Consider the following 72,089-nt stretch of genomic DNA (forward strand, 5'->3'; position numbering starts at 1 on the left):
TTATGATTGGTCAAGTGACCCTTTTTTCTTAAGGGCTCCCAGTAACTGTGGGCTTGCCATTACCTATCAGTGTCCTAAATGGGAGAATCACAGTCAGCACTCAGACACAGATGGGTTAGAAGCAAGACCTTCAGGGAGCGTCTGGGAACATATAATGCTATGCCCTTCTAAGAAAGAAATTGGGAGGCAGGACTTTTTACCTGCTCCCTCTGTGTTGAGCTGGGGTGTAAAACCATGGGATGGTTGCTCCTAAGCCCCTTAAGAACTTCTTTTTGACCACAGTCCTATGGGATTCCTGAATGCATGCCCTGTTGTCTATCAGAGCCAGGTGATCCACAGGCCCTTCCTTCAGGCAGCAGACATGTGTATAAGCTCCTTCAATGAAGACACTGGTGACTTGGAGTAGGCTAGAGAAAGAAGGCAAGGGGAATATTCCCACACTTCCCTCGTCTCCCTGGAGGATTACAGTCAGCCACTAGATGCAAGCCACCAGACATTCAGGAAGCAACTTTTGAAGTATGCAAATAGATCCCTTTAGGGGAAAAACCAAAGAAATGAGAATATCTGCTCCCTCTTCTATAAGCCCTGGGAGACAGCCAGTTAAGAATTGCTCCTCTGTTTGCTGTGTCTGTGGGATCCCTGAATGGAAGCCCTGTCTGCTATCAGAGCCATATGAACTGGGGTGGAGGGAGGGGGTATAACACAGTTCTGCTCAGTTTCAAGGTGTTGGTTGGGTATTTCGTGGTGCATTGTATGTGTTTGGTCCGCCGTGGTCATAATTCTCACTGAAGCGCAAATCAATTTGCCCAAAGGCAGCCTCAAACTGGCCCCTCATTCCTCTTGCCTGGCCCAGGCATGTCAGGTTCACTCCCTCCCCAATCGGCCATGTCTCCAAAGACCCCTTATACCTCTGTTTAGATAACGGGATTTATATGTATACAAAACTTTTTTGTTCCAGGCCAAGGCTGGGGAGCTCAGAAAATGCTTGTTTTCAGTCTGCAGGAATTTCAATTCACTCCTGAAGGTCTACAGTCACCACCAGTTTTAGGTTTAATTTTGAAACATCATGAACTAGAGCTCTCGAACAGAACCTAACTCTGTGGGTCAGCAGAGCCGCCAGAATGAGTGAGACTCGGTCCTCCCGGCCTCCTAGAGGGGAACCGGAACTTCGCCAGAGGGCCTGTAGAGCTCTGCGCCCAAGCAGTCCCTCTGTCTTAGTTCCACTTGCGCAAAGGCTGGGGCCACCGCCTGCAATAGTCCTGGGCGCAGGGTAGGAGGCCAAGCGGCGGTGAACCCCGGGACGTCAGGTAGATACAGACGGGAAAGGACCGGAAAAGAACAGATTCCTTCACTTCTCGTTGCTGCGGAGGGAGAGGGCAGACCAGTCCTCCACCTCTGCTGGTTGCAGGAGGGCGAGCGAGAGGGTGGCAGAACCCCTTTAACCCGAAGGAGGGACAGGGAAGTGGTGGAAGCTTGGCTAAAAGGCTCACTCTGCCCCACCCTCTATGAGGCTGACCGGTTCTCATGTGATCTGGGAAATCACATCAGCAGGAGCAATGCTGTTTCCTTTCCAGAGAATTGAACTTTCCACATGGTGTGGTTTTTCGAGTTTTTGTTTGTTCCTGGAAGGGTGACGAGTTTAACTTAAACTCTTTACATTAAGTAAAAGGTAAAAAAGATTATTGAATTTCCCCTTCTTTGTGTGGCTGTTATTACCGCTGGCAGAGACCAGAATATGCCACCCCCAAATATGCCACTTTGGCCGAAGGATAATTTTGACCTGAAGGCAATTGAGAATCACCAGATACAGAAAAGAGCCCTCTGCCCTTATCTGCCTAAGAGCAAGGCATGTATTTCTTCAGAGATGTGCTTGCTTCCTCTGTACTAAAAGAGGAGAGCCACTCATTCACACAGAGGGAGTCAGCACCTCAGATGTTAATGTTTGCAGAAATAAGCAGTACTAAAATAATCCTTATCTAACATTGGTTCCCCCATATAGTTCATAGTCACCTATCCAGAAATTGCCCTTTGCTGCCGCAAAATCTCTTTCCTTCATTAAGAGGATATAAATGCTCCTGAGTCTAACCTTACCTTTGAGTTTTGGAACTGAGTTCTTTGCCCAGTTTATGATTTATGTCAGATTTCCATCTCTGTCAAAAACTTTATTCCTTCTCTCCTCCTGTACCTGTTCCCCTTTTGGATTGAGGAGGGTCAAAGAAAAGGAGGGATTGAAACTGAGAAGGACCCCTGGGGGGGGCCTTCCTGCGTGCAAAAGCCCATCTGTGCCACACCTCCCTCCTCCCTGGTTAGTCTCCTAGCCCTTTCCTTAGTTCCAAAGAGCAGATTCAAGCGGTTGCTAATTACGGAAGTGAGGGAATGCAAAAACAGAAAGCAGTCCAGAACGAATCTGTTCAGTTCAGTTCAGTCACTCAGTTGTGTCCAACTCTTTGTGACCCCATAGACTGCAGCACACCAGGCCTCCCTGTCCATCACCAACTCCCGGAGTCTACCCAAACTCATGTCCATTGAGTCGGTGATGCCATCCAACCATCTCATTCTCTTGTCTTCCCCTTCTCCTCCCAACTTCAATCTTTCCCAACATCAGGGTCTTTTCAAATGAGTCAGCTCTTCGCATCAGGTGGCCAAAGTATTGGAGTTTCAGCTTCAACATCAGTCCTTCCAATGAACACTCAGGACTGATCTCCTTTAGGATGGACAGGTTGGATCTTCTTGCAGTCCAAGGGATTCTCAAGAGTCTTCTCCAACACCACAGTTCAAAAGCATCAATTCTTTGGCGCTTAGCTTTGCTTATAGTCCAACTCTCACATCCATACATGACTACTGGAAAAACCATAGCCTTGACTAGGCAGACCTTTGTTGGCAAAGTAATGTCTCTGCTTTTTAGTATGCTGTCTAGGTTGGTCATAACTTTCCTTCCAAGGAATAAGCGTCTTTTAATTTCATGGCTGCAGTCACTATCTGCAATGATTTTGGAACCCCCCAAAATAAAGTCTATCACTGTTTCCCCATCTATTTGCCATGAGGTGATGGGACCAGATGCCATGATCTTAGTTTTCTGAATGTTGAGCTTTAAGTCAACTTTTTCACTCTCCTCTTTCACTTTCATCAAGAGGCTCTTCAGTTCTTCATTTCTGCTATAGGATGGTGTCATCTGCATATCTGAAGTTATTGATATTTCTCCCAACAATCTTGATTCCAGCTTGTGCTTCATCCAGCCCAGCATGTCTCATGATGTGTTCTGCATATAAGTTAAATAAGCAGGGTGACAATACACAGTCTTGATGTACTCCTTTTCCTATTTGGAACCAGTCCGTTGTTCCATGTACAGTTCTAACTGTTGCTTCCTGACCTGCATACAGATTTCTCAAGGGGCAGGTTGAAGGAAAGTTACTTGGCTCAAAATAGCCTGGAGCTAAAACTCCCCTCCAGGTCCTCCCCACCATTCTATGCAAAACAAAGAATTCTCTCACCCAAAGAAAAAAATGGACATTAAGGTTGATTATGCCCAGCTCCCAGCTGGTCCAGCCTCTGGTCGATCTCCAAAATTCCTTGCCCCAGCCATTTAAGAGATAACCACTCTGAACAACCTTGGAGAACAGCTCCCTTAAGACAGTGACTTTCCACATACATGCCTATATATACTTACTCTTTTCTTGGGTAAGTACAGCAGCTCACTAATCTGACTGCTGCCCCTTCTCGCCTCATTAAAGATGATCTGTTCCTGTAAACTGCTGGTCTGGTTCTTTTTCTGAACCTCACCATCTCTAACTCCCTTCACTTATACAGCTCAGGTGGTGTGGTATTCCCATCTTGAAGAATTTTCCACAGTTTATTGTGATCCACACAATCAAAAGCTTTTGCATAGTCAATAAAGCAGAAGTAGATGTTTTTTTGGACCTCTCTTGCTTTTTCGATGATTCAGCAGATGCTGGCAATTTGATCTCTGGTTCCTCTGCCTTTTCTAAACCCAGCTTGAATATCTGGAAGCTCATGGTTCATGTACTGTTGAAGCCTGGCTTGGAGAATTTTGAGCATTACTTTACTAGCATGTGAGAGGAGTGCAATTGTGCAGTAGTCTGAGCATTCTTTGGCATTGTTTTTGTTTGAGATTGGAATGAAAACTGACCTTTTCCAGTCCTGTGGCCACTGCTGAGTTTTCCAAATTTGCTGACATATTGAGTGCATCACTTTCACAGCATCATCTTTTAGGATTTGACATAGGTCAACTGGCTATTTCAAATAGCCATCACCTCCACTAGCTTTGTTCGTAGTAATGCTTCCTAAGGCCCACTTGACTTCACATTCCAGGATGTCTGGCTCTAAGTGAGTGATCACACCATCGTGTTTATCTGGGTCCTGAATAGTTCAGCCTAAAAATGGTCCTTATTCTTCCTCAAGGGGTGTATATAATAATCTCATACATATCTTTGACTGTTCAGTAAGAACCAAGCTTCCCCACCCCCCTACTGAGGGGACCTTAATTTAACTATATTCTGAGACCCCCTAAACTGGTTAGAATCAGAAGCTTGATGATTGAAATTCCTAGAAAATCACCCTGTTACCTCATCACCAACCAATCAGAAGAAAGTCATATGTCCTGCATTCCTCACCCTAAATGTTATCTTTTAAAATATCTTCCCTTAAAGCCATTGGAGAATTTGGGTCTTTTGAGTAAAAGCTGCTCATTCTTCTTGCTTCGCCCCACGATAAACCTTCCTCTGACATTGTGGTTTGTTTGGCTTTACTCTGGGTAAGGCGGATGAACTTGGATGCCACAGCAGTTTCACTTCTCTTCGTGAATGCTTGCATGTGTGCTGAGTCACTGCAGTCATGTTCAACTCTTTGCAACCCTATGACCCATATCCCCTCCCCTCCTCAGGCTCTCCTGTCCATGGGATACTCCAGGCAAGAATTTTGGAGTGGGTTGCCATTCCCTTCTCCAGGTAATCTTCCAGACCCAGAGTTCGAACCCACACCTCTTATGTCTCCTGCTTTGCAGGAGGGTTCTTTACCACTAGTGCCACCTGGGAAGCCCTCTGTGAACTCGTATGCATATAAGACTTTAATAGTATTATATATTTTTTTCTCCTATGGAATCTGTCTTTTGTGAGTTGAATTCATATGCCCTCAGTCACTGAATGTAAAAGAGTAGAGGGAAAGTTATTCCTCCCTGACACTTCTAAGTAAATACCAGTTCAAAGTGAATCCTACATCCTTTTTAAACTCGTGAGATAACTCCCTCCCTTTGCAATGCTGTCCTGAATCAGAAATAAATCCCAGTAAGGAGTCAGGGTTGTCTTAAAGCAAAAGGACAACTTTATTGTTCAAAAGGTTTGCAAACTGGGGATATGCAGCCTTTGGCTGTGACCAAAAGTACATTTCCGGGGAGTGGAGGAGGTAATGGATTTTTAAAAGCAGAAACCACAGAAGCTACAGATGGGAGGCTTATAAAGGAATTGGATGGCCCTTGCAGCCTGACCACAAGTTCTTACAGTTTGACTGAAACTTTTCAATCATTTGTTGTTGTTGGAGCTTCTTATTAGGGGCTTTCCAGCCAGGACCCTTAGCAGAATTAGAAGCCCTTAAAACTGTCAGTTCGTGGTTTTTCTAAGAATACAGAATGCATGACTGAACCCTCAGCCTGTTGTGACTGCCTGGCTCCATTTTATTTTGGGTCCCTCTTAGCCACACTGGGTCCATTGTCTATATTCTTTCTCCTGGGGGTTTCTCTCATTTTACTTTTCCTTGGGGGATTTTATTTTGTCTTTATACTAGGGAGACCCCTGTACCTGCAAAGTCTCAGGTTGCATTCCTCCGTCCCCAGTCTTTGTTTTTGTTTCTGTAGCTTTAACTTTTCCTAGGACATTTTGTCTTTCTTTCCACATGAATCTGCACCTATGAGTTGCCATTCCTAATAATTATACCTAGACCCATCCTCTCTCTTCCTCCTGGTTTTTTGCCCAAAGTATTTACATACTTTTGTATGTAAATCCTGTATTTACAGGATTTTTCTGGGGATTAATTGAGATGGTCTGGGAAGTGCTAAGCCCTGCACTTGATACATAGTAGGTGCTTGAAAAGTTGGTGGCAGTTAATGTGGGTGTTGGTGTATAATTTTCTCTTTCTGGGTCCTGTCAGCCCTGCCAAAGGGCCCTGCCACAGGTCAGGGTCTAGATGACAAAAACTCAGTCTTGTCTGTCCTACCTGACTCACATTATCCAGGCTCATAATTGACAGAGCAATACAAATGCTAACTTATTTACAATGAGAAATCTTATGCATCAGGTATTGAAATACACACACGGACAGGCATGTCACTCCTGCTTTCCTTCGTAATCAGGAAGCTGAATTTGTAGTCAGAAGATCACCAGAATGGGCACAGAGGCTAAGAGGAGGCTGTTCCAAGTACACATAGGCTCTCCCCCCCTACCCTGCTCCAAAACCACACATCAGAGTAAGGCAGCTGTGTTTGTAAAAGTTATGAAAAGCAAACCAAAAAATGTCAAAATACCACCACCAGAAGTGAGTTTCTCTCTAGCCTTTTTGCCCAATGTAAAGAATGTTTTTCTGTTTGCCTCTTTAAATAAATCATTTACAGTACATTCAGCTTTTTATCTTTCTCTTCTTTCAATGTGATTATTTTCCACCTTACTATTATGTCTACTGTCTCCTTATTTTCTGCAGTCCAGTGTTTCTCAGAGGCAAACAGAATTCCTTGCAAACTTGTGACAAATATCATCTTAGGTATCACCCAGAGCTATTAAAACAATATCTGGAGGGTAGATCTTCCTGGGTGATTATTATGTACCCTGGAGTTGAGAACAAAAAGAGAGTTCATAACCATTCATCAAGACTGGTTAGGAATGCTTTTCCTACAAGTAGTGGAAAGACTGACTAAATGGCTTGAACAACAAAAACGCTTCTTTTGTCATGTGTCATGGTGATGGTGATGCAGATCAACATCAGGACTGGTGGAGCAGACCAGTGGCATAGATGGAGACTCAGGCTTACCCCTTGTATTAGAGTTCTTCAGAAAAATAGAAACAATAGGGGGAGAGAGAAAGAGAGATTAACTTATTATGAGGAACTGGCTTTCACAGTTACAGAGGCCAGCAAGTTTTAAGATAGTCAGGGTGAATCAGCATGCTCAAGACCCAGGGAGAGCCACTGTTTTCGTTTCAGCCCAAAAGCAGGAAAAAACCCTGACATCCTAGTTTGAAGTCCATCAGACAGGGAGAATTCTCTCTTATGTGGAGGAGGGTAAGCCTTTTTGTTCTATTCAGACTTTCAACTAATTGGATGAGACCCACCCAAGTCAGGGAGGGCAACCTGCTGTATTCAGTCTACCAATTCAAATCTCATTCAAGGATAAAGAAAATGGGACATATAATTATAATGGAATGCTGCTGCTGCTGCTGAGTTGCTTCAGTTGTGACCAACTCTGTGTGACCCTATGGACTGCAGCCAGCCAGGCTCCTCTGTCCATGGGATTCTCTAGGCAAGAGTACTAGAGTGAGTTGCCATGACCTCCTCCAGGGGATCTTCCCAACCCAGTGATCGAATCCCGGTCTCCTGCATTGCAGGCAGTCTTTACCCTGGAGTCACCAGGGAAGCCCAGTGGAATGCTGCTGCTGCTGCTGCTAAGTCGCTTCAGTTGTGTCTGACTCTGTGTGACCCTATGGACAGCAGCCTGCCAGGCTCCTCTGTCCGTGGGATTCTCTAGGCAAGAATACTGGAGTGGGTTGCCATTTCCTACTCCAAATGGAATGCTACTCAGCCATAAAAACGAATGAAATTTGGGGCCATTTGCAATGACATGGATGGACTTGGAGGATATTGAGCTAAGTGAATTAAGTCAGACAGAGAAAGACAACTACTATATGAGATCGCTTATATGTAGAATCTAAAAAATAAAGCAAACTAGTGACTATAACAAAAAAAGAGACTCACGGATATAGGGAACAAACTAGTGGTTACTAGTGGGGAAGGAGAACAGGGGAGAGACAGTATAAAGATAGGGGATTAAAAGGTATGAACTATTATGTATAAAATAAGCTACAAGGATATATTGTAGAGGGCTTCACAGGCGGCACTAGTGTTAAAGAACCTGCCTCCCAAAGCAGGAGTCGTAAGAGATATGGGTTCGATCCTTGGGTTGGGAAGATTCCCTGGCGGAGGGCATGGCAACCCACTCCAGCATTCTTGCTTGGAGAATCCCATGGACAGAGGAGCCTGGCAGGCTACCCCTGTCCATAGGGTTCCAAGGAGTCGGACACGACTGAAGTGACTTAGCATGCACAGAATGTAAACCACCAAGGATAGGCCCTAAATTAAACTATGGCCTCTGGATGATAATGATATATCAATATAGATTGTATGGTGACATATCATAACTAGACTTAATCATGATGATCATTTTGAAATGTATAGCAATACCAGGGTTACACAACTATGTAGAAACCCAGAACCCAAAACTGATCCAAAAGAAATATCAATACCCTGGATCAGGGTTTTATTCCCTAAGAGATGGCCTCCAAATTAGGGAAATAAACAGTTCCTTTGATTTTTAACTCCCCCAAGGTCTTATGCTACTGTGAGTTAATACATATGTACAACAGGAAATCCAATTCTCTTATCTTTTAAAAACAATACCCTGGGACTTTCCTAATGATCCATGAGCAACAATTGGAGAAAAATAGTATCTCCAATAGGAGACTAGGCAGCTGGGCTTGGACCACTGGTGTCAAAGATGTTTTCAGGACAGAATGTCAAAGACCTTAGCTTCAGAACTGCCCAGCTGGACATTCTTGGGTGATTTGTTTACTCTCTCTGTTTTCTCATCTAGAATATAGGGAGATATATACAGTGCCTTCACCATAGGGTTGATGGGAAATTTTAATATATTAATGTATGTAAAGTACTTAGAACAGTACCTAGAACAAAAATACACACCATAAAAGTTCTCACTATTGTTTATTATCACTGCAGATACAAGTTTTAGCCAGGACTTCTAGAAAAAAAGACACATCTACTTTTGCCCCAAAATGAGAGTGGTGAGAGTGTTATTGTTGCTTCCAGATCTTTTCCCAGAGATTGTGAGTTGTCCCTTAAGTCTCTGATATATGAGATTTCTGCAGATTCATCCCTGTCTTGCTGCAGCTCCAAAGTACCACCTGCCACAAATGAAGTTTCACATCCATTTAAAGCTTCCATTGTGAAAGGAAATCATGTATATTAAAAGGCAAAAAGTGAAGAGAACAGCAACATGTATGGCAAATTCAAAAGGTACATTTCTTGAATACAGAACATATTCCTACAATGTACAAAAATTCCACAAAGGGTGTCAAGATGATACTTGATCTAAGCATGGCCAGTGGTCAGGGGAGGAGATGGTAAGGTACAATTACAATGGTAAGGGTAAAAAAATTAAACAATATGTGACCTTTTTTTGCCTGAAAATTTAGAGGAAAAACAAACTTGCTAAAACCTAATCCTGGGGAGATGAGTGTGTAAAGGACTCTGTATTTATGGTTGGGGGCTGCATTAATTGAAATAATCCTTCCTGAAAGCAGTTTTGCAGTCTGATTTTGTTTAGGCTTTATTGTGCTTAAATTAAATTTTTGAATAAGGAGTACACTCTCATAGTTCAAAATACAACAAGTATAAAAAGGATATGCACTGAAAATTCTCCTTCCCACCCTTCTTCCCCAGCAACCCAGTTACCTCCCCACAAACAGTCAATGTTAGTGGTTTCTGGTGCAAACTTTCAGGGATATTTTTATGAGCATATACTAATTTGTACATATTCTTTCCATCCTTTCTTAAATAAAGTATAGCATAAAATAACTCAGAACATTTACTTCTTTACATCTTACAGAGTTTTCCCACACCATTTTATAAAGAGCTCTTTCTTTTTATGCATTAATGTTAGTTATTTCTTGGTGCTACAGGTTGTATTGTATCCCCTCAAAAATTCTAACCCTGAGTACCTCATAATGTATTGTTATTTGGAAATAGGGTCATTGCAGACATAGTTAAGATGGAGTCACATTGGAATGGGTGTTATCAAGTCCAAGCTCATACTGCTCACTGTACGACATGCCAATAAATTGAGAGATGAGTTGTGGGGGCAAGGAATAGGGACTTTATTTGAAAAGCTATGAGACCAAGAGGGGGTGGACTAGTGTCCCAAAGGACCATCTTAGATTTCAGACTTCTTTTATGCTAAAAGGATGAGGTGTGGCTGATTGTTGTAAACTTCTTGGTGGTGGAATTCTTTGCTCTTGTACCTTCCAAGTAGGTCTGCTCACAATGCTCCTATAAATCTCCAATAAGACAAACCTTATCCTCTGTTCTGAAATTTTCTGAATGGAAAAGTGTTATACCTTTAAAGGTCAAAGCCTTGAGAATGGGCTATCCTGAATGTTTCAGGCTATAGGCAGCATTCTTTTACAAAAGGTGCAGAGCCAGCATGACTAAGAATGAAAGTCGCTCAGTCGTATCCGACTCTTTGCAACCTCTTGGACGGTAGCTTGCCAGACTTCTCTGTCCATGGAATTTTCCAAGCAAGAATACTGGAGTGGGTAGGCATTCCCTTCTCCAGGGAATCTTCCCAACCCAGGGATCAAACCCAGGTCTCCAGCATTGCAGGCAGATTCTTTACCGGCTGAGCCACCAGGAGCACAAGGGTTAGAGCTAAAGCAATAGATTCAGTATGGAAACAGATGTGTTCTGATGAAGGCAGAGAAGGAGTGATGTGTCTACAAGCCAAGGAACACCAAATATTTACCAGCAAACCATGAGAAGCTAGGTGAGACACATGGAAAAGATTCTTTCACAGCTCTTAGAAGGAACCAACCTTTTTGCTGACATGGATCTTGGACTTCTAGCCTCCAGAATTGTTGAGACAATAGATTCCTGTTGTTCAAGGCTCTCAGTTTGTGGTACTTTGTTATGGCAGCCCTAGCAAACTAGTAATGTGGACATACAAAAATTTATTTAATCACTTTCCTACTTTGGACTTTTTTTTTTCTACTTTGGACTTTTAAGGTCTTTCTTCAATCTCTTACTTTTAAAAATGCTGCAGTGAATGCCTTTTGCACACACCATTCACTACTCTAGCATGGTGAATTTCTAGACCAGAATTGCCAAGGCAAAGGATATATAATACTGTATGATATCACTTATATGTGGAATCTAAAATGTAAAACAAACTAGTGAATATAACAAAAAGAAACAGACTTACACAAACTGTGATTACCAGTGGAAGAAGAAAAGGGGAAGGGCAAAATATGGGTGGAGGATTGGCGGTACAAACTATTATATATATATATTTTTAAAAGCTACAGGATATATTATATAGCACAGGGAATATAGTCAATATTTTATAATGACTGTAAATGGAATATGCAAGCGCGCATGCTAAGTCGCTTCAGTTGTGTCCGACTCTTCACGACCCTATGGACCATAGCCCACCAGACTCCTCTGTCTATGGGATTCTTCAGGCAAGAATACTAGAGTGGGTTTCTATGGCCTCCTCCAGGGAATCTTCCTCAGCCAGGGATCAAACCCATGACTCTCGCATCTCCTGCATTGGCAGGCAGGCTCTTTACCACTGGCACCACCTGGGAAGCCAATTGTGAATCACTATATTGTACACCTGTGACATACAGTTTTGTACATGAGCTATAGTTTAATTAAAAAAATAAAAAGATGTATGTGTGGGGATCCGTACTGCCAAGTGCCTTCCCGGGACTTGGGAGAGTCTGTACTCCCTCCAACATGCAGGAGAAGGGCTGCTTCCCCCATTTCCATCACCACAGTGTCTTATCAAAATTTTGAATCTTTGGGACTTTCCTGGTGTTCCAGTGCTTAGGGGACAGGATTTCAATCCCTGATCCAGGAAGATTCCACATGCCTCAGAGTAACCAAGCCCATGTGCCCCCAACTACTGAGCCCATGCTCTAGAGCCCATGTTCTGCAACAAGAGAAGCCACCGCAGTGAGAAGCCCATGCATCACAAGTACACAGTAACCCCACCAGCTCCCACTAGAGAAAGCCCAGGCGTAGCAAGGAAGACTCAGCACAGACAAATAATAATAATAAAGAAAAAACTCTTATAACATCAAAATGCAGAATTTAAAAAAACATTTTTGCTTAAAATTTTGGATCTTTGACATTCTGATAAGAGAAAAATAGTATCTCTATGCAGTTTAGATTTGCGTTTATTATTATCAATCACTTGTCTATACTTTCCTGTGAACCCATTTCTCTATCAGATTGCTGATCTTTCTTATCAGTTTTGGAGGAGTTTTTTGTGTATCAGGGAAATTTACCCTTTGTGATACATGATGCAAATACTTTTCCCAGTTAGCTATTTGATTTTTCACTGTTCTCATGGTGGTTTTAAAATAAAATGTTTTTGTGTATTTGAATTGATCACTTCACTTTAACGGTTTCTGGGTTTTGTGTTAAAACAGCAGAGAATTGCTTATACTGGAATTCCCCCTTCCAGGATGATCTAAGAAATGTCCTGTGGTTCTTTCTTATGGAGGTGATAGCAGCAGTCGTGGTGAAGGTTAGTGTGGGCATGTTTCACATTTAAGTCTTGGATGCATCTGGAGTTTATCCTGATATAAAGCAGTGGTTTGAATCCAAACTTATGTTTTTCTAATACTTGACAGTTGTCCCAACACCACGTTTTCCCCACTGATTTGAAGTGAAACCTTTGTTGGATTCTAAGTACCCATGACTCTTTAAGTCTATTTTTATACTTTATGTCTCATAATTACACCAGTTTAATTATTAATATACTATAATAATGTTCTCTCATCACTTTTTTTTCAGGCATTTCCTAGTTAGAAACAAGCAAGAGCTTGTTCATTTTTTCACATGGACTTTAGAATCAATTGTGTGTTGCTAAAGAAAATTCTGTTGCTATTTTTTACTGGGATTATTAGTTACAGATAAATTTAGAAATAATATTGTTCTGATGCTGAATCCACACCAGTGAACTGTGCTTTGGAGAATCTTTCCATAAAGTGAGTTAATCTTCTGTGACCCCTGAAGCAATGTAACTATTCTTCACGTAGGGTCTTGCATGTATCTTGTTAATTTCTGGGTATTTGTCTTTCTGAGTATTTGTTTCTATTATAAGTATATAATCTTTCCTTCCACTATTATAATTCTAGTTTGTACATAAGAAAACTATTGGTTTCTGTATGTTAATTTGGAATCACACCCCTTACAGAATTCTTTTACTATTTATTCTAGTTTAGTTTTTTTTTTTTTAAGCTGAATCTCTAGGGATTTCCAAAAGTGAAATCTTTTTATCTACAAATAGGATAATTACACCCCTGCTTTCCAGCGTTTATATTTTGCTTTTCTTTATCCAGCTGCAGTGGGAAATGATGGTAGGAGGGCTGACATGCTTGTCTGGTTCTCTTCTCTGATTGCTTCCTATGTTTCTTGACTGTTCTTGCCAACTATTCCAAGCAAAAGATAGAAAAAGCTTTTGCACACTACTATGTATTATAACACTGACTTGTTTTTTTAAAGGAGGCTTAGTAAGAACTTAAATTATTAACAACAGAAAAGTTGAGGAGATTATAGTTCAAGGGGCTTCCCTGGTGGCTCAGATGGTAAAGAATGTGCCTGCAATGTGGGAGATTCAGGTTCGATATCTGTGTTGGGAAGATCCCCTGGGAGAAGGAAATGGCTACCCACTCCAGTATTCTTTTCTGGAGAATCCCATGGACAGAAGAGCCTGGAGACCTACAGTCCATGGAGTCACAAAGAATCAGACACAACTGAGGAACTAACACTTTCAGAGTATTACAAAGAATAACAACATGGAAATGATAATGTATAAAATCATTTGTGGGCTTCCCTGGTGGCTTGGCTGGTAAACAATTTGCCTGCAATCCAGGAGACCTGGGTTCAATCCCTGGGTTGGGAAGATACCCTGGAGAAGGGAACAGCTATCCACTCCAGTACTCTGACCTGGAGAATTTCATGGTCTGTATAGTCCATGGGGTTGCAAAAAGTTGGACACAACTGAGTGACTTTCACTTTCAAAATTATTTGTAAAAAGCAATATCTAAAACTTGTAGATATAGTATATTTATAACTATCTGAAAAATATCTGAAAAGTGGCAATAGAAAGAAAAAGAACTTTACTAATATGTGATTAACAGTGATTGTCACTAGGTAACAAGATTAAAAGTGATCGCTTTTCCTAATTTTTCTCTTTTCCAATTTCACATAATGAGCTGACATTATGTCATAATGGGAGAAGGAGTTTCATTTTAAAATTTTGTAACCAAACTTAATGATTAAAAGTGTAAATGGAAGCCAGCCCCTTTGGGCATAGCTTGACATTAATCTGCAGTTGAACTACTCCAAAGGGGCAGATGAACCCTAAAGGGTGAATTCTGGGCAACGTTGGCACTACATCTTTTGTCTTTCTAATGTGAGCAATAGGGAGCAGCTGTAAATACAGATGAAGCTCTGCTTGCTCCCCCACTGCTCACCTCCTGTTGTGAGGCCCAGTTCCTAACAGGCCATGGACGGGTAATGGTCCATGAGCCTAGGGGTTGGGGATCCCTGTTCTTGACTACTTGGTGGGGAAGCTCAAAAATCCCAATCCTCAACAAATGCGTGTGCTTTTGCCTAAAACCACAAGATCTGAGAAAGGCCTGGGACTCTGCTCCTCCCTAAGGTTTGAAGCTGCCTGGTCTCCTCTGTGAGAAAGCACATCTCATACTAGTATGGTGCCAGATGGATCAAAAACCAATTGCTTCAAGGAAACCCCTTCTATTCCTCCTATTTACTCGCATCTATTAAAAAAATGTGAAGAGGTATAGAAATTATGCCAAACATTTTCTCACTCTGTTAGAACAGGCAGATAGAAATGAGCAGACAAAGGAGGGACATAGGCCAAATGGCAGGAAGCCACATATCCTGTAAACAATGAGGGTCCTTGGGCAAACAAAGAAAAGCAAGAACTGCCAGACTGACAGGAAACCACACATTCTGGGGTGGTAAGTGTAAGCAGATAAAGCTGGGAATCTCTAGGGTCCAAATGTAACCTGTTTCTCATTATGCCTTCATTACAATAAAATTAGCCTTACAGGTAAGAAGTTCCCATCATGTACCTATGCCATGACACTTCTGATCAAGGCTTCTGCATGCATGCATACGAAATTGCTTCAGTCGTGTCCAACTCTTTGGGACCCTGTGGACTGTGGCCCGCCAGACTCCTCTGTCCATGAGATTCTCCAGGCAAGAATACTGGAGTGAGTTCTGATCAAGGCTAAATAAGGGCAAAAATCCCTCCTTCCCCTCTGGAAGATGGAGCTGTGATGAAAATCAGGAAATATGACCCTAAACCCCTTTCTCCCCAGTGAATAGTCTGTCCATTCATTTTGCCACCCCATATCATGAGCTTACTAAAGAAACTCAACCGATACTCACCTAAGTCTGCCAACGCTTCCTTTGAGCATGTACTGTGGCTTCGGCTCAGATGGTGAAGTATCTGCCTGCAACACAGGAGACTGGGGTTTGATCCTGGGTTGGGAAGATCCCCTGGATGAAGGGAATGGCTACCCACCCATTCTCCAGTATTCTTGCCTGGAGAATTTCGTGGACAGAGGAACCTGGTGGACTACAGTCCATGTGGTTGCAAGAGCCTGGCACTCTATGGCTTAAATCCCTGCTTTGCTTTCTTGACCTCCTTATCTCATCTCTGAACATTTTCTTCCAAAGGCAAGAAACTACTCTCCCATAACAACTCTAGATAAGTAAAATCTATCCAATTAATTTTCATATATCATTGAATTGTTTAAAAATCCACCTTAGGGTTTCCCTGGTGGTTCAGTGGTAAAGAATTTGCCTGCCAACATAGGAGATATGGTTCAATCCCAGGTCTGAGAAGATCCCACATGCCAGGGAGCAACTAAGTCCATGTGCCACAACTATTGAGTCTGTGCTCTGGAGCCTGGACCCACGCACCGCCAGCTACCAAAGCCCGCTCACCTTAGAGCCCATTCTCCACAAGAGAAGCCACCGAAATGAGAAAACCCAGGACTGCAACTAGAGAGTAGCCCTGGCTTCCTGCAACTAAAGAAAAGCCCAGGAAGAAAAGAAGATGGAGCACAGACAAAAAAAAGCATTTCACTTGTCTAAGAATTGATAGTAGTATTTTGCAATATGTATACTTTTATTAATAATCCAGAAAATATTTAACACGAGAAAAAATTGTAAATTTCTAATTTTGTTACGGAAATGCACAACAAGGTGAACAATAAAACTTGCATAAAACTTTTTACAATAGGATCGAATTCAATGATGTACATAGAATGAAAATGTTTTAGATTAGGATAAAAACTCTGAGGGACGTAAAAATACAAGTTCGAGGAGAAAAACCAAAAAGCTGTAAAATTTCTGATCGTTTAAAGTGGATAATAGTATCAAGTCGTCATGTGTTTAGAGGCCCACGGATGCCTCTTAAAGAACGGAAAGCAGTTTTGTGTATGTCAGTATTCACAATGTGGCCTCAAAAATGCCTTTTGTAATTACTTAAACTCAAGATAAAAGATATTTAGATGTTACTGCAAAAAGAAAGCATCGCTTTTCAGTCATCTCAAGCTGGGGTTTCAGGAGCCGACATCAGGGGTCACTGCCCGGCTTGAGCCACTGAAGCTTTGGGATCAGGTTTGATTCAGGGCTGCCCAGCGGGTAGCGCTTCTCTGCGGGTCTCTGTGGGTAGCACTCCGGCCACCGCGCCAGCCCCTCGAACATAGTCGGGCCCCTAAGGCCCCTTGTGCTCCTCCGCCCTCCCTCCCCGCGGTACGTTAAGTACCCACTGTGTCCTTGAACCGACTTAGCTTCAAGTACATAGGTTCTTTAGGTGTTTTTTCTACCGAGTCACACGTTTGCTTTATTGTCCGCCCTACGCCTCAAGTTGAAGTTCTAGAAAACTGTAATCTTCGTGGGTTCGTCCCCAACGCGCGCCACGATAAGCGCTTCATATTAATTTATAAATTAAATATATATGTTATAAATATACGTTATAGATATGTAACTGTAACGGAACATTCCTCTCTAGCCGCGGACGCCTTCGCAGAGTGCCACTGGTCACGTGCCCGGAAAAGGAGCTATCATCGAGTTAGTCCTCCAGCCTCGTAGAGAGGACTCGGAAGTGCCCCGGAGCGGGCCTGGGTTTTTCCGGCCGGGCCGTCCGCGCTTTTGTCCCGCCGGCGGCTGGGCTCCCGCGGCGCCGCCACAGCCAGTACGTGAGTCCGCGGCCGCCCGCGCTCCCGCCCTCGGCCCTAGCCTGCCACGCCCTTCCCTTCTTGGCCGGGTCTCGGCTATTCCTCGGGTCTTGGGCGGGATCGGGGAGGAAGCGCGCCCCCTCCCTACACACACCTTAGGAAGCGCACTGGGGAAGTAGAGGGGAGGGAAGACCTCGGGTCGGCCGAGAGGTGTCGGGCCCACCCCTGGAACATATCGGGTTCCTTGTAGACCCCAACTTCGGCTGTCCGAGAGGGCCAGGGCTGGGGTGGGGCTGCCAGGTGTGTGGAGAGGGGCTGGGGCCCCCATACCCGTGTTTCTCAGCTCTTCGCTGCTGTCTCGGGCGAAAGGGGAACCCAGAAAATCAGTGCTTTAAAGAAAGCCCCTAGTTCTGCGCCCGTGGCAGTTAAGTTTGTCCCTGGGATTTGAGAGTGAATACGAACTTTGGAAGGATCCCGAGGGGTAATGTTATTTGACCTCCCCGCCCCACACCTTTTTTGTTTTCTTTGATGGGGCCGTGATGTTGAGAGACTCCTGCCGCAGGTGTTGATCGAACCGCTGGGAGGCGCTGCCCGGCCTTCGCCCTAGGAGAGCTCACCTTCTGTACAGGCAAGGGATCTGGGAAGAGGCTGTCTGTCGCTGCCTCTCACAATGAGAAGGAATTGACCAGGTAGGGAGAAATAGGTCGAGGAGGCTCCTAGGGAATCCAGGCATGGGGATGTGAAAGAGGAATGGAAGGCCAGGGCTGGGTGTGCTGCTCTAAGACGTTTGGACTAGGAGGCCACCAGGAGTGTTTCCTTTTTGAAAGCAGGAGGATTTTTCCTTAAATAAGTTTTTGACTATGTAATGCATTCATATGGTTCAGATATTAAAAATGTGAAAAGATATCAATGAAAAGATCTCCCTCTGTTCAGCTATCTTTCTAGGCCCAATCCCTTTAGAAAACCAACCACATTTGATAGATAATTTGAGTGTATCCAGTTTCTTTATGCAAACATACTGGCAAATTTGAATGTACTTAGTCTCTCCTTTTTTTCACACAGGTGATAAGGTACTGTTCAGAATTCTGCACCTTGCTTCTTTTGCTTGATCTGTGTTAGAGGTCATCAGAACACAAAGCTTTTTTTTTTTCTTTCTTAAATACAGCGCTGCAATATTGAAGTGTCATGGCCGTTGTTTGGATGTTTTTTTTGTTGTTCAGTCACTCATTCTTGTCTGACTCTTTGTGACCCCATGGACTGCAGCATGCCAGGCTTCCCTGTCCTTCACCATCTCTGGAGCATGCTCAAACTTACGTCCATTGAATCAGTGATGCCATCCAACCATCTCATCCTCCGTCGTCCTCTTCTCCTCCTGCCTTCAATCTTCCCCAGCATCAGGGTCTTTTTTAATGAGTTGGTTCTTTCCATCAGATGGCCAAAGTATTGGAGCTTCAACATCAGTCCTTCCAATGAATATTCAGGACTGATTTCCTTTAGGATTGACTGATTTGATCTTGCAGTCCAAGGGATTCTCAAGAGTCTTCTTCAACACCACAGTTCAAAAGTAGCAGTTCTTCTGCATTCAGCCTTCATGATCCAACTCTCACATCCATACATGACTACTGGAAAACCATAGCTTTGACTAGGCGGACCTTTGTCGGCAAAGTAATGTCTCTGCATTTTAATATGCTGTCTAGGTTTCTCATAGTTTTTCTTCCAAGGAGCAATCATCTTTTAATTTCATGGCTTGCAGTCACCATCTGCAGTGATTTTGGAGCCCAAGAAAATAAAGTCTGTCACGTTTCCATTGTTTCCCCATCTTTTTGCCATGAAGTGATGGGACTGGATGCCATAATCTTTGTTTTTTGAAAGTTGAGCTTTAAGCCAGCTTTTTCACTCTCCTCTTTCACTTTCATCAAGAGACTCTTTAGTTCCTCTTCATTTTCTGCCATAAGGGTGGTGTCATCTGCATATCTGAGATTATTGCTATGTCTCCCGACAGTCTTGATTCCAGCTTCTGGTTTATCCAGCCCAGTATTTCACATGATGTACTTTGCATATAAGTTAAATAAGCAGGGTGACAATATACAGCCTTGATATACTCCTTTCCCATTTTTGAACCAGTCCCTTGTTCCATGTCTGGTTCTAATTTGCTTCTTGACCTGCAGATTTCTCAGGAGGCAGGTCAGGTGGTCTGTTTTTCCCATCTCTTGAAGAATTTTCCAGTTTGTTGTGATCCACACAGTCAAAGGCTTTAGCATAGTCAAAGGCACATAGCATAGTGAAGCAGAAGTAGATGTTTTTCTGGAATTTCCTTTTTCTATGATCTAACAGATGTTGGCAATTGGATCTCTTGTTCCTCTGCCTTTTCTAAATCAAGCTTGAACATCTGGAAGTTCTCAGTTCACACACTGTTGAAGTCTAACTTGGAGAATTTTGAGCATTACTTTGCTAGCATGTGAAATGAGAGCAGTTGTGTGGTAGTGTGAACATTCTTTGCCATTGCCTTTCTTTGGGATTGGAATGAAAACTGACCTTTTCCAGTCCTGTGGCCTTGGATGTTTTGGATGTACCACCATTTTTTAAGATCTAGTAAGGCCATTTGGGTTGTTTCCAGTTTCTTTGTTCCTTCAAACCAGAGCACACCCAGTGACTTTGTCCCGGGCATATCTGAGCAAGAATTTTTAAAGAAGGGGTTGACAATTCATACAGTGTTTGAAAAACAAATTAAACCAACTAGTTTTTCTCTCCTGATACTTGTGTTTATGATACTTAGCCTTACAGTAGCCCAAAAAACTGTCTATTAATGACACTCTTCAAGCCAGTCTTGCCCCTTTAGCTTCAGAAAATCTCTCAGTCCCCCTTTCAAAATCTCCTTTGCTTACCTTATTCCTTAGGATGACTAGGGTTCTCTTCTCCACTACTAGGTATGAGAATGTTCTATTTCATTTTTTACTTTAAGGAAAAAATCACCCTTAATCATAAGGATTAAGCAGTAGAACCAACTTACGTTAACCATTTACAATTCTAATACTTATAAACTAAATGCAATAACTAAAGCAGAAACCATACTTTCTTCCCATCTGCATAACACTTTTCCCACACACTCCTCAGTCTCATCTTTGATTTGTCCTGTCCTTTCACTTCTTCTGAGTCTGTAAGCATTTTGTCCTCATATTTGCTCTGATTTTCTCTTTTTCTTTCCCTTGTTGGTCACTTCCAACTCCAGTATAATATCCAACAACTTAAGACACAGAATCCAGATGGTAGATTGATTTGTAGAATATGGTTGGTACTCTGAAAATCCTCAGTAGCTGCAGATGTGTTGTACCTGTTGCTTGGTGAAGTCTGTTGTTAAGGTAGGAGTTTTCAGCCATAGTAAGCCACAGTTGCTCTCTTCTGAGTTGTCTAGTCTCTTGAGAAGTGGCTCCTGACTTTCCTGGGCAGGGATAGCAAAAATTAAGGACAGATTCTTACTCTCTTCATGAGCTTTTCCAGGCATTGGTGGTAGAACATGAATAATGTGAAGCACAGAAGTACCCAGATGATGTGGTTCCTGTGTAATTTAGAGGGAGTGGATGGCTTACTATTGCTGAAACTTAACTGATACAACTAGGCTATATGGATATAACCAGTTTTCACTCTGTTGAGAACTCATTAGAGAGGAGTTCCCCTTTAGCCTTGAGAACTTTTAAGAAATTAAACCCATCTGGCCCTCTTTCTGTGTAGGAATTGTGCTTTTGAAGTGATTCCTTTCTTGTGTCATAGAAGACATATGAGCTAGTCACCACATCAGTATTGATTGGATTATAATAATCTTCCAGACTCTAGTGCTCAGTTCTCTCTCCTCCTCAATCCATTCTCCCATTGCAAGTAGAATGAGTAATCTTTCTTTTAATTTTATATTATGAAAAAAATGTAAACATAATAGGAAAGTAGAATAGTATAATGAACTTGGTATATCCATCATTCAGATTCAACAATTATTAGGATTCTGCTATATTTGTTTCCTTTTTCCTGTTTTATTTTTCTTTGTTGAAGTATTTTAAAGGAAATTCCAGACATTATGCCATTTCACCTAGCATAGTCTTAAAAAAAAAAAAGACACTTCAAATGTAGCCTAAATGCCATTATCTCACACCATCCTAAATTAATTCTGATTCCTTGATTTTATCTAGCAGGAATTGTCAGACTTCTGGATCGCTGATCTGTTTTTATATGGCCTGCAAGCAGAGAATGGTTTTTACATTTTAAAAGAAATGCTAAAAAATAAGCCAAAAAGAAAAACAAGTGATAGAATTGTATGTGCCCCACAAAGCCTGAAATGTTTCCTGTCTAGCCCCTTTAACCTTCTGATTTGATAGAATAAGTGATCTTCCAAAATGCATATCTGAGTTTTCCACTCTGCCTAAAACTCCTCTGAATCAAGCCTGGACTCCTTAGTATGATGGGCAGACCTTGCTGCAGCCCTTATTTTTGCCCACCTATCCAGTTGTGCCTGCCATCATCTGTTCCATATATCCAGAGCATGGTGAACACCAACCCTTTACACCTGCTCTTCTGTCTGCTGGAACTAGCCCTTTCTTCCTGAAGCTTTTCTTAGTTCTTTGAAGCAGAGTATGTCCCTTCCCCTTCTTCCTTCATCCATGCTTTATGTCTGCCATTATTATCATATGTTGGTTATATTCCTGCCAGACTCTTCTACTAGTTTGCAAGTCTCCTAGTACTATCATCATGTTTTTGAGCTTTTCTGCTTGTGTTTTTGACTGACCTTTTCTTAGTCATCAATTTTCTTTAGTCAATTCATAATATTAATTCCATTGCCGACCATCTGCTTTCAGTGAAGATGCACATGTATATTGCCCTGTTTTGATTTCAGTCATTAAGAGGACTGGGTGATATGAAAATCTGCTTCTCCCCAAAGAGAGGTTAAGCAGGACTAGAACAGGGAGACTTCTGGAGTCTGCCTAGGCCAGAGGTGTAAACAGTGAAGTACTTACCATTTCATGCAGACCAGGCCAGGCCACAGCCAATCAAACAAGGTATCCCAGAGGACATGAACGGACTTGAGAATTAGCCTGTCAGAGGGGAAAGGGTCCACCCATCTGGGCCAAGGATTCTAAGTGTGGTGTCAGCAAGGGGTGAATTAGCATGGCCTCTTCAGTGTCCAGCAAGTTGCTCCAGCTGGTGAGATGCAGAAAGCTTCAAGCATCATACTAGGTAGCCTTTAAACACTTATTGGGGAGGGCTCACATGTGCATTTTACAAAATTCTTGATAGTGTTGGAAGAAAAATTGCACAGGGTTAAGAATGTAGGTAGGGAGACTATGGCAGAAGTTCGGAAGGGAATTTAGGAGGGCTTAAACTAAATTCTTAGCAGTGGGAATGGAGTTGGGGATGAGGACTTGAGAACTGTATGCTGCTGCTGCTATGTTGCTTCAGTCGTGTCTGAATTTGTGCGACCCCATAGACGGCAGCCCACCAGACTCCGCCCTCCCTGGGATTCTCCAGGCAAGAACACTGGAGTGGGTTGCCATTTCCTTCTCCAATGCATGAAAGTGAAAAGTGAAAGTGAAGTTGCTCAGTTGTGTCCGACTCACCGACTCCATGGACTACAGCCTACCAGGCTTCTCCGTCCATGGGATTTTCCAGGCAAGAGTACTGGAGTGGGGTGCTATTGTCTTCTCCGTGAGAACTGTATAGGTGGTCTTAAATGGTCTTCTGGATGTGGAGTGGTGAGGGAAAAGGGAGAGCCCACTTCTGATTTATTCAGAAGAAAAGATGGGTGGAATGAGACTCGGTAATTGAAGAGGGGGTCTGGGCCAGAGATGAGGCTCTGCTAAACAGCTTATAGGAGCCACACATATAGATGGGACTTCCCAGGAAGATTATGTAGAGTCAGAAGAGGAGAGGTTTCATATGGAACAGGGGGCCGGAACATCCAAGGGTCAGCAAACTCAGGAGTCAGCACCTGGCCCTGAAGAAGCTAATGCAGCATGGTCTGAGTGGAATAAATCAGATTGAATAGATGCATCATGTGGGGAGATGGGACATGAAGACCACTTTTTCAATATGCAACTGTGGACAGGACGCAGGATGGCAAAAGCAGTATCTGAAGGGGAAGGAATAGTTGAGACAATTTTAAATTTACACTTTAACATTTTTTTCATTGGGAAGATCCCCTGGAGAAGGAAATGGCAACCCAATCCAGTATTCTTGCCTGGAAAAATTCCATAGACAGAGGAGCCTGGCAGGCTATTGTCCATGGAGTCACAAAGAGTCAGACACGAGTGAGCACACACACATACAAATTTTTATTGGGAATAATTTCCAATATACAGAAAATTTTCAGTAATAATAATAATGCAGCAGAAACAACATTTTAAATCAGTTGTACTCCAATAAAAATTTTTTAAAGATAAAGAATAAAAAATAAATCCTAATAATCATCACATTATTTTTAATATAAATAAATTTAAAACATTAAAAAAATAGTGAAAAAAACACCCTTTATTTATTCACCTGTGGTTAACTTTTTACTTCATTTTATCTTCTTTCTCTTGCTGTTTCATGCATATCTATCTATTTTTCTAAACCATTTGAGGGTAACATACATATCATGGCCCTTTATCCCTAACACTTCAGTGTGTATTTATAGGGATATTCTCTTGCATAACTACAGTGCCGTTGTCAGCTTCAGTAAACTTAAAGTTGTTAATGACTTTTGCCTGACTTACCATACATATTCCAGTTACATCTGTTGACACAGTTATTTTTAATAACAGCCTTGACCTCCAGTACAGATCCAGTTGATATCAGGTATTGAATTTAGTGGTCAAATCTCTTCAGCCTCCTTTAATATGAAACATTTCTGTAGCTTTTGTATTTTATGACAATGGTACTTTTGAAGAATATAAATACCTTTTAGTAGAATGTTCTTTTTTTGGATTTATCTGATCTACCTGATATTTATTTTTAAGTTCAGGTAATGCATTCTGTAAGTGATTTGTCCTTCTCAGGGTGTCACTTCTAGAATCACATGATGTTTATCTGCCCCCACTGGTGATACTAATTTAAGATGACCGGCCAAGCCATGGTTTAATCTCTTCACTATGTGATTACTGTTTTTTCCCTTACAGTCTGTGAAGGAGTATTTTAAGACCTTGCATATATACTGCTCCTCGTGAGAATGCCCCTAGACTTAGAATCCTTTGATAATTCTCCCCTGATCCAAGTCTTTACTCTGATAGTTGCAGAATGCTGATTTTTTTTTCTTCCAACTCTATTCCCTCCACATTTACCAACCAGCCCTGGCATTCTCCTGTAAACAGGAGGCCTCTCTTTCTCCCATTTGTACCTGTATGAACTCATGTAATCCTCTTTTCAATGGTTTATAATTCTTGACATAATTGCTGTGGAGCGTAAATTCAGTGTTGAAGCTGGCTCTTGTGGTCTTGTCATATGCCCACATCATCTTTTTGTCGTTGTTGAGCATTTTCATATTTGCTGTCATAATGATGTCTCAGCTCATCTTTTTTTTTTTTGCAATTTCTCCTTTATTTATTTATTTATTTATTTTTCAGTGGGTTTTGTCATACATTGATATGAATCAGCCATAGATTTACACGTATTCCCCATCCCGATCCCCCCTCCCACCTCCCTCTCCACCCGATTCCTCTGGGTCTTCCCAGTGCACCAGGCCCGAGCACTTGTCTCATGCATCCCACCCGGGCTGGTGATCTGTTTCACCATAGATAATATACATTCAGCTCATCTTATACCTATCCTGGCCCCAGCCTGGAATCCTGCAGGTTCATTTTGGTAGATAATGATAGTAAAGTCCAAGAACAAGGTACTGGATTGTGCTCATTAACTCAGATATTTTTGATTCTTAGCTTTTCAGCAGACAAAGCTAGTGAATATATATACATTTACACACATATACATACAAATATTGGAGAAAGAAATGGCAACCCACTCCAGTGTTCTTGCCTGGAAAATCCCATGGGCAGAAGAACCTGGTGGACTACAGTCCATGGGGTCTCAAGAGTCAGACACGACTTATTGACTACACCACCACCACCACATACAAATATACATACAGGTGAATGTACATTTATATAATGTGCACATTTGTATATAATTTAGAAATCATAAGTTCACAGTAATACCTCTGATTTGTCCCCACAGGGTCTTTCTTGTCTTACCCTATTCCATATTATTATGTTCCTTCTTCCTCTAGAAGAGCTCTGGCTCCCAACTAAATCAACACATTTACTCAGTCTAGTAATAGATCTAAAATTGTTTCTGAATTGCTTTGCCCATAACACTACAGGAAACAAACCTTCCCAAACTAGTTGTTTGCAGCTCTTCCCCACTGCTCACTCCAGCCTTCCCAAAACTGAGAGTATGTATTACAAAGTTACATATTATGTACCCAAGTGACATGGATTAGTTCTTCCTTTTTTTTGTTTCGGTCTTACATTTACCATATTCATGTAAAACACAAATGAATTCATTGGTTTCCATTCACTTTATAGTTTAGTGGCTTTCCCCCTTTCCCAGTCTTATTGACTTGATTTTATTTTTTGAATCTGCAAAACATTATCATGCTTCCATGAGTAAAAGCTATACAGAAAGCTGTAATCAGTGTCTCTGTCCCCTCTCTCTTCTGTTCTATTCCCCCACTCTATACCTTATAGGAAACAGCCTTCACTCTTTTGTGGATATTCTCATTACTAAAAAGATAAACAGTTATATGCTTGCTATTTTTTATTTTCCTTCTTACATAAGATGTAGCATATATGCTGTCTTTTGCTTTACAGCATATCCTGGAAATTGCTCCCTAACAATTTATAGAAATGTTCCTCTTCTTTTTAGTACTCCATTGTGTATGTGTGCCATATACACCAGTCTTCTATGCTTAGACATGTAGATGATTTTCTAGATTTTGTAATTAAAAATAATGCTATGATGAATAACTTTGTGCACATATGCTTTTGTATTGTTGGAAGTGTATCTTCAGTGTAAATTCCTAGGTGGGATTTCTGGATTGGAGTATAATGCATACATAGTTGTGTAGATATTGGCAGATTTCCTTCAACAGAGGTTATGCCAATTTGCATTCTCAGTAATGTGTGAGACTGTCTCCACAGCCTCACCCAAAGAGTATATTTTTAAGGTTTTGAATATTTGCCAATCTAACATGAGAAAGGGGATCTTAGTATAGTTCTCATTTGCATTTCTCTTATTATGAGTGAAATTGAAAACATGCTTAAGGACCATTTATGTATTTCTTTATATGAATTGTCTGTTCATGTTCTTTACCCATTTTCTGTAGGATTTTTAGTCTCTTTAACTTTAAAACATTGTATATTTGAGATATTAGCCTTTATATATAATATATTTTGCAGATATTTTCTTCAACTTTTTCATTTATTTTTTTGGTTTTGCTAATGGTATTTTTTGCCATGCAAGTTTACTTTTATTTCCATGTAATCAGCTTTGTTACTCTTTTATTGCATCTTGGTCATAAAAAACTTCTTCTGTACTCAGGTTGTAGAGGCATTCACCCATGTTTTCTTCTGGTGCCAGTTTTTAATATTTAGAGTTCTGCTACATTTGGAGAGGGTTTCCCTGATAGCTCAGTTGGTGAAGAATCCGCCTGCAATGCTGGAGACCCCAGTTTGATTTCTGGGTCAGGAAAGTCGTCTGGAGAAGGGATCAGCTACCCACTCCAGTATTCTTGGGCTTTCCTTGTGGCTTAGCTGGTAAAGAATCCATGTGCAATGCAGGAGACCTGGGTTTGATCCCTGGGTTGGGAAGATCCCCTGGAGAAGGGATAGGCTACCCACTCCAGTTTTCTGGCCTGGAGAATTCCATGGACTGGTCCATGGGGTCGCAAAGAGTTGGACACGATTGAACAACTTTCACTTCACTTCACTTACATTTGGAGTTTATTCCTGTGAATGATGTAAAGAATGGATCTACTTCCAACACTATTAAAGAGACTATTTTTGCTTCATTGATTTGAAATACCACCTTTATCATATACTTGATTCTGTGTGTAATTGGGACTATTCTGGATTTTTTCCTATTCTGTTTTTTTATATACCAGTACCACACTGTTTGGGCTTCCCTGTTTGGCTGTTTGGTTCAGACAGTAGAGAATCCACCTGCAATGCAGCAGACCCAGGTTTGATCCCTTGGTCAGGAAGATTCCCCTGGAGAAGGGAATGGCTACCCACTCCAGTATTCTTGCCTAGAGAATTCTGTGGACAGAAGAGTTTGGTGGGCTACAGTCCATGAGCTTGCAAAGAGTTGGACACAACTGAGCAACTAACACTTTTACTTTTCACCACACTATTTTAGTTATAATAGCCTTTGGAATATCTAAATAGTATGAGTAGTTCTCCTCCCTTACAGTTTTTCTTTTTCTCTTTTTCCACCCTGACAAATTTTGTGTTTCCCTGGCAATTTCAGGGGATTTGATTTTGTGTTGTAGAAACTTGACATCTTTCTCTTCTCAGAGCTGAGGGTGATAGAGGTGGAGGGGCCCAGATCAAAGGGAATGGTAGAGCAGGGTCCCTCATGTGATGGGAGCAGGATTCAGAGCACAGACAGATGTGTTGCTACTAATGGTCTGGATTTCCAGTGACCACTCACGTTTTAAATGGCATGACTGCTGTGCCCAAGGCTGTAAAGAAAGGGAGCATGGAGCTAGGGTTGTGCCACCACTATTCGGTGACTTCTAATGATCTCTTACCTGATATTACTTAATAGTCATTTTGTGAAGTCTTCATTTTTTAAAATGTATAGCGAGTGATTCTTTATTTTAGCTTCCTGGTGATATTGAGTTCCTAGCTCCTCCTGTTCTGTAAATGTTAATTCAGAGTCCATTATTCACTTCTGTAAGCATAAATTGGATCATGAGTGCAGGTGTTTATATGTGTCCACTCCAGAGTATATATCTTACTTTTCTTTTATTGCCTCTGCTTTCTTATCACATGTTCACACATAGAGTTTCTAAGTAGAATTACAGAGTACTGACCAAGGGGGGAGTCCGATACCCAGGTAAGAGAGAGGTCTGAATGTTAACTAAGTCTAATTACAAATGTCTAATTGTCTAAGGCTGGGAGACAACTAAGTTAGTGTTGCTTCTGTTCTCAAGAGTCGGTCTTTTAGCAGGTGCATGCTGACAGAGTGCCAGCTGTGTGTAGAGTGCCTTCAAGGGAATAAGGAGTCACTGCCTTAAAATCTGCTTTGAGAAGGAGTTTGCCTTTTCTGAGTCCTGTGGTTTATCCCCAGGTTCCAACCCTGATCCAATAACCTGATCTTGATTAAATAATGAATTAGGTGCTATAGCATATAGAATTAACCAAGTGACTGGCAGTGTTCTCCATACCTTATATATGTTATTTAATACATCAGTTCTATTGCCCTCATTTTACAGATGAGGAAACTGGCATAAAGAGCTTAAGTAACTTTTTTGGGGCTCATACAGCTAGGTATTTATGCCTAGGCAGTATCGTTTCCTTTGCTTGACAGTTTGTATTTTAGCTTCTGATCTTTGATATGCTCTGACTGTTGTTAGCCTGTTCATAAAGTGGGAATGAATGCCTCTGCCTGGCAAGCCAGAGTGTGTTCTTCCATGTAGAGTTCTTCCCTGACTAAACCACTCTCCAGGGTCAGTGTTTTCCTTGGAGAGGAAATCCAGGAGGCTATACCGACAACAGGCATCTGCAGCTTGTTTTCTTTCTCATCTCTGACATGACTGTCATGATTTCATAACCAACTCCCCATTACCTCCACTCATGTACTGATTTCTCCTTTAGTTTTGCCAACCCTCTGCTGATTATGGCTTCTTAGCTTTTGTCTTATTAATCTTTCTGTCTCCTATTCTTCAGAGACTCTTTGGACCCTCTGTTTGGTTTTCAGAGACTAGGTGGCAGTTTTCAACAACTGGTCAATGTTGCCCTTGATTCTGTGCATCATTCCAGTTCATTTCAACTTGTCATCATGCTAAGTTGTTATGCAGGAATAGAAAACATCTCTGTTCCATTGGCAACCCAGGGATCTAGCATTTTAACATTACTCCGCAGGGGCAGAAATTTTGGCATGTCCATGATTGTATCCCTAGCAGTTAAAAATGGTACCTATCACACCATATGTGGTCAGTAAACATTTGTGGAGTGAATGAGTGAATTTGGATATTAATTCCTTCAGTTTTTCTAAAGTGAAGGTATCATTTTCATTTTCTTGGTTTAGTGTCACATTTGAAGACGAGGGGCACTGAGGATGAGGAATCAACTGAAAAGTATGAAAATACTGGAAATGCAGAATCTGTATGGCCAAAAGTGGAAGGTCTTCACAAGGATCATATGCAGGAGTCTAAGGTTGGTGAAACTTGTGATTGGGATAGCAAGGTAGAAAATCAGATGGACAAGCCTGAGGGAAAAAGAATGAAGGAAGACAAAAGTGGCATCAGGGAAAAGATTGGCAAAGCCAGGAATACAGCAAATGTAAAGACAGAACAGGAAGATGAGGCATCTGAGAAAAGCTTACATCTGAGCTCAAAATATGTTACACACCAGACCATCCCTATAGAACAGAAAAACAGTGAACAAGTCAAATGTGTGGAGAGCATTAATGGAAACTCTCATCCCAGTCTACAGCAAAAAGCCAGTGCTGTTAAGAAATCACATAAATGTGATGACTGTGGGAAATTCTTCAAATACAATTCCCGACTTGTTCAACATAAAATTATGCACACTGGTGAAAAACGCTATGAGTGCGATGACTGTGGAGGGACTTTCCGGAGCAGCTCAAGCCTTCGAGTCCACAAGAGGATCCATACTGGGGAGAAGCCGTACAAGTGTGAGGAATGTGGGAAAGCCTACATGTCCTATTCCAGCCTTATAAACCACAAAAGCACCCATTCTGGGGAAAAGAACTGTAAGTGTGATGAGTGTGGAAAATCCTTCAATTATAGCTCAGTTTTGGATCAGCATAAGAGAATTCACACTGGGGAGAAGCCCTATGAGTGTGGTGAGTGTGGGAAGGCCTTCAGGAACAGCTCTGGCCTCAGAGTCCACAAAAGGATCCACACAGGTGAAAAGCCCTATGAATGTGACATCTGTGGGAAAACCTTCAGTAATAGCTCTGGCCTTAGAGTCCACAAAAGGATTCATACAGGGGAGAAACCCTATGAATGTGATGAGTGTGGGAAGGCCTTCATTACCTGCAGAACACTTCTAAATCATAAAAGCATCCACTTTGGAGATAAACCTTATAAATGTGATGAGTGTGAAAAATCATTTAATTATAGCTCTCTCCTCATTCAGCATAAAGTTATCCACACTGGAGAGAAACCTTATGAATGTGATGAATGTGGGAAGGCTTTCAGGAACAGTTCAGGCCTTATTGTGCATAAAAGGATCCACACAGGAGAGAAACCTTACAAATGTGATGTCTGTGGCAAAGCATTCAGCTATAGCTCAGGCCTGGCAGTCCATAAAAGCATTCACCCTGGGAAGAAAGCCCATGAATGTAAGGAGTGTGGAAAATCATTCAGCTATAACTCACTTCTTCTTCAGCATAGAACAATTCACACTGGAGAGAGACCTTATGTATGTGATGTCTGTGGAAAAACTTTCAGAAACAATTCAGGACTCAAAGTCCACAGGCGACTCCATACTGGGGAAAAACCATATAAGTGTGATGTGTGTGGAAAAGCCTATATCTCACGCTCTAGCCTTAAAAACCACAAAGGAATCCATCTTGGGGAGAAGCCCTATAAATGTAGTTATTGTGAAAAATCCTTCAATTACAGCTCTGCCCTTGAACAACATAAAAGGATTCATACAAGGGAGAAACCCTTTGGGTGTGATGAGTGTGGAAAAGCCTTCAGAAATAATTCAGGCCTTAAAGTCCATAAACGAATCCACACTGGGGAGAGACCTTACAAATGTGAAGAATGTGGGAAGGCCTACATCTCACTTTCAAGCCTTATAAATCATAAAAGTGTACACCCTGGGGAAAAGCCCTATAAGTGTGATGAGTGTGAGAAAGCCTTTATCACATACCGAACCCTTATAAATCACAAAAAAATTCATCTTGGGGAGAAGCCCTACAAATGCGATGTGTGTGAGAAATCTTTTAACTACACCTCACTTCTTTCTCAACACAGAAGGGTCCACACTAGAGAGAAACCCTATGAATGTGACAGGTGTGAAAAAGTCTTCAGAAACAACTCAAGCCTTAAAGTGCATAAAAGAATTCATACTGGTGAGAAGCCCTATAAATGTGATGTGTGTGGAAAAGCCTACATCTCACACTCAAGCCTTATTAACCATAAAAGTACCCACCCTGGCAAGACCCCCTACACATGTGATGAATGTGGAAAAGCTTTTTTCTCAAACAGAACTCTTATAAGCCATAAAAGAGTCCATCTTGGGGAGAAACCCTTCAAATGTGTTGAATGTGGGAAGTCTTTCAGTTATAGCTCACTCCTTTCCCAACACAAGAGGATTCATACGGGGGAAAAACCCTATGTGTGTGATGGCTGTGGGAAGGCATTCAGGAACAGCTCAGGCCTCACAGTGCATAAAAGGATACACACAGGTGAGAAACCCTATGGATGTGATGAGTGTGGGAAGGCATACATCTCACACTCGAGTCTTATCAACCATAAAAGTGTCCACAGTGGGCAGCAGCCCTATAATTGTGAGTGTGGGAAATCCTTCAATTATAGATCAGTCCTTGACCAACACAAAAGGATCCACACTGGAAAGAAGCTATACCAATGTAACGAGTGTGGGAAGGCTTTCAATATCAGATCAAATCTCACCAAGCATAAAAGAATCCATACTGGAGAGGAATATTTAAATGTGACAAATATGGGAAGTCATAGTGGCACATCACAGAAGAGAACTCATGAGGGAGGGAATGCTCTGGATGGGACCAGGATGAGCATGTCTCTGTAGGAGGCAGAGTTTACCAAGTATCAGGGAAGGCAAATGGAAGAAAAACTTTATAAGAGTATTTGAGGTCCTTGTTCGTGGCTTATAATTTACACAGTATAAATGAAACCATGAGTAATTTCTCTGTGATTTTCAGTCATAGCCAGCAAGGAAGGTTCCAGTGTTGAAGTAAGTGAGCCCTTATGGAATATAAAATATTTAATTCATGCTGGGAATAAAACCTATCAAAGTGATGGAGTATGAAAAAAGCCTTCAAAATAAGTAGACATTTCTGGACATAAGAAATACATATGAGAAAAAGACTTCAATTAGAAGTCACATAGTCACCAACAGAAAGTTCATATATGGGTAAAGTCTCTGAGTAGAAATGTAGGAAATTCAGGAATAGCTTTGAATTCCAGTTATCCGTTGGTCAGTGGAAAAGATCCAAGAAGGACCTCCATAGGCTAATTCAGGGAAAGGAAACAGGCTTCAGGGAATATAAATTAATATAGTAGTGGTCATGAAGAATAACTTTGATATAATTGATTTGGGGGAGTGACGGCAACTTGTGAAAATTTGAATTTCATTGTAGGAAATGTAAAAAGTATAGACTTATAAATCTTACAGAAAATAGAGAGTCACTCAATAAATTCATGTTGATTGGACTATACTGTTGTAATGTTGTGATATATACTATTGAGTGGGTGAAACTTTAAAAATTTTCAAATAAATACCCTTAATGAATCATGAATGTGTGATAAGTGAAAATATCACACATTATGCTACAAATGAAGGGTTCTACCATGGACGGAAATTTAGCATATTTAATAACTAATGGAACACATCCTCAACATGCAGAAAAAATTGATTCAGGGATTCCTATGAATAGGAATTCTGAGCAGGAGGGCATTTTATTGCAGGACCTGAAAAGCTAAGTAGCTACCTGTTATTGGGGGATAGGAGAAAATTCCTGCTTCTTAACAATCCTGTTAAATGTTTGATTGTTTGTGTTATTGTAAAGATTTCATGCACTACATGTGTTTATTGTCTGTTGTAAAATGTTATGAATTTCTGTTTAGGGCTCACTCTTAGCCATGAAGAGCCAGATAGTTGTGGCAAGGTAAGGTGAAACTCCAATAAAGGAATTCTTCAAAAGTAAACAGGCTGTGACATACTTTAGGTGGAAGAACACACAGAGAGCCATTTGTGTGTCTTGTCTTTGTAGGGTAAGTTATACCAGATGCAGACCAAAGAGGGCAGCAGGGGACTCATCCCTCAGGGCTAGTAGCTCAGATTTTATGAGAAATTAGGTGGTACCTCCACCAGAAGTGAAGATTGGATTGATCCTCATACTGGGGCTGGATAATAACCCCTAGGAGTGGACAGGTTGGGCAAGTGGTCAGTCACAAAATAGAAACTGTTCTCTTGGGACCGGACAGAATTTAACAAATAGTGTTAATATATGTAAGACTGGAGACTTCCCAGATGGCACTAGTCGTAAAGAACCCACCTGCCAATGCAGAAGACATGGGTTCGATCCCTGGGAAGATCCCCTGGAGGAGGGCATGGCAACCCACTCCAGTATTCTTGCCTAGAGAATCCCATGGACAGAGGAGCCTGGTGGGCTACAGTCTGCAGGGTTGCAAACAGCTGGACACTACTGAAGCAACTTAGCACACATATATAAGACTATTAACTAGGTAACTCAAAGAATGAAAAGTGAGTCTTTTGAGAATTAAGTAACCTGTCCAAGAATTTTCCTGGTGGGGCTTATCAGTAGAGACCAAATTCTAAGTCAAGTCTCTCTGGCTCCAAACTCCACTCTTCACAAGAGGACAATGTTTAGTCAGATAGCTTCTTGGTTCTCTCTAGGATTCCTGTTTTTATACACATAGTTTCCATGCCTCTCTTTAGAAGTATTTCTTCCACTTGCTTCCAAACAAGGTAAGTTTGATGGTGGTGGGAGGGAGGGATGGTGGTAGAAAAGGGAGAAGAAAAGAGCATTTCTGTCACTCATTTCCACTTTGGAATGTCACAACCACACTTGCTTTTTGTCCTCTACCTGCAGCACTGACAAACCTGACCCTGTCCATAGACTTGGATTAGTTTATTCAGCAAATACTTGTTAAGGATCTGCTAGACACATCCATTGTCTCATGTGCTAGGCAGCAGTAGATAGAGGACAGTGGCCACCGCAAAACCACCCTAATGGATGCTGAACTAAACTTTATGCTTTGTGAGGAAAGTGATCTCCACTGACTGGGAAACGAGGCACTAGTGACATCTGAACAGGATATTGAGTTGAGTCTTTTACTTAAGAGAATGGGAAATAGGATGGCCTGGTCAGAGGCAGCATTGGAAATGCCTGCATTGTCCAGAGGGGGCCAGTCCCTGGAGGTCTGGTGTACAGTGGGCAGAAAGGAAAGAGGCCATGAAGTATTGATTCCTAGTAGTCACTGAGCATCTACCAATCTTTCATTTGCTGGATATAGGGCCAGCTCTGTTTGATCAGGTTACTTAAGGTTTCCAAGTGGCCAGGGCTGTTGGTGTGCCTGTGGCCTGAAGTTCCCAACCCCCTCACATACACACAAACACTCCTACATGAGTTCACGTGGACCTAATGCATCACCTACTTTCAAAAGAGACATGGGTTAAATAACAACAGAGAAGATATGTAATGCACGGGTGGGAATTCTGAATGCCCCAGCCTACTGAGCACCAGGACGTGCTCCTGTTACAAACTCTGTTGACTCAGGCACATGGAGAATGAGCCACAGCCTACCTAGGGCCAGGTATGTACTGCTTGGGCTGGTTCCAGAAGAGGAGGGAGTCTTTGGGTCTCCAGCCATAACAGGCAGGCTGTAGAACAGATCCAGCAAGCTGGTGCAGCTGCACCTAGTTAAGCCCACATCAGGCCTTGAGCTAGTTTAGGGATCACTAACCCTCACTGAACTGAACCCCCACTTCTCCCAAAGAACATCTGATATCCAAGAAGAAAAAATTGCCAACGTGTAGGTAAATTGAAACACTGTATTTTTTTTAAAGTGCCGTGTCTAATTCTCAAGGCTAAAAAATAAATGGAATTTGGACAATAGTAGGTAAATTGGAGGCTGGAACATTATGTGAAAGTGGGTTAAACGCTTGGATTATTTGACAGGGTGGTCAAGATGCTGTTTAAAATGGTAAAATGTCATGGGCAAGCACTAGAAGGATAGAAATAAAGTATAATTTGAAAAATCTGAACTGAAAAATGTCAAAGGCTAGAAAAGGAAAAATGATATCAAAGGTGAGACAGTACTTTGTTTCTGGTGAAGGTCATCTCGGTTATTTGGATCAGTTTCCCAGAAAAAACACTGAAAAGTGATTTCTTACAAAAAATATATTTTTAAAATATTTGGTTGCCTCTGGTACTGTTCGCAGCAAGTGGATCTCTGTTGGATCATGCAGGTTCTTTCATTGCAGCCTGTGGATTCTGGAGTATACTGGCTCAGTAGTTGCAGTGAGCAGGATTAGTTGCTCTGCAGCTTGTGGGATCTTAGTTCCCTGAGCAGGGATCGAACCCACGTCCTCTGCATGGCAAGGTGGATCCTAAGCCACTAGACCACCAGGGAAGTCCCTAAAAAAGTGTTTTAAAAATGCAGATGGCATGCCCTCCCTTCCCCTTAAAAGAGCCTGGAGTCTGAAAAGACTGCAGTTTAAACAGGCAGAGTTGTTTTAAGATGGGGTCTTGTCATCAGAGATTAACACCAAAGCGGCTTAGGCCCCAGACTGTGCTGATGCTATAGAAGAGTTAGGCCCCATTTCACTAGCCACAAAGAGTGAGAGAAATAGAAGGATGATAGGGCCAGGCTCACCCAGGGTGATGAATCTTACAGGTGACTTCCAAAGTTAGGTTGTGTTACCAGAGTGCTACACCCTCTGGACCAGATAAACCAAATCTAGACCCATCCCCCTCCCCATCCCCAGGGTACTTTTGTTGCCAAGCACAGCAGTTGAAGAAAAAGAACATCCCTAACAGATTGTGGTCCTTGACCAACCCTTACAACCCAGGTAAACACAACCAGAAGCAAATAAAACTTCCTTGGAAGAGGACTCCTTCAATCTAGACCTCAGGTAACAATTTTTCAGGGGTAATAATCAGAAATAATAATCAGGCACAAGGGAAAAAGCATGACTGAAAACCAGCAGAAAAGAATGGACCCACATAGACCACATTAGAATTAATGGGTACATTTGTGAGAACAACTGCTTAAAATATTTAAAGATTTGGCAACAGATGGTGAAATAGGGGGAATAAGAATTGGTGAGCTGGAAGATATGATTGAAGCTTTATCCAGAATGCACCATGGAGATAGAGAAATACGGGAAAACACAGAAAAATGGGAAGGTCTCACTGGAAAGTTTAATGTATGTTTAATCACAGTCTTAAAAGGCAAAGATGGAAAAAGGCAAAGGTAATTGGGCTGAGGATATTCCAGAACTGATGAAAAATAACAAGTCTATAGATTTAAAGCCCAAAGAATACAAATTAGGATAAATTTATCAAATCATATCTACAAGCATCATAGTGCAACTGCAGGAAATCGAGAAAAAAAAATTACCTTCAAAGAAATAAACTTCCCAAAAGCAACAACAGAATCCAAATGAGTAGAATGAAAATGTCAGTATAAAGGTAGAAAATAACTGTCAAATTAGAATTTTGTACCCAATGAAGATACCTTTTATGAATGAGGACAAAATAAGCACATAAGACAGTTTTGTTTCAATCATCCCCTACTGACCCTTACTAGAGGAAATTTTAAAGAATGTACTATAGAAGGAAAGTGATCTCAGATTGGACTTTTAGATGTGAAAAGGAATGAAGAGCAAAACACATATAAAATGTAACAGAGTTTTATACAAAACAATAAAAATGTACAGTTGTTAAGATATACTTAAAATACCAGAAAACAGTGATATATAAATCACAAGAGAGTAAAATGGATTGAAGTATTAGGGTGAAGGTTTTGATTACTCTCATTAATACTGTAAAATCTAGAGGAATTATAAAAACAGAACATACAAATTCGATACTAATAGAAAAAATGTTTAATTAAAAATGTAAGTTAAAAAAAAAGAGGGGTGAGACCAAAAAAAAAAAAAGATGGTAAATCTTAAGCCAAAAAAAACCCCCACAATATTTAGACATAATTTAATTTCACTAAATGTTTAACAAAGATTGTCAGGGAGTGTCTTCGTTTGGGCTGCTGGGGTGGGGGGCTTGACAAATATGCTGGTCCAGAAAGTAAATCTGAACAAAATTTAAATAACTGAAATTAGAAATTAATTTTAAAAATGTATAAAGCATGTCTATTCAGAAATTTGCATAAACATTTTAAAATCACAGTTCAAAGAAGAAAGTATTTTCAACTGAATGATAATGAAAATACTACATATCAAAACCACAGAGATATTGCTTAGTGCTTAGAAATTTATAGCTTAAAAGATATTTCAGAAAATCAGAAAACCTGGTAATTAATCACCTAAGCAACACTTCAAAAAGAAAATCAAATCCTAATGGAAGTTACAACAAGGAAGTAATAAAGAGCAGAAACTAACAAAACAGAAAAACACAGAGACCACAGTCAGATGTCTGTGTTTTGGAAGAGATTAATAAAACTGACAAACCTCTGGTGAGACTGAACAGGAAAAAAAAGAGAAAGCCTGAATAACCAAAGTCAGGGATAAAAAGGGAGAATACGGAGAACTAAATTTTTCTTCTCTGAACATACACTGACCTCCTTGCTCTCTGCTATTCTGAGAGAATAGCTCACTCCTAAACTCCTGACTCAACAATTCTGAGAACAGGAATGTAACAGTCACAATGAGCCAAATCAGAAAGAAGCACAACTCATTTCTGTAAGACTGCAATACCTAAAAAAAAAAAGCGCAATACCTACCAAAACTGCAGTATTCAGTGCTGCTTTTGTTTCCTTCCCCTATAAAACCTCTCATTCCTCATGTTTGGGGAGACATTCCCTTTAAATCTTTCCCTGTTACAACAGTTTGAATAAATTCCCTTGAAGTCTCAGCAGATTTCTAAAGTTTTGTGTTACAAATGCTACAGACATTAAAACAATAAGATATTATATCATAGTTTTGTGCCAATAAATTAGAAATTTTATTTGAACTGAGAAAATTCCTAGGGGGAAAGAAACAAGACCTATTAAACATCGCACAGTTGGGAGGAGTATGGGAAAGATTCTGAAGTGAGTTCAGTCCTTATGGAACTCACAGGAGGAGTGAGTGGAGGGAGAAGCAATAGAGAGGGAAGGGAAAAGCTTGATAAACAGTAAGTTTGAAAAAGCTTTCCATAGGAGTTCACTCTATTTCTAGCGAATCTGTCTGAAAGCAAAAGCCTGAAAAATGATTTCATCAGGGTTTATGTACAGAGACACTGGGTAAAAAGTTCTGAATATCAGTCATGAAATGCAAGGGAACTTTTCCCTCATGAGATTAAAAAATGAGAAATGGTCACCTAAGGATCAGCTAGCTGAGGACAGACAGTTGGGACCTGAAGTCTGTCTGCATCAGGACCTTAAGGTTTCCTAGGGAATTCCCTGGCCTGGGAAGTCTCTCCATGCCTCTTCCCCAACCTCAGCTGAGGGCCTTGACTGGAGACATGCAAAAGGAAGTCAGAATATTTAACTCGATTTTTCTTTCCATTGAGTGTTCCCATTTAGACCTGGCAGTTCTTCTCAGGCTGTGAATAGTATCAGTTATGCTCAGGAAGAAGTTTGTGTGAATCCCACGCAGAGAGGCAACACAGTTTAGTAGCCAAGAGCAGTCTCTCCGCCATGAAGCTGGGGTTCAAGTAAGGACTCTCACTTATTCCCGGATGACTAAGCAAGTAACTAAACCTTCTACTTTTTTTGCTCATGTGTCCTCATCTACCTCTTGTTGGGATAATAATGGTAACAACCTCAGAGGTTGTAATGAGGGTTGGGGAGGTTACTGTTAGAGCCCTTAGAAATGTGCTTGGAATGAGAAGCATTTGTAGAAGGGTGTGGGAAGTAAGTCTGACAGTGTGATGGCCCCTGCCAAGGATTGATACATCTAGACGGACACTCAGGCAATGGAATACAGCCCCATCTTCAAGCCAAGAAAATCCCCCAAGGACTACCCCACACAAGGTTTGAGAAGAAATATTTTTTTGGATATGTTTACTCTGTGGTATTTGCTTCTAAGCAAGCAATCCATTGTTTCTAAGCAAATATGCTTTTTTTTTTTTTTTCTGGAAAAGGGGTCAACAAGAAGAGCCTCCAGCTCTAGTCCAGTGACCCAGAGTGTTGGGTTGATCAAGGGCTGCTTCACACTTGCTTCTCTGGCTAGGCAGTCTGCCCACTCATGCTGTACACAGTTTTCTCCCCACTCCCTCCCCATCCCTCTGTTTTCTTGGTAATAGGCATGCTGGAGACTACTGAAGGAAGGATTGGTGAGAGCCAAGCTTCCACCATCTTAACCATGGCTGTTTTGGGTAAGTGTTCCTGAAGACCTCAGAGAATAAAAGGAGGCCCTGGAATGGGAGGAGAAGTTCCTCTGGTCTGGGGTCAGTATTCTGGTGAATGTGATAATTATCTATAATTTCCCCATCTGTAAAAATGAAGGAAAAGACCCAACTCACATGGTTGCTTTGAGGATTAATGAGAAAGCACTTTGTATTTTGTAAAACTTCACATAAACATTATTGTTAAGTTGATTAATGATCTGTCTTATTTTTAAAAGTTAAAGGAGATAAAGAAGATGAGAGTAAAAATCAATGAAACTGTAACACAACAGGATCAAAAGTCAAGGTTGGTACTTTGAAAAGAGAATTAAAATTCTCTTCTGGTAGACTTCTGATACAATAAGAAAGCACAAAGCACAGATAATTATAACAGATACCCTAGGTTATTTGGAAGTGTATTTTAAAATTTTGAAACATACAGGAAATTCCTAGTTATAATTTTGTTATTGCATTTTGGTTAGAAATCATACTGTATATGGTTGCTATCCTTTTATGTTTGTAGAGATTTGTTTATGGCCCAATGTGTGTTTGACCTTAATGAAGATTCCACAAGCATTGGAAAAGAACATGTGTTCTGCAGACTCTGGGTGCAGTCACCTAGATAAAGACATTGGATCAATTTTATAATGTATTGTTCAAATCATCTCTACTCCTTATGAATTTTTATCCACTTGTTCTATCAATTAATGAGATAATTGTTGAGTTATCTACTTCTACTTACAGTTATGTGGGTTTTGCATAATATATTTGAGGCCATGTCATTAGGTACATGCAATTACAGACTTGCTACATCTTCCTTACTTAAAGAAGTAAAACTCTGTAGTAATACCTTTGGCTTACTTATTTTTTTTCTGGTATTAGTAACAGCAGCTTTTTTTTCATTATTGTTGTCTAGCATAACTCTTCCCATCCTTTCACTTTCAACCTTTTCTGCATCCTTGGGTATTTTCTTTGTTTGGTGGGGGTGGTTTATAGCCTTTCTGTGCCACTTGTGGGATGGGACTGAACCCCCAGCCGTGACAGTGAAAGTGCTGAGTTCAGTGGACTTTCACTGGACCACCAGAGAATTCCCTCTATCCTTGTTTTAAATGTGCTTCTTGGAAATAGCATGTAATTGTTGTTTTAAATCAGTTTGATAACTTTTGTATCATGGGTATTAGGTCTTTAATATATAACTTCCGATATGTTTGGGTTTCAGTTTTATTCACTGCTTATTATCTTTTAAATAGTTTTATTTATTTTATTTTTGGCTGTGTTGGGTCTTTGTTGCTGTGTGGGCTTTTCTCTAGTTGCGTTGACAGGGGCTACTCTTCATTGCAGTGCACCGGCTTCTGCTTATAGTGACTTTCTGTGTTGCGGTGCATGGGCTCTAGAGTGTGTGGGCTTCAGTAGTTGCAACTCCTGGACTCTGGAGCGCAGGCTCAGTAGTTGTGGCACATGGACTTAGTTGCGCCATGGCATGTGGGATTTTTCCGAATCAGGGATCGTGCCCATCTCCTGTTTGGCAGGTGGATTCTTTACTACTGAGCCACCAGGGAAGCCCCACACTGCTTATTATTTATCCCACATGATTTAAATTCTGTTATCTCTTTTCTTACTTTCTTTCAGATTAGATTAGAATTATTCTATTTCCCTCTTTTGATTTGGAAGTTTGTACTTTTCTTTTAATGGGCAAGGAAATAAATGATCCATTCTTGACTTATGAAAACCTAGTTTTATCTTCATCCTAGATAATGAAAGGATCTTAAATACTTTAACTATTTATCTCCTGCCTTATATGCTATTATTTTGTGAATATTAATTATGTGTATGTAAATGTATATAGATATGTATAAAAATACATTATTATTTCTACATCAAATGTTTATTTACATTTATCCACATATTTACTATTTTACTTTCATATTGCTCTTCGTTCTTCTCTCCCTCCCTCACTTTCCTTGTGAGGTCATTTTCCTTGTGTTTGAAAAACATCATTTAAAACATTCTGTCCTGTTATTCTACCTTCATTCTTCCTTTCCCTTAAACTTTTTATTTTGTATCGGAGTATTGGGCTTCCCTAGTGGCTCAGACAGTAAAAAAAATGTGCCTGAAATAGGGGAGACCCAGGTTTGATCCTTGGGTTGGGAAGATCTCCTGAAGAAGGGAATGGCAACCCACACCCAGTATTCTTGCCTGGAGAATTCCATGGACAGGGGAGCCTGGCGGACTACAGTCCAAGGGGTCACAAGGAGTGAGACATGACTGAGCAATAAATATGTATATATAGCTGATTTATGATGTGATATTTTCAGTTTCCACCTTCATTTTTAAGAAACATTTTTTTCTAGAAATCGAATTCTAGGTTGAGCATGATATTCTGTTGTCACCCTGGAGCCACCAAGCCACCAGTTTCTGACTTGGTGAGAAGTCAGCTGGTGAGCAGTCAACTGTTCATCTATCCGTTTAATATATTCTTTTGTTAATGGCTTAAGATTTTTTTTCTCTGTCTTTGGTTTATCCCAGTTTTACTATGATATGTATAGATATGGACTTTTTTTTCTTTAGTAAGTAATCCCCCTGGGATTCTTTGGGTTGTTAAATTGGTAGATATGTATCTTCCTTTAGTTTTGGTAAATTTTCAGCCATTGTGTGCTCGAATATTAGTTCTATACCATTCTCTTTGTAATTTCCTTCTGGGACTCCAACTAAAGGTATGTTAGACCTTCTCATTGTATCACTTATGTCTCTTAATCTCTTGTTCCCATCCCTTTGTTCCCTTACTTTGTACCTGGCTTCATTCTGGATATAACTTACCTTCCAATTCACTGTGTAATCTGCTTTTATGTGTATATTCTATTTTTCAGTTATAGAATTTCCATCTGCCTCCTTTTTTATAACATGCCAAATTCTCAAATTCGTCTTTTATGTCCTTGAGCATTGTTATTTTAAAAGCTGTATCTGTACCAGTTTTCTCTGATGCTGATCCCTGAGTATGTCACCAGTCCCTTGCATTAGATTCCCTCCATCCAAATACTTAGAGTGGATTATATGTTCCTGATTGGAACCTGACTGTTACACTGCAAAAGGGAAGTTGGTTCAAGACCTACAGAAGTTGTGGTCTAAAGTCAGGTGACTCATCGCATATGTTATACTATAATTTATTTAACCAGTCACCTAATGATAAACATCACCGACTCGATGGACATGAGTTTGAGTAAACTCCGGGAGTTGGTGATGGACAGGGAGGCCTGGCATGCTGCGATTCATGGGGTCGCAAAGTCGGACACGACTGAGCGACTGAACTGAACTGAATGATAAACACTTCAGTTGTTTCCAGTCTTTCTAGTATAAATATATTTCTTATACATTTGCAGTAAAATGTATTTCTTTACCCTCAGCACAATTTCTGAGACAAATTTTGCTTTTAAGTTTTTGATAGATATTATAAAATTGCCCTCCCCAAATATTACAACATATAATTCCAACAATGGTGTGTGAAACTGTTTTCCTATACCTTTGCCACATTTTTCATGCTTGCCAAGCTGATATTTGAAAAATGGTATCATGCTGGGTTTTTTTTCCAAAAACTTCTAAAAATCTTGAAATAGCCTCAAAGAAAAATGGAAAGTAGAGTTTAAAACTTCCCCCCTTGAATCAATTAAGAATTCACAAATTCACAAGTTACTAGTGAAGTGAAGTTACAAGTCACAACTTACAAGTGAAGCACCTCATTATATCTGCATATTTTTAGTATATATTTCCTAAAAGCAAGGACCACCTACATCACCACCCCACAACCATCAAAATCAGAAAATTAATACTGATGCATTACTATGAATTCTCTGACTCCATCCACTTTTCTTTAATTATTCCAATAATGTCCTTTGGAACAAAAAGATCCAGCTTATAATCATGCCTTGCTAATTCATTTTTGCTTTCTAGTTTCTTTCAATCTAGAATAGTCCCTTAGTCCTAGAATAGTGGTTCTCAAACTTGAGCAAGTGTCTCAAACTGAACACAGCCTGCTGGGCCCCAGGGGGCTTGTTAAACACAGACTGCTGGACCCCAGATTCTGTGATTTAGTAAGGCTGAGATGGCTGAGGATTTCCATTTCTACAAGTTCTTAGGCAGATTATGTTGGTCTGGGGATCCCATTTTGAGAACTGCTGTTGTGGAACCTCTCCATGTTAATGTCCTCCAGCCCTGACTAATCCCTGAGAGTTCATAAGACAGTCAATAGGCTTCTGCAGAAAGTGGAAAGTCAACACATAGTCTTGTCTTCTTAAATTTTAACATAATGCTTCATACCACTAATAAGTAATTTTTTAAAAAAGGAATTACCACATTTGATTTGTATTAGTTTCTGTTTGCTGCAGAAATCACCATAATTTGGTGGTTTAAAACAATATAAACATATTATCTTAGAGTTCTAGAGATCAAGAATCTGAAATGAATCTCATTGGGCTAAAATCAAGGTGTCAGCAGGAGTTGCATTTTTTCTGGAGGCTTTAGAGAAGAACCCATTCTTTTTTTTTCCTAGCTTCTACAGGGTGTCCAAATTTCTTAGTTCATGGTTCCCTTCTATCTTCAAAGTCAACAGTGGCTATGCTAGTCTTTCTATGCTGCATCCCTCTGATACTGACTGACTCTCCTGCCTCCCTTTCATATATAATGCCCCAGGGGAATAATGCAGAATAACTACCTCATTTCAAGATCCTAAATATCTTCAAAATCCCGTTTACCACATGAGGTAACATATTCACAGGTTCTAAAGATTAGGATGTGGAAATCTTTGGGGTCCATTTTTCTGCCGACCACAGTGGTGAAAACCACTAGCTGTCTACGAAACTCTGTTCTCTCCTGTGAGCACACAGCTAGAATAACATCTTCCAGTCCTTTTTACAGTTGGTTGACAGCACATGATCAGTGTCCCTCCAAAGGGATGTGAGCAGAAATGTGTGTGTTCCTTCCATGCCAGATCTGTGACAACCTCCTCTGCATGCTCTGCATGTTCCTCCCATTTTCTCTAGACCTTAGAGAATGGCAGAGCCTGTGTGCCTAAATGATCACCAAGGAAGGGAACTGCCCCCTGATCCGAACACCTATCCTGAACTGCTAAGGGTGGGTGCAAGAAATAAATTTCTATGGCCTAGAGACTATGCTGTAGAGCCATTGCATTTTGAGTCTACCTGTTACAGTTCTTAGTCCTAACTAATACTGCCCTAACAAATGAGAATATATCTTGATTTTATTCCCAATGCCCACTGCCCATTTTTCATAAGACCTAACTTCCTATTTCCCTAAGAAGACTGAGGTCATCTGAAATAGCCAACCACAATTTTTCACCTCTCTCCTCTAAATGTATAACAGTTACAGAGGAGGTACACTACTAAGACCTGTGATGCCTGCTTTTTGTTGTTGTTATTGTCTCTTTGAGCATACTTCCCTTCCTTTCTTGTTGCCTTTTCTGAGCCAGATCCCCTTCTTCAGCTCTGCTACCCTCCTCACCTTCTCAAGTGCTCTTGCCACTGGTTCCTTAGCTTCCCCTTTTAAACATGCTGGCTTTTACCCCAGTGTTGAGTCAGCTTACCTTTACTCTGTTGTACCCTGAAGCTTCCCTGGTGGCCAGACGGTAAAGAATCTGTCTGCAATGCAGGAGACCCAGGTTCAATCACTGGGTCAGGAAGATCCCCTGGAGAAGGGAGTAGCTACGCACTCCAGTATTCCTGCCTGGAAAATTCCATAGACAGAAGTGTTTGGGGGGCTACAGTCTGGCTGGGGGGTCCCAAAGAGTTGGACACGAATGAGTGACTAACACTTTCACCTTCACTTTTTTATCATGAAGCTACTTCTCTTTTTGTCTGCCTCCTTTTACTTCCTTCCTAGAAATCTGGAGGTAGAAGGGAGTGGAGACTGACCTGGTTTGGAAGTTCAAAGAAAGATAAAATGAAGAGGCAGTGTTCAAGCTGACAGCTGAGGGCTGAGGCCTGAGGCTGAGTAGGCATTAGCCAAGCAAAGGAGCAGGAAGACATTTACAGGGAGATAGACAAACAGCTGGAAAAAGACTGAATTTGGAAGGCACACACATGATAACTGGGGTCAAGGACTTGTGTAAAACAGAGGAGAATGCTCTGGGGATGGGGTGCAAGGTGGGAGTTAGGAGCTAGAGGTGGGGTAGGGAGAGGAGTTGTTAGGGAGCAAGGTGAGGCATGGAGGATGGGTGTGTGGAGGGTGTCTCCAAGGTCCTAGCTCAGACCCCAGTCCTTGCCACTGCTCTGGAGTTGCCAGAAGTGTGACCTGGACCACCCTGCTCCCTGCTCTATGGCTCTAGGAAGCAGGGGGACTCAGATTTTGACTAAAGGCCTATTGTAACTTATAAAAACATGAAAGAAACCAAAAAGTTGGATGACAACTGTGTCTCCTCTTCTCACTTATTTTGCAATGGTTTTTTCACCCTAGCCACCCTGTCTCCTGCAGAGGCAAGGGCCTGTGTGTGCAGGGCTGCTAGCCAGGAAGTCCTGGATCTGATTCGTTCTCTTGTGGTCCTAAGGGCCAAGCTATCCTAGGCTGCCTCACAAAGATCCCAGATACTGGAGTGGGGTGGACTGTGAGCACTGCAGAGAGCTCTTGGCAAAAAAACAACTCCACCCATGTCCTGCATTTAGAGACGTAAACAAATACTAGCATAGTTTTTAACAGCTGAAGGCCATGTCCCCTAGGATGACTACTCCAGCCCACTGAAGTTCCTGCCTGGGAAAACTCAAAGGAATGTTCAGTTTGTTCCAGCCAACATTTGAAGATAGGATCCGTCTCCCAGTCTCTGTAGGAGGGTAGGAGCCTTGCTTCTATAAATGTCAGTGAGCAAATCCCAATGGCTCAATCACATTTTTTTATTTCTATTTCCCTGACTCTGCTCCCACTCCTCATTTCCTCCTACCTACTCCCTCATTCTCCCTTTAAAAGGCTCAGGTTATATACAGTTCACACTGGACCCTCTTCCCTATTGCAACAGTTATCGAATAAAATCTGTTCTAATTAAAGCAGTAGTTTTAATTAGTGTCTAGCTTTATCTTTGACAGCTGGAAAGTAGTATTCCACCCACTCCCACATCACCACCAATTAGGATTATGACTGATGCTTTATGTGAGACCCTCAATGAAGGTAGCTTAGACAAGATGAAAGTCGGAAACAGTAGCCCAAGGCTGCTACGGTGGCTCTGCAATCATCAGGGACTCAGGCTCCCATTATCTTGTTACTCAGCCTTCTCTTGTGCTGCTTCCTTCCCATGGGCCAAGGAGGCTTCCCTAGATCCAGCCATCTGATCTGCGTTCCAGTCAACAGGAGCTTCCTGAAGGAGCATGATGTGACAGGCACACTTGGCTCAAGATATATACCACTGATCAGAACTTGACTTGAGGAAAGTCCGGAAACTGGGGTGGGGACAGCCATGTTTTGTCAGGTAGACCTGACAAATACCATCTTCATGCCAGACGAGGAAGCCAAATATCGGGATAACTAGCTCCCACTCCCTTCCCACCTCACCTACTACCTTCAAGAACTCTGGGTGAAAGGAGACTTTGGTGGTGATTACTGGAGGAGAGTGAAGAGGTAGCACAACCGTTGTGAAGACATTTCGTGAGGAAATCCAGTAACTGCACTCAAAGCAAAATAGAATTTTTCAACCTTGGGATTCTTACTTTCTCCTGAGATTGAGAACTATTAGGTATGAGTGTGGAAGAGGGGCTTGGTGAGAGGAGGGTGGGAAGGAGATGAGCTTCTTATGTGAGGAGGCCTGGCTCTGGACAGTACCACCGCCCCTCACCTCAGGCTCCACTTGTACCAGAATGGCCACGGCTAGGGGTTCAGGTATGACTCCAAGGTGTAACAAGTGCTTTTGACTGAGTCACCTCACTGATTTGGGCTTCTCTTTTTAAGCAGAAAAACTTATTTCTCAGAAATCTAGATGGAAACCTTAAATAAGGTGGAAAGTGGAGCTTCTCAGGTAGAGAATGGAAAATTGGGGTGTTGCCCGCTGGATCAGACTGTCATGAGGGATTTGAATCACCTCCAAAGAACTAGCTAGGGCAGAGACTACAAGCTATTCAGAGGATCCAGTCTTGCCTTCTTCCATTTAGTAATCAGACCCCTCCCAACAGGTTTTGGCAGGGCATGTGCCCAGCTTCCCTTCAAGCCTCTGGACAAAGGAATGTGAGCAGAAGTAAAGCAGAAACTTTCAGGTGATGTCCTTAAAAAAAAACAAAAAACCAGCTCTTGGTCCTCTGCTTCTTCTGCCCCTCCCACCTGGCTTGGAAAGGGGACAACTGGAGTTGCACTGAAGTGACATCTTGGATTCATGAGTGGATACCTTGTTTTGATGATGACAATGCCAACCTTCCAGCCTTGGCACCCAATGACCTGTGGAGCAGTTCAACTATTGCTCTGTACCATCCACCTGCCCACCTCTGTACTGTTATCTAAAAGAGAAATAGAGGCCTATTTTGTTAAAGCCAATGCATTTGGGATCTTTTTGTACAGTGACTTAGACAGTTGCCTAACTAGAAAACCAAGTCTTAAAGGAGCACCATTTGATAACCTCTGCATTACCTACTTTAAGCCGTCGGCAGCACGCACTTATGGAAGACCATTTTGCTTATGACACATGTCCCCATATGGTTTTTGCCTGCTTTTAAAGCTTTCCCGGTTCCATCCCAATGGAGGAATCTGTAGCCCGGCTGGCTGAGAGTATTCAGAAAAGCTGGTTTGTCCAGTCAGATGCAAATTTCTGAACTGACACAAGAACATAAAGCAAATTAGTAGAAAATATGATTTCTGTTTCTTTTCCTCCTCCCATCATTTCCTGCTAGCTTTCACCTTTTCTTTATTCTTATTACTCTTTCTCACTTCTCTTTCTCCTTGATTTTTCTCTGGAGTGCCTAAGTAAGTTGTTCAAACATGTGCCATTCCATGGGTTATCACTGATGGCTCATGGAAAAGTAGGAAGGCAAAGCATCCAAGACACAGCTGACTGCTGGCAACTCAAGCGCCAGGAAATGGTGAAGCCACATGAGAACTACGCACTGTAGTAGGACATTTTCTTCTTGTTGAAGGATAATGAAAAGGGTGGAGAGTCACCTGCATAAAAAGCATCAGTAAGGGACTTCCCTGGCAGCTGAGTGGTTGTGTGTGTGTGTTAGTCACTCAGTCGTGTCCGACTATTCGCGACCCCATGGACTGGAACCCTCCAGGCTCCTTTGTCCATGGGATTCTCCAGGCAAGAATACTGGAGTGGGCTGCCATTTCCTTCTCCACAGTTCAGTGGTTGGTACTCCACAATCTCAATGCAGGGGGCAGGGGTTTGAACCCTGGTTGAGGAACTAAGATCCCACATGCTACATGGCATGGCCAAGAAAATAAAAAAGCATCAGTAAAAATACTGATATGTAGTGTTCAGTGGACCTTTTTCTCAAGTTGAAAACTGAATAATTGCCACCATTTGTCAGGCATAAGTCTAGGTGTCTCAATACATGGTCTCTTAATTTTTACAGAATCACTCAAGATAACCATTCTTACTCCCATTTTACAAATTAGAAAACTTGAGTTCAGACTGGTGGGATTTGAACCCAGCTTTAAAGGAAATAAGTCCTGAATATTCATTAGAAGGACTGATGCTGAAGCTGAAGATCCAATTCTTTGGCCACCTGATGCGAAGATCTGACTCAATAGAAAAGACCCTGGTGCTGGGAAAGACTGAAGGCAGGAGGAGATGGCATCACCAACTCGATGGACATGAGTTTGACCAAGCTGCAAGAGCTGAGGATGGATAGGGAAGCCTGGTGTGCTGCAGTCCACTGGGTCCCAAAGAGTGGACACAACTGAGCAACTGAACTGAAGGGAACTGAACTTGACTATTTTTCCTCTCATGTCACTCTGCCTCCCACTTTAGACAAGAAATATAAAGTGTTAAAAACTGGCCTTGGAAGATGTGTTTAATTTCATGTGTCAACTTGGTTGAGCCATGGTCCCCAGATATTTGGTTAAACATTATTTTGGATATTTCTGTTAGTCTTTTTGGATGAGGTTTACATTTAAATGGATTGACTTTGAGTAAAGCACATTGCCCTCCATAATATGGGTGGTCTTGTCCAATCAGTTGAAGGCCTACAGAGAACAGAAAGACTGACCTCCTCTGAGCTAGAAGGAATTGTGCCAGTTATGAGCCTTTGGACTTGAACTGCAACTTTTCTCTGCAGCTCTCCAGCCTGCTGGCCCACCCTGCAGACTTTTGGACTGGCCAACCTCCAAAACTGCATGAGCCAATTCCTGAAAAATCTCTCTCTCTCTCCCTTTCCTTTTCTCCTCTTCCCTCCTCTTCTTCCTCCTCCCACTGCCCCCTCCTCCTCCTTCTTCTTCCCCTTAATGTTCTCCTTTCTCCTCCTTTTCTCTCTCTCTAAGAAGATAGGTAGACAGACAGACAGACACATCTTTATTCTGTCTCTCTGGAGAAGCCCAACTAATACGAGGAGGAGAGACAATTATAAAATGGAGGGAAGAAAACAGTGTTCTCAGAAATGAATGGTAGTATACTGCAACCGAAAAGAACCAGAGAGTAAAGGAAGCTGATTTACTGCTGTATGCTGCTCTGAACTGCTTTCCTGCCATCTTCAGGGATCACTCTGAGGAAGGCAACATACATTAGTCTCTTTCTTATTTTTGCTCATTGTTACTTCCTCCAAGCCTTAGCACAATGCTTGGCACAGAGAAGACACTCAGTAGATACTTGTTGAATGAATAGATAGTGTACTAAGTAACTATGGTTCTAAGATGCCTAACAGACAGGCAAAAATCCAGCAGTGTAAATGACATACGTGTAACAGTCCAGAGGTAGGACTGGAAGGATAGCTGTGCCGTCTGCCTCTGGGCTTGGTGACTGCTGCAGTCCCACCATGCCCTCCAGGTGATGGGCAAAGGGAAGACAGGGCATGCCTAATCCTTACAAGGCCAAGGCCTGAAGCTTCTACACATTGCTCCCCCTCACATCCCATTGGCCATAACTTAGTTGCAAGGATGCACCAAGCTGCAAAGAAGACTGAGGTTGAAAGGTCGGGTATGTTGAGACATGCCCCGGAAAAGTGCCACAAGGCAAATTCCGGAGGCTGGCTAAACTTCCGGGGACCGACCCCCTGCAGCCTGGTCCAATCAGGTACCGACCAGGAGCCCTCGGACACTAACCGCCGCTGTAGCCCGCACTTTCTCCCTTATATGAAAAGACCTGGCTTAAACGCCGGCCCTGGCTATAAAACCCCTCCCCACCCCTCATACCTCGCAGACTCCCTTTGTCTCCTCACTCACCTGCCCCTGGGAGTTCTGCCTGAGAGCGACCGCTCAATGAAGGCCTTCACCAACGGTCCTTAGAGGCGGCTTTTTTCCTCCCGCGGCGTTTTCTAACAGAGGTCAATTGAATTATCTGCCTGCAGCTCTTCCTCTTCTCCCTGCCCTTGGCAAGGTTCACCAGGATGGAGGGTACTTCCCTATCCCATTGATTTTGGGCTTCAACCAGGGGCATATGTGGCAGAAGCGACAGTCTGTTAGCTCCAAGCCAAGGCCATGTGTTTCTGCTCACCCTGCCAACACAGCTGCCACCCTACATGGAGAAGAGCCCGCCCAAGGAGCCACTGGTCCAGAGAACAGGAGACGAGTGGAGCAGCCCTGACCCAGCGCACAGCCTGAAGCAGTGCTGCCTTTGCTCGCCTGAAAGGAAGATAAATGGCTTTTTTTTTGGAGATTTCTGGTCACTTTCTATGCAGCATTAATGCAGCAGAAACCTAATGCGGTGGCTATGGACTCAGCCTTAGCTGAGGGGTTCTGCTGTTCAGTAGGGGAAAATGCACATTAGTATACTACAAGCATTGTGTGGGTATAAGCAGGCCCCTCCCTGGATGGAGCAGAGATAACCCAACCTGTAGGGGACTCCTTTATGAGTCCAGAGCATTGTCGAGCCAGTTTAGTTAGCATGAATATAATGTAAGGGTGCATGGCTTCCTGGGACTGTCTTGTGTGGAAGCACTGAAGATCAGCTGACCTGGAGCCAGTCACCTTGATGAGAGCAGAAGGGGGTATGGGAGAAGCAACTGTGTTTGGAATGGAGGCATCTTGGGAATAAATTGCAAGCTGTGGGTTAGAGGAATGATAATATAGAAAACTATCTGAAAACCAATTAAAATAGTTACATTACAACAACAACAAAAAGCTTGGAAAGTTTTCACAATGAGTCAAGAAGTAGTTTTAATAATAGAAGCCTGAAATTACTGTATATTACCATATTAAAAAGTTAATTACTGTCTACCTGTTGTCAATACAGCTGTAGAGAATGAAGCCATTCCTATCTGAATCCTATACAAGATTTGCAATGCATGGGAAAGATAACTAATGCCTTGACCAGATTAGTCAAAATTTACTTCTTAAAAAACATTTTCTCCATGGTGCCTCAGTACCTGAATACTCACAGTCTGCACACCAAAAAGATTTTCAAAGGAAGCGACTCTGTGCTATTTGCTGGTTATTTTGTCAACAAGAATTTAGATGTACAGCAATGGTATCAAATTTTTTCTACTTGGGAAATTGCTAGAGACCTGCAAGAGGTAAATTACTTTTGAAACCATAGCAATTTGGGAGTGACCACACATTTTGAAGGGCTTCCCTGATAGCTCAATTGGTAAAGAATCTGCCTTAAATGCAGGAGACCCCGGTTTGATTCCTGGGTTGGGAAGATCCCCTGAAGAAGGGATAGGCTACCCACTCCAGTATTCTTGGGCTTCCCTTGTGGCTCAGCTTCCCATTGTGGCTCTGCCTGCAATGTGGAGACCTGGGTTTGAACCCTGGGTTAGGAAGATCCCCACTGGGTTAGGAAAGGCTACCCACTCCAGTATTCTGGCCTGGAGAATTCCATGGACTGTATAGTTCATGGGGTCCCAAAGAGTTGGACATGACTGAGCTACTTTCACATACATTTTGAGGTAAGTGAATTAACCCCTGATAAAGTATTGACTGCCTTTTGGAGACCAATTGAGGAAAATAAAAAAGTTTAAAACATTTCTTCAGGTATGAATGTATCCTAAATTTTACCTAGATTTTTTTCTGACAATTTAAAAACTTTTAAGTTTTATTGTGAAAATTTTAAAACACTTTATGTTGAAAGAACCATGAAGGTCTTCCCTCTAAACAGAATGGTTAGTATTTTACATTTGCTCTCTCTCTTCCCTGCCCCCACCACACATACACTGACATACATAAATTTTGAAACTAAGTTGTCAATATGACATCATGATCCTTAAATATTTCAGCATGAATCTCTTAAGAATAAAGACAATCACCTATATAAACACAATGCCACTATCACACCTAAGAAAAGTAATAATCATTCTACAATAACAACTAATAAATTCTTTAAATTAAATTTAAATTTTTTAATTGTCCCCTGAAGATTTCTATGCAGTTTTCCCCACAATCTAATCAAGGTTTGTGAAGTTTTTCTGTAGATTAACCTGGAAAATCTCCCCCATCTTAGCTTCTGTTTGGTTTTGACTTACAACATCAACTTTTGAAGAGTCCAGGCCAGGGGATTTATAGAGTTGTACATTCTTAATTTTTCTGCTTTCTTCCTGATGGTGTTCTTTAACTTTTACTTTTAAGCCTAGAAAAGAAAGTGAAGTTGCTCAGTTGTGTCTGACTCTTTGTGACCCCATGGACTGTAGCCTACCAGAGTCCTCTGTCCATGGGATTTTCCAGGCAAGAATACTGGAGTGGGTTGCCATTTCCTTCTCCAGGGGATCATCCCAACCCAGGGATCAAACCCAGGTCTCCCGCATTGCAGGCAGACTCTTTACCATCTGAACCACCAGGGAAGCCTATGTTGCCCTTAAAATGGAAATTAGGTCTGGAAGCTTGATTAGTTTTGGGTTAAACATTGTTTGCAAGAATGCTTCAAAGCATTCTGAAGAGTTCCACCTATAAATGTTCATCTTCATTCATCTTATGAAGAGGTCCATATGTTAGGTTTTTCCACTACTGTTGATGCTAATGGTGACTGGGTGGAGATGGTGGCTGCCATACCTCCATGGAGAAGCACCTGCCTGGGAACAAAGACTGAGGCAAAGTTTACATGCTAGATACATGCAAAGTTACATGCTACATGCATACATAAACATACATGTTTTATGATGAGTACAATCTCATGGGAGCAAAAAAAAGCAGGGAGGGAAGAATTGAGGCAGAAAAGGAGGGAAACAAATAAAAAGTGATTTATTGCTGAGCTGGCAATGACTTCACAGGTGGCCTGCTTGTCACTTTGTCATGTGGGACATCTTTGGAGTTGCTGCGTGACACCTTCACATCCTGGAAGACTCCTCTGGGGAATCAACACTCCTATGAGGTGTTGATGCATCTGTACTTCTGGACTGTGTTACCAGGTGCCTCTGGGCAGCTACTGGAAAAACCAGGGCCTTCATGGGTCCCACTGCTTTGGACCCAGGCATGGGAGCTGCTGCAGCTTTGACTCTGGTAGGTGTAATGACAGTCATGTCAAAGCAGGGACATCTGTTGTAGGAGGTGAGGTGGGTGGAGGCTGGAGCTTTACAACTGTCACTGGGCCACTTTACCCAGCAATCTGGGCAAGTGGGTCCCCAGGGACAAGCAAGGCCAAATGCATATGTGGGGGTGGGCATATACTGCGTTGGGTATCAAAGGAACAACTTTCCCTTTGAAATTAGCAATGATCTGTGGAGTGGTACTCCGCCCCCGTGTGATAACCTATTGCCCAGCTACCTCTCCTGTAGCGATTGTAGTACCATTTGATTATCCTTGCTGTGGCAGTTATTTTAAGAGGAAATGCAAAATAAGGGGACTGGCTAGGCTCATTGCCCCTAGAATATAATTTTTAGGATCTTTCAGGAACACAGCGATTTCATATGTATATGTATCGAGAGCAAGGAGGTAGAATATGAATTATATGAGTTCATATTGCTATTGGTATTTAATATTTAACAGTGTTTTTCTTAAATTCTCCTTTATTTTTCCCCTCTTATACTGGAAATTCCTGGTTCCCAATAAAATGTATGTGCAGTCAGAATAAGAGTGTTTAGTTTATCCCAAATAAGCTTCTTTTTCATTGCTGGTTGAATGGCCAATTTTATATAGAGTTGGACCATGTGTTTCTTCTAAGTTCCAACTTTAGGGCATTTTCTTTTTATGATTTACTCTTATTTCTGAATATATAAACTTTATGGTTCAAAAGTCAACACTGTATAAACACATTTAGTCAGAGAAGTCTCACTCCCATGAACATTATCTCCACTCTGTTCCAATCCACCCCTTATAGGTAATCATTTTTATCCGTTTCTGGTTTCTCTTTTCCTATACTTTTTGGGGGGGGAGCAAAAATAAGCAAATACATATGTACATCTTCATTTCCCCTTCTTTCCTACACAAAATGTGACACAGTATACACTCTGTCTTCTTTTTTACTCTTAATATATATCAAAGGACTCATTCTATACTTTAAGGTTCATAGATACCTTAAATGCTAAAATTTACTGTTTTCTATCTGTATCTAAGTTTCTATATCCAAGTATCTATATCTACCTACATTTAAGAAAAATACACTTAATATCTCAAATGCATTGGTTACAGTGTTTGCATGCATGCTAAGTCACTTCAGTCACTTCAGTTGGAAGAGTCACTTCCAACTCTTTGTGACCCTATGGATTGTAGTTTGCCAGGCTCCTCTAGCCATGGGATTCTCCAGGCAAGAATACTGGAATGGGTTGCCATGTCCTCCTCTAGGAGATCTTCCCAACCCAGGGATCAGACCCGAATCTCTTACGTCCTTCTACATTGACATGCAGGTTCTTTACCACTAGTGCCACCTGAGAAGCCCACGGGTCAGAGTTGGCTAGTCAATGCTGTAGTAACAAACTTCAAAATCTTAATGGCCTTAAAGAATAAAAAGTGAAAGTAAAAGAATCACTCAGTCATATCCGACTCTTTGTGACCCCATTAACTGTACAGTCTATGGAATTTGGAATTCTCTAGGCTAGAATACTGGAGTAGGTAGCTATTCCCTTCTCCAGGGGATCTTCCCAACCCAGGGATCGAATCTAGGTCTCCCTCACTGCAGGCAGACTCTTTACCGTCTGAGCCACCAGGGAAGCCCAAGAATACTGAAGTGGGTAGCCTACCCCTTCACCAGGGGATCTTCCCAACCCGGGAATCAAACCAGGGTCTTCTGCAATGCAGGCAGATTCTTTTCCAGCTGAGCTACCAGGGAAGAAAGAATCAAAGGTTGATTTCTTGCTTACACAGCCTTAGGTGAATTGAGCAGTCTTCGTCTTTCAGCCACACGACCTAAAACATATGTGCTCTATGGGAGCCAGGTTAGGTAGCCAGGCCTAGAAATAGCCCACACCATAACCCAGTCACACAGCCCCAAACTAACTAAAGGGAGGTTGAAAATGTACTGTCAAGTTCATAAAGAGGAAACAGGAATGGACTTTAGTGAATATATAGCATGCCAGTCTTTATTCTTTCATATAAACTCCACAATAGCTCTTCCAGTTAGGTACTTTTCCCCCATCTTACATTTAAGGATGTTGAGGCTCTAAGGCGTTATGTACCTTTCAAATTCATAGTGTGGTGTGTGTCACAGCGTGCTGTGTGTCAGAATTAGTTTCATATCCTGGTGTATCTGCCTCCAAAGCCTGTACATTCCATGGCCAAACAGTATCTCCCCACTGAAAAAGCATGGCAAATCCACTTCATTCACATATAAATGCAAAATTTGAAGAAACAGAGGTTGGAGCAATTGGTACAAGACAATAAGTATTTAGACTTAATATTTATAAGCTATTTCCAACAAAGAATGCAAGATAAAAATTAAATCTCTAAGAACAATAAAAACTAAAACATCACAGGACAAAATGTTTCAGTAACACTGGATGATGAAATAGCTTCATTTATAATTTCTGAATCAAGAGCTATTTGTTATAGGAATTTTTTTAAAATTCAAAGTACAACTGCAAACATTTCTTCTTCCTCTTTCTAAGTAAAAGCATCATATATTCTTTGCATGAGAGAAATTATGACTCTGTCAAAACCATTTAGGGTAGCTTTGGGGAATTATTCCAAGTAATCTCCATGGATTTTTCAGTGAAAAACCTTGCCTTTAGAGGAAATAAAACAAATGTTAAAAACCACTATGGTTTTCTGTAAAGCATTTATCCTTCAATAAAAAATAAATTAATTAAAAAAACCCCCACTATGGCCATTTGGACAATGCCTTTAGTCCCACATTATAACTTATATTTAATGCCTAAGACCAGGTGCAACAATGTTCAATTCCAGTGTATGCTTTTAATAAGTTATTACAGTAAACAAAATGAACAAACCTGGGAACTTTAAATGATTTAAATTAAGCATTGGCCATTTATATGCAGGGACTGAAGATTCCATGAAAAGATAAGATGGTTCTGGAGGGTGATTTTTCCAGAATAAGGCAAAGCTTACCCTAACCCATGGGTGTGAAACCAACTCATCCTGGCTGTTGATTCAATAGTTTTCACAATAATGCCCTGCAAGCCTCAACATCATCATTAGCGTCTTTCAAGCATTTTGGACCCTGACTACAGTAAGAAATATCGTTAGCCATATGCACACACAATGACTCAGAGACACAGGATTTTTTTGAGATAAAATGCAGGCAGTAGAGAAGGAAATGGCAACCCACTCCAATATTCTTGCCAGGGAAATCCCATGGACAGAGGAGTGTGGCAGGCTATAGTCCACTGGGTCACTGAGTCAGACACAACTCAGCAACTAAACAACAAACAACTGTGTGCATACCAGTGGTGGGTGTAAGGTAGTAATCTGATTTTACTCTTTCAGGAAAGAGGAATAGTTGTCCTTTGGCTGTTTCTTACCATACGTCCTCCCAGTACATTGTTTATAAAAAGGATTGTGCAAAAGTATAAAATCACACATAGGAAACCTTTGGTAGTCATGGATTATTACATAGAATTTACAAAGATAATGAACGTTAAATGTTCATTGAAATTCTGTAGAACTGTCTAATGAAAAAAATCAGTTTATATTTTGTATTAATACTCTGCTTCTAGAGACAATTAAGTAATAGAATTACAGATTGAAGATTGTCTTTTCTTTGTAAAATTATCATTTTTAAAATCTAGCAAACATTTTGTTTTCTTTCTCTACTTCAGGTCAAATCTCAGCCAGTTACTGATTTCTCCTGTTTTATCTTTTTAAAAACCTGCTTACAAAAGCCTGTTTCATATAGATATGAAATCGTTCTAAGAGGGTTAGGCTTTGTGAAGGATGGAAAATAGATGTGGATGTGATGCATGAGTTTTTCTTTCCCTATTGTGTCCTGGAAGCCTTTTTTTTTTTTTTGGCTTAAATAACAAACATTTATTTCTTTTTTTTTTTTATCTTTTTTTTTTCTCAGTTGGAGGCTAATTACTTCACAACATTTCAGTGGGTTTTGTCATACATTGATATGAATCAGCCATAGAGTTACACGTATTCCCCATCCCGATCCCCCCTCCCACCTCCCTCTCCACCCGATTCCTCTGGGTCTTCCCAGTGCACCAGGCCCGAGCACTTGTCTCATGCATCCCACCTGGGCTGGTGATCTGTTTCACCATAGATAATATACATGCTGTTCTTTCGAAACATCCCACCCTCACCTTCTCCCACAGAGTTCAAAAGTCTGTTCTGTACTTCTGTGTCTCTTTTTCTGTTTTGCATATAGGTTGTCGTTACCATCTTTCTAAATTCCATATATATGTGTTAGTATGCTGTAATGTTCTTTATCTTTCTGGCTTACTTCACTCTGTATAAGGGGCTCCAGTTTCATCCATCTCATTAGGACTGATTCAAATGAATTCTTTTTAACGGCTGAGTAATATTCCATGGTGTATATGTACCACAGCTTCCTTATCCATTCATCTGCTGATGGGCATCTAGGTTGCTTCCATGTCCTGGCTATTATAAACAGTGCTGCGATGAACATTGGGGTGCACGTGTCTCTTTCAGATCTGGTTTCCTCAGTGTGTATGCCCAGAAGTGGGATTGCTGGGTCATATGGCAGTTCTATTTCCAGGTTTTTAAGAAATCTCCACACTGTTTTCCATAGTGGCTGTACTAGTTTGCATTCCCACCAACAGTGGAAGAGGGTTCCCTTTTCTCCACACCCTCTCCAGCATTTATTGCTTGTAGACTTTTGGATAGCAGCCATCCTGACTGGCGTGTAATGGTACCTCATTGTGGTTTTGATTTGCATTTCTCTGATAATGAGTGATGTTGAGCATCTTTTCATGTGTTTGTTAGCCATCTGTATGTCTTCTTTGGAGAAATGTCTGTTTAGTTCTTTGGCCCATTGGAAGCCTTTGTTTAATGTAGTCTTTCAACCTCTATGTTCCTGAGGTACGTAAGTGAGAGAACTAAAACCCATCCCAGGCAGTGACAAGGTCTAGCTCTGGCCATGGGAAGCTATAGCTGACTGTGTGGGCTTGTGGGCATAGTTTCCCCATTGCCTATCATGGGAATTCCACAGGCCAAGTGAAGGTCAACATTGTGAACGTTTAACAGCTCCTGTGTCTGATGAGATTGGGTGTGAAAAAGGAAAGTAGGAACACACTCGCCCAGAACTGTTAGTGGATTGTGTAGAAGTGACAGAATCCTTAGTGGACTCAGCTTCCTTCATTAATGTGTGTCCTAGACGTCCTCTTATGTCTCCATTCCTGCTTTATTTTATAAGAAAAAGTCTGCCCTATTCTTTTTTGTTTTGTTTTTGTTTGTTTAGTTCTTTTAATTCTAGCACATTTATTCTGTATGTAATTGTCATACTTTGGGGAGGAAATCAGAAACAATCTTTATGAAGCTCGAAGAATTTTTAGTGAGTAGATGAACAGTAATGAGATATTTGAGATACCTTGCCAAAAAGGCTTGAGAATGTTGCCAGATTAATAATCATATGAATGTAGGTTACCCAAAGGAGTAGGGTGACCACAAATAGCTTTATTACTCTTGAGAATACTTGGAGAAAGATATCTTTTGCTCATGTCAAGGTTGGTGTGGTTGAGCTGTGGGGTCACTGCAAAGCTGTGTGTCCCACAGGCCTGTGCTCATCAAAGGTTAAATACCTGAGAGAGAAAGTTCTCTACACTTGGTTCATGGCAGACAGTGTGGGCAGGAGACACACACCTTAAGAATTCACCTCTGCTGAGGTGATGTCCTGTCATGTCTACTGTATTCTTGGGCTTCACCTGTATTAACAAGTTTTGTACTGATAAAACCTTCTAAAAGCCTCAGTGAATGAGCTTGTACAATCTTGCATATGTACAGGAAACCCATCCTGTCTCCTACTGTGATTACTCATGTACAATATCATTGTGTAAAATTGATTAAAAAGGGAGAGCAGTTGAAAAAAAAAATACAGGCAGTACACTCTGATCCCCTTCCCTAGTCCACCCTATCCCCTACTCAAAATGCTGGCATGGCCTGGGTTCACAACCTGCAGGAGTTGTGACCCACAGTTTGAAACCCCTGAGTTATTGCTGGTTGCTTTGGCTGGCCCATCAAATCAGCCTGTATAGTATATTTCTTTTTTCTTTTCTCTCATAGCTCCCAGAGGGAAGAGGAGCCAAGTGCTTGGAAAGGGAACTGTCATCTGGGAGTCAGTAACCAAATCCCAGAGCCTGGAGAACTCAGCACCACTTCTGGAAGTTCCCACAATTGCCCAGACATGACAAGACCCTACTACTTTAATACCATCCTCAAAAATGTTGAGGTTCATTTAACATGTTGTCCTGTTACTAGAAATACCAGATTTAGCAAAACAATTTTAAAAAAATCAGGACAGCCAGTAAAATTTGAATTCCAGATAAATAAGGAATAGTCTTTTTTTTTAGTGTAAGTATGTCTCATGCAATAACAATTATTCCCTGTTTGTCTGAAGTTCAAATTTAATTGGGTGTCCTGTGTTTTATCTGGCAACTCAACTGGCTGTACACCCTGTCTCTTTACTTTGAAGGTCCTAAATTGGATTGATGGATGTAGGCTGGACAGGATGTGGGCATCGTTGCTGGGAGGAAGGGGGAATATCTGGCTCAGCCTCCTTCCACGCCCCTCAGTTTTCGTTGCTGGCCACACAGTCCACAGGCCCTCGATGGGCCTCATCTGGAGAGCACCCTCTCAGACAGGGCAGTAGATTGGCAAGATGGCACAAACCCTGTTCCTGCTCTGTCCCCTTGACCTTGGGGTCCTCCTGGAGCTTGGCATGCTAGACCTCCGGGATGCATGCTGCACTGCCACTCTAGCTCTGCGGCAAAGGGACAGCCACCAGCCCATCCAGCTTTTGAACAGAACCCCCATCTCTCCTTCTTATAGCCACTCCAGTCTGTGCTAGTGATCCGCTCGGGGAGGGAGAGCACCGCTGGGAGGACAGAACTCACTTCCTACTTCCCTCCTCCAGAGCCTACACCCCCAACCTCCCTCTTGCCTCCCCTTGCCTCCAATTCTAGATATCCCAGAGAAAAGTCTTGCCTTTCCAGCAAAGCATACTCTCTGACCCATGTAGGCCAAGTCTGTTCATCCCCTCAGAGTTAAGACCACTGGACTTGGTTTTTCTTCTCATTTTCCCTCTCCCACTGCCCCAGCTCACAAATGGATGGTTTACTGAAGTGATTCGATCCTTCCTGTGTCCTTGCTGTTCCAACAGTTCCCTTACATTTGGTTAATAGGAAGGACAAATATCACCTCCTGGTCAAAGCTTCAGGTCAAGTTCTGAGCTCTGGGGCCCTGCAGGGCCTTCTTCCATGGCCTGGGTTGTGTTGCGAGGCTGCTGACCTGTTTCTTCAATGGGCTGTGAGCAGCCTGAGGACAGGGGCCCAACATCTGTGGAAAAATACATGAAGAGGAGTCTGCCGTAGCTGGACAGAGGGGCAGTTGAAAAGTATGGGCCATGGTCCTTGTTATACCTTCTGTTTGCTTTCATAAAACTTTTCAGTAAACACATCTTGTTTCCTCTGACTACCAAGACCCAGCAAGATCTGCTGCCCCAGCCACATTTCCTTCTGGGGTTTTCTCTCCCTTTGTTAACACTTACTTATCCAGACCTTTCTGCCAGGGCCATCTGGGTCTTCCAAGATGGCATTAAAAAAGAAAGAAAGAAAGAAGCTGGGACTTCCCTGGCGGTCCAGTGGCTTGGCTAAGACTCCATGCTCCCAGTGCAGGCACCCTGGGTTTGAACCCTGGTCTGGGAACTAGATCCTACATGCCACAACTGAGTTCTCATGCCACAAGGAAGACTGAAGATCCTAAGTGCCACAACTAACACCTGGTGCAGCCAAATAAATAAATACTTAAAAAGAAAGAAAGAAACTTGTCATTGCTAATGTGTAAATGACTGTCATTGGGATACACTTAAATTTTGCATTTTAAAGGAACTAACAGGTATTATTAAGCTCTGATATATGTGCCTCACACTGTTAGTGTCACATAAGGTTAAGATAGAACATCCTGCATGCAAGAGTCATACTGGAAGACAAGATTTAAATACATGGAAGTCATTTAAAAATGACCTAAAGAGACTGGCAGATAATAAAATGCAATTCAAATGGCTTATAAAGGTCATATAATGACATTGTGTTTCATCATTTGTGAAAGATTTGATAAGGTTATTCCTAAAGTTTATTTATTCCAAATAAATCACCAAGGAGAACTTTCAAATTTTACGTGTAATAAAATAACATGGTACTCACTATGTACCAGGCACCATTGCTGGCAACTCCTCCAGTCTTTACAAGAATACCATGAGGTGGCCATTAATCATTTCCCATTTGTCAGGTGGGGGAACTTATGCATCGAGAGGTTAAAGAATTGCCACAGAACTTTGTGGCAGAGCTGGCAGCTGAACTCAAGGCATGAGGATCCTGAGTGTGCACATAATGATATGCCATGGCGTCTCTGAACACAGACCTAAACTTGCACTTTTCCATACTTTTCAGATTGTGCTTCCTTACTTTTTAAATGGGAAAACAATGTATTATTCTTGGAGTGCCTATTTTATTTTCCATTACCCCACACTTGGCCCTCTTGGTTCAATCTTGTAAAATCTACAATCAAGTTTCTAACATTTTCTTGGCTCTATTTCTTCTCTAGGGATCTGTTTGAGTGGACTCTGTAAACTTCACTCAGAGATTTGAGGCCAAAGTTCTGCCTTATCCACTATATCATGTTTCTTTCTTCTTTTGCTCAAAATTTATCAGGTTAAATTTTCAACATTTTACATTTTTTTTTCTACCTTTCTTAATTTCGATTCCACAGCCTGCCTGGGTTTCCATATAGGATTTCACTGAGACTTCGAATTCCTCTGTGGCTGCTCACATCTACTGCATCCAGCAGCTGTTCATACTCCACTGGGGTCTCTCAGGATACTGCTGGGGGTGAGGTGGAACTGAGAGATGAGCAAAGGAGTAACACTAGGGACAGCTGTACCACAATGAATTCCAAGGCAAAGACGAATGAACCAGTGCTGACAATGACTCACGTTTCAAGGAGGAAGAGGCATTTGAGCTGGTAATAAAAGACTTCTGCAGACTTTGGTGGGTTGATAAGGAAGACGTGGCACCCCAAGCTGAAGGTGGGGAACTTAATCTGGAGTCTCTGTGTTCCTCAGACCAACCATCCGTGATCTCTTCCTTGGAACAAACTGCCTCTGGTTTCCAGGTATTGACAAAGCCCAGAAAAATGCAAATCAAATGTTTTTCTTGAAACATTGGCCTCACTCTGGGTTGTAGCTGAGTAACAGGATCCATTTCATACATCAACTCAACTCTGTACAGAAATTCCAATTGTTTTTCACCCACTCAAGACGGCATGTGAGAATGCAAGCTTGATATTCCCCCAGACATGACCTCAAATGGATCTATTTAGAAGCGCCAATCATCTGAAAAGGTCAGTCCTTTAACAGTTACCAGGAATGAAATCAGTGCATGATACAATGCAGAGGTGATTGTCATACAGCAGTGAAATAACTGGGAGGCAGCAGGCAGAATGGATTATTAACTCCAAGAAGCTTGTGGCCCCTTAAAAAATTTTGTTTTTTGCCTTGAACAGTTTCTAGGTGATACCTGATGAGTGTTTGCTGGGAGTGTAGGGTTGCCTTTAACTTCTGTTCTTCCACTATTCTAGAGGAGTCTAGTATTGGTGTGGGGAGCATGGGGGTGGGGAACATGTGTACCACACCTTTGTCACAAAATAAGGTGGAAAACAGCAACTCACATACTGAGCAGAAGATCAGAAATGATACTTTCAAATAGACTAATGTATGTGTTTCTCTCTTCATGATTAGTAAAGACTATTACTGACAATTATTTAAAATATTTCTAAAAATTAGAAATAGTTGTTCTGGTTTAAAACCCATTTCAAAAGAGATAAAGGAATTATGATGAGGTTATAGTTTTGATTTGGAGGTATTAGTTTTCAATTGTTTTCCCCAAAGTACTTCTTAACTGCTCCTACATGAGAAGGAGATGCTTTAAAGGGTTTGACTGGGGTGTGTGAAACCTGGTAACTGCAATCAGGAGCAGCATCCAAACCACTGACACCAGGCCCAGTTTAGATGATAAAGATTAGAAATATTCCTGTTTGAGCTTGGTTCTACTTCAAGTAGAGAAGGATATATGACCCCTAAATCAGGGGTTCCTCTCTCCTGGTTCCCTTCAAAACCTACCTTCAGGAAATACTCCATATTAATTTTACATGCTTCTTGTACTTCTGCATTGTCCTCAGTGTTTTAGTTCCAAGTTTTTTTGTTCTTTCTTGAGAACCAGTCTCCTCTCTCCTGTGACCTGATATATACTGAAGGCAAAAGACACTTCTATTTCAGACTGTTCTCCCTTGACTGCCCTTCTCCCTCTCCTCCCCTCTCTGCACCACTCCCCACTAGTGGAGGCCCTACAGGAAAACCTCAGCTTCCTGGCATCAGTATCTGAAGTTTCAAATATTCACTAGGTAACTGGACAACCCTTTCTGATGGAGCTGGTTTAAAGGAATACTGACCTAAGAATGCTGCTGGTTTAAATGCAAATTCACAGATTTGAAAACCAACCAATTGATCTAGGAACAATCAGAACTTCTAATATGGTTAAAGAAAGGTGTTTAAAAGCAGACTGGATTTCTGTATGACATGATAACACTCTGAGAGTCCTGAAAAAGGGAGAGGCCAGGTGAGAAATGGGAGCAGCTTCCTAAGGGAGGGGATGCTCAGGGCTTTCTCTGTTCTCAGATGGAAAGGGCATTGAGGGGTCCTTCCCTGAAAGCTCAAAACAACTAGCACCCTGGCATACTGATTGCTATCTGGAAACTTCTAAATACCACAGATATTTACATAGCTCTTTTCAGTTCTAAAAGGGTTCCCACAGCCTTGGTTTCATTTGATCCTCATGAATTCCTTGCCAAGACTGAAGGACAGATTTCACAACCTGAGCCTTGGAAAATGAAATCAAATCTCCCAAGTCCACAGAAATCAGAGGAGCCAGAATCTGAGCTAGCAGGTAAATGTTCATTGCATTGAACAAATTCAGAAACATATGAGTATTATGAGGTAAACAGGGTCTCTTCTTGTAAGAAGCTCATAATCTAGTTGGGGAGAAATGCTCCAAATTAATATAATTAAAATAATACTAGGATTAAATAAGGAAAGACCAGACACAAGGCAGTAAGTGCATCCTTCACTGCGAAACAAAGCAAGGCAGTGCTATGATTTTAAGTGTACTTAAACAGCTTTCATCCCATGATTAAACTGAAATTCCCAAGTGTCCTCCATCTATCACTCCACCTTCATCCTAAGTCTCTGCTTAATATTCTGGGTTTCACTCGAATTCCCTATGGCACACTACACAGTCTTCAGCTTTACACATCAGCTACAGAGATGTCTGGGCTAGTCACATCCTCTTTAGTCCCATATTTGCAGTGTAACTCCAGGCCCCCACACCCAATTTTTAGTTATTTATTTTTAGCCACAAGGGACATAAAAAAGGGAGTGGGGGTTATCTGTCTTCAGTGTTCTGGAAAAGTTCACCCTCACCTCCTGGAAGTGCTAATGGGAGCAGATTTTAGAAAATGGTATAATGATTAAGAAATCACACATGAAGAGAGACTTATAGTTGGAGGGTATTTCAGGAATGAATACCAACCAGGCCAAGGACAGAGTGAGTGAGAAGACAGGAGAAAGCCAGAACATGCCCATGGTCAGGACTGTCTCCATCTGACACAGAAGACACATGGTGTGATGATTATGTGCATACCTAGAACAGGGTTAACAGATCATTTAAAACTGGGATTTCCCCAAATCTAGGGGGGCCCTGGCCCACATCCACTGTTCTCCAGAAAATACAAATTTCTCCCAAATACCTCTTTCTTCATCTGAGGATTCTGTAGGCTTTTATGTGGAGGCTGCAGTCCAGTCTCCTTATATTCATTCCTTATATTACACTGGCAAAAATAGATACTATAGAGTGGAAACAACTTAATATCTATCAACTGATGAATGAAAACACAACATATATACAGTGAAAAGTTATTCAGCCACAAAAAGGAATGAAATGCTAATACATACTATAACATGGATGAAATCTTAAACACTATGCTAAGAAGCAGACACATGTCTGATGCTATTCACATGAAATGTTCAGAACAGGCTGATAGGGATGTCAGTAAATCAATGGTTCACAGGGGCGAGGGAGGCAGGAAAGCAGAGTGACTGCTAATGGACATGTGGTTTCTTTCAAGGGTGATCAAAATGTTTCGGATAAGTGGTGACGGTTGTATAACTGTATCAGGTATACTGAAAACCACTAAATCATACATTTTGGAAGGATGGAAAAAAAACAAGCATGCATTGTTAGAATTTTAAATTTAAGGAAAACATGGAGGAACTTAACTGTATCAACCTGATATTTGCCTGGGAACATTAGAAACATCAAAAATAAAATAAGTATAACTAAAATACTAGGGGCTTCCCAGGTAGCTCAGTGGTAAAGAATCCTCTTGCCAATGCAGGAGATGCTGGTTCAAACCCTGTGTCAGGAAGATTCCCTAGAAGAAGAAATGGTAACCCACTCCAGTATTCTTGTATGGAAAATTCCTTAGACAGAGGAGCCTGGTGGGCTACAGTCCACTTGACTGCAAAGAACTGGACACAACTGAGCAAGCATGCATGCATGCACAAAAAAAAACTATTCAAAAAACATGAAAAATGGCAAAGAAACAAAGACCAAAAAATGAGGGAGATGGAGGATAGTCAAATGAGTCCCAACATATACAAAACTGGTATTCCTAAGATGGGATAGAACAAACGAAACAAACAAAAAGTACTAGACTGAAACTTTTCAGAATTAATCATAAGAATAGTAACCAACATTTACTGAGCACTATATATATTGCACATAGTTTGAGCATCAACTCATGTCAGAAGACCAAAAAGTTGAGCAAGACCCGCAAATCTTGAGCAAGTGTCCTCCAAGACTTTTGTCCTTTAAATAGAAAAGCTGAAACTATTTTCATTTGTGCTCGAGGTTTGCTACCTGACAGAAACCTTATCCTAGTTCAGTAAATTCCAGGAAGGAACTGGCTGGCCAAGCTTGAGTCCTCTGTGACCCAATTCCTATGGCTAGGGTATGAGCTGTAATGACTGGCCCAGGTTGGGAAGAGATAGAGAGAAGCGCAGCATGAAGTAATTGGGAGATGAACCTTGAGGAGTGTGTTGATTGATTAGAGGTGGAAACTTTGTGAAGGACTTGGAATTCTGGCACATGTATTTAGTGGGATGATGGAGCTACTCACTGAGAAGGGGAATGCTGGGAGAGGAGCTGGGAGGAATACTGCGAGTCAGTTTTGGACACTCGCGTTAGAGCTGTCTTTGAGGAGCCCCAGTTGAGATGTCCAAGCATGTAGCTGGACATATGGGCCTGGAGGATGGAGGAGAAGGGGCCTAGGGGCTTATTTGTGGAGTTGGTAATGGAAGCCAAGTGACTCATACTGGGGTTGAAAGCAGCTTCCGGCAGGAAAGAACTCTCTGGGAGGTTCCTTTTGTCTTGACATTGATAGCTTATGGTGAACAATGTAGGATTCGTGATCTCCGAAGAAGATGATTTAGCTTTGGAACCAGGGACCAGGCTTGATCACTTAAGAGTTTCTGTGTAGCAGAGTTTTATTAAAGTGAAAAAGGGACAGAGAAAGCTTCTGACATAGACATCAGAAGGGAGAATGGAGAGAGTCCCCCTTGCTAGTCTTAACAAGGGAGCTATATACTTTTTCTTTTTTTTAACTTTTTCAATTGGTTATCAGTTCAGTCAGTTCAGTTCAGTTCAGTCGCTCAGTCGTGTCTGACTCTTTGCGACCCCATGAATCGCAGCACACCAGGCCTCGCTGTCCATCACCAACTCCCAGAGTTGACTCAAACTCATGTCCATCGAGTCGGTGACGCCATCCAGCGATCTCATCCTCTGTCGTCACCTCTTCCTCCTGCCCCCAATCCCTCCCAGCATCAGGGTCTTTTCCAACCAGTCAACTCTTCACATGAGGTGGCCAAAGTATTGGAGTTTCAGCTTCAGCATCAGTCCTTCCAATGAACACCCAGGACTGATCTCCTTTAGGATGGACTGGTTGGATCTCCTTGCAGTCCAAGGGACTCTCAAGAGTCTTCTCCAACACCACAGTTCAAAAGCATCAATTTTTCGGCGCTCAGCTTTCTTCACAGTCCAACTCTCACATCCATACATGACCACTGGAAAAACCATAGCCTTGACTAGATGGACCTTTGTTGGCAAAGTAATGTCTCTGCTTTTTAATATGCTGTCTAGGTTGGTCATAACTTTCCTTCCAAGGAGTAAGTGTCTTTTAATTTCATGGCTGCAATCACCATCTGCAGTGATTTTGGAGCCCCCAAAAGTAAAGTCTGACACTATTTCCACTGTCTCCCCATCTATTTCCCACGAGGACCAGATGCCATGATCTTAGTTTTCTGAATGTTAAGCTTTAAGCCAACTTTTTCACTCTTCTCTTTCACTTTCATCAAGAGGCTTTTTAGTTCCTCTTCACTCTCTGCTGTAAGGGTGGTGTCATCTGCATATCTGAGGTTATTGATATTTCTCCCAGCAATCTTGATTCCAGCTTGTGCTTCTTCCAGCCCTGCGTTTGTCATGATGTACTCTGCATAGAAGTTACATAAGCAGGGTGACAATATACAGCCTTGACGTACTCCTTTTCCTATTTGGAACCAGTCTGTTGTTCCATGTTCAGTTCTAACTGTTGCTTCCTGACCTGCATACAGGTTTCTCAAGAGGCAGGTCAGGTGATCTGGTATTCCCATCTCTTTCAGAATTTTCCACAGTTTATTGTGATCCACACAGTCGAAGGCTTTGGCGTAGTCAATAAAGCAGAAATAGATGTTTTTCTGGAATTCTGCTGCTTTTTCGATGATCCAGTGGATATTGGTAATTTGATCTCTGGTTCCTCTGCCTTTTCTAAAACCAGCTTGAACATCTGGAAGTTCATGGTTCATGTATTGCTGAAGCCTGGCTTGGAGAATTTTGAGCATTACTTTACTAGCGTGAGAGATGAGTGCAATTGTGCGGTAGTTTGAGCATTCTTTGGGATTGCCATTCTTAGAGATTGGAATGAAAACTGACCTTTTCCAGTCCTGTGGCCACTGCTGAGTTCTCCAAATTTGCTGGCATATTGAGTGCAGCACTTTCACAGCATCATCTTTCAGGATTTGAAATAGCTCAACTGGAATTCCATCACATCTGCTAGCTTTGTTTGTAGTGATGCTTTCTAAGGCCCACTTGACTTCACATTCCAGGATGTCTGGCTCTAGGTGAGTAATCACACCATCGTGATTATCTGGGTCGTGAAGATCTTTTTTGTACAGTTCTTCTGTGTATTCTTGCCACCTCTTCTTAATATCTTCTGCTTCTGTTAGGTCCATACCATTTCTGTCCTTTATCGAGCCCATCTTTGCGTGCAATGTTCCCTTGATATCTCTAATTTTCTTGAAGAGATCTCTACTCTTTCCCATTATGTTGTTTTCCCCTATTTCTTTGCATTGATTGCTGAGGAAGGCTTTCTTATCTCTCCTTGCTATTCTTTGGAACTCTGCATTCAAATGGGTATATCTTTCGTTTTCTCCTTTGCTTTTTGCTTCTCTTCTTCTCACAGCTATTTGTAAGGCCGCCTCAGACAACCATTTTGCCTTTTTGCATTTCTTTTCCATGGGGATGGTCTTGATCCCTGTCTCCTGTACAATGTCACAAACCTCTGTCCATAGTTCATCAGGCTCTCTGTCTATCAGATCTAGTCCCTTAAATCCATTTCTCACTTCCACTGTATAGTCATAAGGGATTTGATTTAGGTCATACCTGAATGGTCTAGTGGTTTTTCCTACTTTCTTCAGTTTAAGTCTGAATTTGGCAATAAGGAGTTCATGATCTGAGCCACGGTCAGCCCCTGGTCTTGTTTTTGCTGACTGTATAGAGCTTCTCCATCTTTGGCTGAAAAGAATATAATCAATCTGATTTCAGTGTTGACCATCTGGTGATGTCTATGTGTAGCGTCTTCTCTTGTGTTGTTGGAAGAGGGTGTTTGCTGTGAGCAGTGAGTTCTCGTGGCAAAAATCTATTAGCCTTTGCCCTGCTTCATTCCGTACTCCAAAGCCAAATTTGCCTGTTTCTCCAGGTGATTCTTGACTTCCTACTTTTGCATTCCAGTCCCCTATAATGAAAAGGACATCTTTTTGGGGTGTTAGTTCTAAAAGATCTTGTAGGTCTTCATAGAACCGTTCAACTTCAGCTTCTTCAGCATTACTGGTTGGGGCATAGGCTTGGATTACCATGATATTGAATGGCTTGCCTTGGAAACGAACAGAAATCATTCTGTCATTTTTGAGATTGCATCCAAGTACTGTATTTCGGACTCTTTTGTTGACCACGATGGCTACTCCATTTCTTCTAAGGGATTTCTGCCCACAGTAGTAGATATAATGGTCATCTGAGTTAAGCTCACCCATTCCAGTCCATTTTTGTTTGCTGATTCCTAGAATGTCGACATTCACTCCTGTTTGACCACTTCCAATTTGCCTTGATTCATGGACCTAACATTCCAGGTTCTTGTGCAATATTGCTCTTTACAGCATCGGACCTTGCTTCTATCACCAGTCACATCCATAACTGGGTATTGTTTTTGCCTTGGCTCCATCCCTTCATTCTTTCTGGAGTCATTTCTCCATTGATCTCCATTAGCATATTGGGCACCTACCAACCTGGGGAGTTCCTCTTTCAGTATCCTATCATTTTGTCTTCTCATACTGTTCAAGGGGTTCTCAAGGCAAGAATACTGAAGTGGTTTGCCATTCCCTTCTCCATTGGACCACATTCTGTCAGACCTCTCCACCATGACCAGACCATCTTGGTTATCACAGTAAATCAAAAGAATGTCTCAAGGTTGTAAAGGTCTCACCAGATCCACTCCCCTAATTTACATATTAAGATAACAGGATTCACTTTGGTTCAGGTCAGTCATTCAGTCATGTCCAACTCTTTGCAACCCCATGGACTGCAGCATGCCAGGTTTTCCTGTCCATCACCAACTCCCAAAGTTTGCTCAAACCCATGTCCATTGAGTCGGTGATGTCATCCATCCATCTCATCCTCTGTGGCCCCTTTCTCCTCCTGTCTTCAACCTTTCCCAGCATCAGGGTCTTTTCCAGTGAGTCAGTTCTTTGCATCAGGTGGCCAAAATATTAGAGTTTCAGCTTTAGCATCAGTCTTTCCAATGAATATTCAGGACTGATTTCCTTTAGGACTGACTGGTTGGATCTTCTTGCAGTCCAAGGGACTCTCAAGAGTCTTTCTAACACCACGGTTCAAAAGCATCAATTCTTTGGCTCTCAGCTTTCTTTATATCGGGAACTGAAACAACTCTGTGCCCCTATTTCAATGATCAACTAAGATTACTTCCTTTTTTCCCCTTTACAAACTATCATGGCCGAGCAGAATCTTCAGCGATAGCTTTGCAGGGAAACTGAATTCACTGTCTCCTCAGATTGCCGGCACTCTGATTAAAAGCAACTTCCCTTTTACAAACATTTGTCTCTTTCTTGAGTAATGATTTTTGGGCAATGAGGATCCAGATCTGAGTTCAGTAACAGCATTACATAAACAGAAAGTGTTGGGC

At 41.6% G+C, this 72,089-nt stretch overlaps 1 protein-coding gene and 1 long non-coding RNA gene across 5 annotated transcripts; one reads left to right on the top strand and one right to left on the bottom strand.

Annotated features, from left to right (window-relative positions):
- Positions 1–8,988: 8,988 nt before the first annotated feature.
- LOC122440008 lies at positions 8,989–17,141 on the bottom strand. 2 transcript variants are annotated; one of them, XR_006269026.1, is made up of 3 exons: positions 17,090–17,141; positions 15,496–15,560; positions 8,989–9,194 (listed from the first exon to the last, which is right to left on the bottom strand). It is a non-coding gene; the product is annotated as an uncharacterized LOC122440008 (long non-coding RNA). The 2 variants fall into 2 exon arrangements; XR_006269027.1 differs by having other exon boundaries at positions 16,887–17,126.
- Positions 17,142–17,222: 81 nt separating this feature from the next.
- Positions 17,223–33,414, top strand: ZFP62 (ZFP62 zinc finger protein). 3 transcript variants are annotated; one of them, XM_043465668.1, is made up of 2 exons: positions 17,223–17,311; positions 29,562–33,414. In XM_043465668.1, coding segments are annotated over exons 1-2 (2,718 nt in total). In that variant the 5' UTR covers positions 17,223–17,310; the 3' UTR covers positions 32,279–33,414. The 3 variants fall into 3 exon arrangements, with proteins under 3 accessions (XP_043321603.1, XP_043321605.1, XP_043321604.1); XM_043465670.1 differs by having other exon boundaries at positions 17,270–17,315; positions 29,562–32,927; XM_043465669.1 differs by lacking the exon at positions 17,223–17,311 and adding an exon at positions 17,339–17,983 and having other exon boundaries at positions 29,562–32,927.
- Positions 33,415–72,089: the final 38,675 nt, after the last annotated feature.

This window comes from Cervus canadensis, chromosome 4, assembly GCF_019320065.1.
Source record: "Cervus canadensis isolate Bull #8, Minnesota chromosome 4, ASM1932006v1, whole genome shotgun sequence".
NCBI classification, from domain to species: Eukaryota; Metazoa; Chordata; class Mammalia; order Artiodactyla; family Cervidae; genus Cervus; species Cervus canadensis.